The following is a 72089-nucleotide window of genomic DNA, read 5'->3' as shown; positions in this document are numbered from 1 at the left end:
ATAATAATGATAACTTAATTCTGATGTTTACTTTGCTTCTTGTGCTGAATATTTGCACACATCAAGTATACCAAAACTGATATTGAAAGGGTTTGCAAAATATTTTAGACCTGGGAAGAAATATAATCCGTGTTTTGGAGCCCTACTGAAAAGTGCAGAAAATTGTGCAAGGTGAGACAGGTGGAGCTTTTGGGTAGAGAGGGGCTCTCTTGTCAGCTGGCACTGACATTGGGGGAGGGACTTATGGGTAGTAGGTATGGAAAAGGAACAAGCAGTGAAACCAAAAAGAGGAAGGAGGATGTAGGTACCATGGTAAAAGAGGCATGAGGATAGAACATTGGGGAACAGATGGGAATTTGTGAGCATCTGTGGTGAAATCTGAGCCAGTATAGTGAGGATGATTCCACTACCAATTATACATTGGAGTATCCTGTAGGGCTGATTCAGTCTAGGGTAGAAACTGAAACTGATGGCCTTCCTTACATGCCCCCCTTTCCTTCTCTGCAGTAGATTGTATGGGGGATATTTTACTTGCTTTAAACCCACACATTTCCCTCTGGGTTTGGAAATCCATCTCTCTCTCTCATTTTTTTAAAGCTAGCAAATGCTATGAAACAGTTGATCAACAGAAATGTTAAAATCTGCATATATTCTATTTAATGCTTACAAATAGAGAGAGGATAAGAGAGAATATTCATTATTTTAGAGATACAAAATAATTGGTTTAGACTGATCCTGGGGGCTTGGAATTTATTTAGAAGAGCTGATCAAAGTGGGAGATTGTCAATGAATTCAGGAATACATATACCTGTAGAAATGAAATTGGAACCTAAAGTGAACAACAGCCTGTGAAGGGTGAAAACCACAGGAACTTCTTCCATTCATCCCTCTCTCCTTCCCTTCCTCATTCTCTTCCTTCTTCCCTCCTTCTTTTCTTTCCTTCTCTTTCCTTTTTATTTCCCTTATTCCTTCCGTCCCTCCCTTTCACCTTCTTCCTCCTTCCGTCCCTCCCTCCTTTTTTTTTTCTTTCCCCCTCTCTATTTTTTCTGTCCTTCCTTCTTTCCTCTCTCATTCTTTCCCTATCCTGCAAAGGGAGGGAGAATGAGTTGCTTGGAAAGAGGAAATTATAGTCCTGAAGGGGCTAAGCTCTACTCTCATGAAAGGATGGAGAGTAAATTGTACATATACTCAATAGGTCCAGTGACTCAACATATAATGAACAGCTTGTCCTGCCTAGCTCCTTTAGCATTTCTTACTGCTTATATTTAAATATACAAATTCAGAAATGGGGAGTTTGTTTAATTCCTGAAATTCCAGAGTCAATTGTCAGCAGGTCATAGTGACTTTATGTAGAAGTAGCATGTGTGGTGCTGTTCATAGTGCTGAGTCAGGAAAACTTTAGTTCATATCCCAAGTCTGACTCATACTATGTGACTAAAGGCAAATCACTTATCTTCTCTGAGAATCAGATTTTTTTTTACCTGTAAAATGGTAATAATAGCAACTGTAGAATTTTGGGTCTCCCTCACAGAATTATTGCAATACTTGAATAAAGCAATAAATAGAAACTACCATAAAAGTGTCGGCTGTTATTGTTATTGTGACCCAAATAGCCTAGCTTCAGCCATAGGTACAATAATTGAAAGAGAGATTGCCACACTTTCCCACTCATTCTCATTAGCCTTTCTTTTTTAATATAGCAAATATAGTTTCTTTATTAAAATGGTTAGCATAGCAACATTAAAGAACACTATTCTTTAAAAGGATACACATGAGCAAAATTGAAAGAAATAAACACTTATTTAAAGAAACAATTCTGTGTCTTTCTCATTAATATTTAACTGTTATTGTTCTCAATTCTTTTCTTCCTTTCTCTTTATGACTTCAAAAAGAGAAACCCTTAGTTCTTTTTTCTCAGCTACTTCATTCAATGTTGAAATCCTGGCCTTATTCAGAGTGATTCAACCCTGCAGTTTCACTTTTGGTAATTTTGCTTATACCTGTAACTTCACTCAAAGGAGCTGTTGTTGGAATGAAGAGATGATGATGGTCAAGGAATAGACAGCAGATCTTATTTGTCATTAATAGGTGGTCTTCACCCACTTTAGCTATCAGATGTTGCTAGAGTAACTCAGTCTCTGTCCCTTCTGATATCTTTTGGTTTGCTCTCATTGGAAAACCTAAACCCTGTAGATCTAAATTTTCACCTACTCTTTGGCTATAAGATCGTGCTGATTTCTAATCTTGGTTTACGTCTCTTTCAGGACCTCCTCCCATGAACTACCTCCAAGATGTTTTTTTTTTCTTATTCAATTTCTACACACTAGCTTGCTAACTCCCATAACATACCATGAAACTGCACCATTTTTGGTTTACAAATCTATCAAGTGGATATGCCACATTGTTGCTTTTTTGTGTTATAACAATCAGGGTTTATTTGCTTTCATTTAGTCTTTCTATTGACTACTTAATAGCAATTTTTCTGGCTCCATGGAGGACACAAATAAAGGGAAAGCATAGAAGCTAACAATCTAAAGACAATGTATATAGACAAATAAATAGGAGGAAAATGGCGGCAAGGGGGAGGGGAAACTGGACCAGAATAGCCATGTATATTAATCACCTCCTAAATTCGTTGCTAAGTAAATAATAACATTCGAAATTTTAAATCATGTGAGGCCACGGTAGGTTGGAAAAAATATTTTTAGGAAGGGATGATTTTCCATTGCTCTTTCCAAAATTGCTAAAAAATAAAAAAAATTCCCTGGTAGCATTTCAGTTCCTGAGAATATCTCACCTCACCCACAATAAGCTCATCATATGATCTCTCATCCCCATGCTGATTAGCTCAGTTTTTAATGCTCAATACTTTTTCAACTCCCTTTGCCTCTCCCTCTGATTAGAGGAGTAGAGGATAGTACTAAAGTCTTCCCTTATAGAGACTCAGATAAGACTTTTCCAGAAAACTGTAGAGTTTCCACTCTACAGAATATCATGTCCTTTTGCTGGGTACCCCTGGTGGCAATGCCCTTACCCTTTTCAGCTTCCTTTTGTGTGTTGTCTTCCTCCATTAAATTATAAGCCCCCCGAAGGTGTGGAAAGTCTTTCTTTTTCTTATTAGTACCCTCAGCACTTAGCACAGTGCCTGGTACCTAGTAGGTACTTAATGAATGTTTACTGAATTGAAGAAATCTTGTTAGAATCTGACTGAATTTTTTCACTACACTAAGGAATTTCTCACTTTCTTTATCACTTTCATGGTTATTCCCTTATGGCTAAGAGCTAAGAGTGTCTTTTGGAGTTAGGTGTTAGAGATAAGAGACTGCCTGCCTTCCTCAGAGGTCCCTTCCAGCACTTCGAATGACCAAGGCGTTGGTCTTAATACAGGATGAGGAAGATTTGGGCTACCAAAGTGCGATGTTAGGAAGTACAGAACACAGGAAAATTGGCAGAGAGAAAGTGGAGCAAGCCAGCTTCCTTAGGAGAAAAATTCTCAATGAGGATAGTCAGGGAGGAAGGACATAGATCTGCTCAGATCACCAAGCAATTCATACTAGGGGAGGGGGACCTCTAGGGAATTGGTGACTAGTTGATATTCAGACTCCCCAGTGATGGGAAAAGGGGGCTTACTCAGGGGTTTTGAGCTTCCTTGGGGCACTTGTTTGTAGCAGACTGGAAGGCCACTTAGGACCTCAGAGTCTGAAAGAAGGATTAGGGGACATTGAAAAGAGAAGAAAAGATGCAGCAGTGAGAGGTGTTTGAGAAGGAGGAGATGGGCTAGGCTACATCTAGAACTTAAACTTTACCTCCTTTACAATTTTGCCTGGGGTCAACCAAGTCAGCCTAGTAGCACCTATTTGTTTGAGAATCTGTCTGGAAAACATACCTTTCTCCTTTTTCTCAGTCTCTTAGTTTTTCTCTCCCCCTGCTCCCATTTAGCTTTCCAAGTATATTATTTAATTGGTAAAGCACCCAAGGATGTTGAGAGCATACTACAAAAGACACATTACAAAATAAAGCCAGAGGATATTGCATTATAAACTGAAGTGGTGGGGAACACATCAAACAAAATCTGCAATGTACTCAAGCTATAGTCACAGGCATTTTCCACTGCACTGAACAAATTAGAAGTAAGAGATGCCCTTAAATCTGTGTCCATAAGGTAATATCCCCAGCTTACTTGTCATAAGTGTCTGGCCTTCTGCTATCTGATCCCAGGGTAGAATATGGACCAATTGAGAAAAAAATATGCTCTGGTGACATTATATTTTGCTTCATTGCCTCAGGCTCTTGAGGGTAGAGAGAGAAATGTTCCTTGGGAAATTCGATTAAAAATAAACCTGAGATGAGAATAACAACAGAAGCAGTGATTTTTTAAAAGCAAGTTCCTTATTAATGTTTAATATTTTTAGTATTAGTATGACAACTGTACTCCAGCAGGGAAAAAAAAAAGTCAAGCAGTTTGTTTTATGGAATAAGAAAAAGTCAAACCATCCCATATGCTTAGTTGTTACTCCTAAAGATTATTGTGAAACAAAGTGTTCAGGAGGACGACAATTATGCCAGAAACTCCTCTGTCTAATGAAGGTTTGGACTTGGTGATCCAAGGTCCTTTCCACTCTGACCTTCTGGGATTCTGTAGGAAATGGTCCAACTCCCAATTTTGCATTAAAGTTTACCATATGGTGACATGTCTATGTGTGTGTATGTTAAAGTTGAGCTGCATAGAATTTACTTGTACTTTCATGGTGTTCTGAAACATAATCTAGACATGAGCTGTGGCTACTGCCAAAGGAATTATTGCATGTGTACTTATTCTTTTCAATGTCCTCCTCCTTCTTGAAACTTTCTCTTTCCTAACCACTTTGTGGCTGGATATATACCCTCTGTGCACTGAAACATTTTCACATTTAATATTTTAATTTGAAATCTCTCCTGAGAAGGTTTTTCAATCCTGAGCACTTTTCTGTGCCCTAAGATTCACTGCCTCATTAAACCAAAGGAGAGTCTCTTCAGTAGATGGCTCACCTCTTTTTCATGGTGATAAACTAAAATCTACTTTCTATCATCAATACCATAACATAACAATAACTGTTCCATAGTCACCAAATAGTTCTAGGGACCAGTGTTTCTGAACTATTAACTTCAAAGCCCTCATGTCAGTTATATGCAAATTAGATGCTGAGAAATAGTTCCCCTCAGGAATTTTTACCTTGCATTTCTTTCCTTTTTCAGGGTCTAATAACTGTATTTTCCATTAGTAAAATTAGTAAAATGTCCACATTTGAAAGGGGTACCCCTTACATTTTTAAATTATATATACACACACACATACATATATATGCACACATATATGCATGAATTTTACATGGCTATAATCCATAAAATCTAGAAGTTCCAACTAAATTTGAAAAAATAATACAAGGACTATTGATAATCATAAACCTGTCTAACTTGAGACAAACTTATGTGAAGAAAGATTCACAATCTTATTCATTTTATTTATCTAATTGCTTTGCATCTAATTAGTGCTACATTTAAAAGGCAGAAAGAATAGCATAATATTAAGGAAAAAAGTCAAAGAGGTTGAGAAGAAAGAGACAGGAGAAGAAGGCAGTGGCACATAATAGAACCAGTGAATGTGAGAGCTGGAGGGGATGTCAGAAGTCATTTAGGATGATGGCAACCAAATTGTAGGCTGTAGGTTCCTGCAGGGAGGGCATGTAGTTATTACAGGGGATATGAAAATCCATGGAAAGGCAGGTTCTCCCATGCTGTAAAGGCTTTGAACATGGTTCCAGGAATTCACCATGTCTGATGTTCGAGAGTCAGCAACGAAATGGAGAGGCTCATCAACTACATGGAAAACTTTACTCAAATCCAGCCTTTGTTTTCTCCACATGTATAGCTATGGGAGGATGGAGAGGAAGAGATGGGAGAAAAGGAGAGGCAAAAATAGGGAAATAAGACGATGAAAGAAAAGGAAGGAAGAAGAATTAGAAAGAACAGTGAGAAAAGAACTTTGAAGCATTTTCTACTACTCTCACAGAAGTCAGGAGCATCAATAACAATAAAAACAAAACAGCAGAAATTTATGTAGTTCTCTAAAGTTTTTAATAGAGCTTCATATTCATTATCTTATTTAATTATAGTGATGATTTGCAGGATCCTGGTGTTTGTGGGTGGATCCTCGTGCCATTTCAGAACCTGTGTCTCCCGACCAGACCCTTCTGATAAATGAAATATAAGGATCCCCTATGGTATCTATCAGGTAAATGCATCTAATTTATTGGTCTTCTTTAGCCATTATTTTCCAAAGGGCATCCATGAAACTTCAGGAAGTAGTATACTTTTGTCAAACCCTGACCAAAGTCATAATCATACTTTTTCTGATGGGCTACTCATGTTAGTAGCTATTGTGCTTCATCTTCTGTTTTTAATTGGAGTTCCAATATCTTAACTGAGATACTAGTGTAGTATAAACCAAAGAACACTGGATCTGGAGACGCTGTGCCTGAATTGGAATCCTGGCTCTACTACTTACTACCTGTGCACCCTTGGGCAAATTTCTTAATCTGTCTAGCCCTCAAAAAAAATTTTTTTTCTTGTAAAATGAGAAAGTTGGAGTGGATGAACTTGAATGTCTTGTCTACCTCTAGATATATGATCCTATTATCATATTGAGTGGATAGTAACTTTTATTTTTTTCCATTGAAGTCCTCTTCAGATGCCTCATGTGGTTGGGATGGGACCTAGAGTTCCTTACAATTACATAGTAGTTTCTTCCATGCTGGAAATGTTCAATGTGGGTCTGGTGAGTGACCAATCAAAATAGTCTTGAAGGAAGATCATCACGAGATCATAGCTTCAGGATGATAGAATTTTTAGCTACAACAACTCATGAAGATACCTCCACTAAGTCAGTGGTGTCAAAATCAAATAGAAGCAGGAACCACTAATCCATACATAAACATTCCTGTAGGCTGCAGAATTAAAGACCAAATTGCCATTATTCAATGGATTGTAGAAGAAGCAAGGGAGTTCCAGGAAAAGCAAAACAAATAAACAAACAAAAACCTTCTACTTCTGCTTAATTTATTGCACTAAGGACTTTGATTGTAGGTCACAACAAAATGTGGCAAGTCCTCTAAGAGATGGGAAGACCAGATCATCTTACTTGTCTTCTGAGGAACCTGTATGTAGGTCAAGTAGCAACAGTTAGAACCAAACATGGAACAACTGATTGGTTAAAGATTGGAAAAGGATCATGGCAAAGTTGTATATTATTGCTTTATTTACTTAACTTATATGCAGAGTATATCATGCAAAATGCCAAATTAAATGTTTCAAAATCTGGAATTAAGGTTGCTGGGAGAAATATCAACAATATCAGAAATGCAGACAAAACCACCCTGATGGCAGAAAGTGAAGAAGAATTAAGAAGTCTTTTAATGAGGGTGAAAGAGGAGAGTGTAAAAGCTGTCTTGAAGCTTAAAAACAAAACCAAACCTAAGATCTTGACAACTGATCCCATCATTTTCTGGCAAATAGAGGGAGAAGAAATGGAAGCAATGTCAGATTTTATATTCTTGAGATCAAAGATCACTGCAGATGGTGACAGCAACCATGATATTAAAAGACACTTGCTCCTTTGAAGGAAAGCTATGGCAAATCTGGATAGCAAAAGCATAGATATTACCTTGCCAACAAAGGCCCATAAGAGTCAAAACTATGGGTTTTCCAGTAGCAATGTGTGACTGTGAGAGTTGGGCCATAAGGAAAGACGAGCACTGCAGAATCAACACTTTTGAATTGTGATGCTGGAGAAAACTTTTGAGAATCCCTTGGACAGCAAGAAGATAAATCAGTCAATATTTAAAGAAATGAATTCAGACTATTCATCGGAAGGTCAAATACTGAAGTGGAAGCTTAAATACTTGGGCCACATAATGAGAATTCAGGACATTTTTTTGAAAAGACCTTGATTCTGGGAAAGATTGAGGGCAAAAAGAGAAGGATATGGCAGAGTATGTGGTGGATAGGGTCGGGGAAACAATGAATGTGGGATTCAACAGAATCCAGGAAATAGTGGAGGATAGAAGGACCTGGCAGGTTATGGTCCATGAGGTCATGAGTCAGACAAGACTGAACAATGACAACAAGGCTACATATTGATTTAGTTTTAAAATACAATGTTATTTATGTTTATATTGATGTTTATTTATTTGATTAAATATTTCCCAATTACATTTTAGTCTGGTGTAGGCTGTGCTTGGGAGTGTTGGAGTATCTCTCTGCTGTTGGTGGAAGAGTACACACATTGCAGCAATCACAGATGTTGAAAAACTAAAATAATGATAAAAGTAGTTATTTTCTCTTTCACTACCAAATCATTTTTCATTATTACCACTTTGTAATATAGTTTGAAATCTGGAACTGCCAGGCTACTTTCTTTCACATTTTCTCTTTCACTGATTCCCTTGATAATCTTGACCTTTGTTTCTTGCAGTAGTTAGAATTGTATGTCTAGCCCATACTTCACACAACAGTAAATTTAACCTTAATGTTTGGAACAGATATAGTTTGGTTCTTTCCATATCTTGTCAAAACCCTCCTTTATACATTATCAATCAATCAATCCATCAACAAGCACTTATACATTTCTTTCATCACTTAGCCTGTCACTGAACCTTAAGCTGAACCTCCAACTCATTTCAAAGTCTCACCTCTTAAAAAATTAAAATTAATCTTCTAGTATTCCAAATATATATTTTTTCATGTCTAGTACCTAGAACTGCTTAATAATCCCCAGATATCCTTAATAAGAAATATTGGCAATTGTGCATACTGGGCATTAGGGAATATATCCAAATCCAGGTTGTTAAATTAGTAATAGAAATCTAAGGAAGAAACTGGTTACTACCTATAAAGCTACAGCTACTCTAATCCATGGCTGAGTCAACATAACTAACATCTATTTCTGATTTCCCTTTTTTAGGGGGAAAGGAGGGTAGTTTATCACATTTCCTATTCACAAATGCTAAAACTCAACAGATGTTTCTTTTTTGCATATGACTAACTTTTGATTCCAGGCTGTATTCATTTTTTTTTTTTTGTGCAGAAGCCTTTTCCCCCCTAACTTTATGAAATCAAAATGATCTATTGTGCTTCCAATGATCTTCTCTGTCTCCTATATGGTCATAAACTCTTCCCTTATTCTTAAATCTGACAGGTACATTTTTCCATGTTCCCCTAATTTACTTATAATACCATCCTCTATATCGAAATCTTGTACCTATTTTGACTTTATCTTGGTCTACGGTGTGAGATATTGGTGCCTAGTTTTTGCCAAACTGCTTTCTACTTTTCCCAACCAATTTTTGTCACGCGGAATTCTTACCCTTAAAGCTTGCATCTTTGGGTTTATCAAACATTAGATTACCATGGTCATTTACTATGGCGTATCCAATCTATCCCACTGATCCACTCACCACTCTCTTTTTTAACCACTAACAGATCATTTTTCATGATTACCACTTTGTAATATAGTTTGAAATCTGGAACTGCCAGGCTATCTTCTTTCACATTTTCTCTTTCATTGATTCCCTTGATAATCTTGACCTTTGTTTCTTGCAGATGAATTTTCATATTATTTTTTCTAGCTTTACAAAATACTTGCTTGATAGTTTGATTGGAATGGCACTGCAAAAAGAAATTAACTTAGGTTGATTTGTCATTTTTATTATATTGGCGTGGACTACCCACAAGCAATTAATATTTCTCAAATGTTTAGATCTGTCTTTATCTACATAAAGTTTTTTTTTTTTTGTAATAGTGTTCATATATTTCCTGGGTTTGTCTTCACAGGTATACTCCCAAGTATTTTATATTCTCTGCAGTCATTTTAAATGAAATTTCTCTTTATATCTCATTCTGGTTGAACATTGTCAGTAGTATGCAGAAATGTTGATTTATATAGGTTTATTTTATATTCTGCAACTTTGCTGAAGTTGCTAATTGTTTCAACTGTTTTTTTAGTTAATTCTTTAGGATTTTCAAAGCATACCATGATACTTTTGTTTCCTCATTGTCTGCTTTTATTCCTTTAATTATTTTTTTGTCTTATTGTTATAGCTAGCATTTCTAGTATAATGTTGAATAATAGTGATGAAAATGAATATCCTTGCTGTACCTCTAATCTTATTGGGAAGGAGTTTATTCCTACTACAGAATATATTTGCTCTTGGTTTTAGATAGATGGTCCTTATCATTTTAAGAAAGATTTCATTTATTCCTGTGCTTTCTAATGTTTTTAATAGGAATGGATTTTGTATTTTGTCAGAGGCTTTTTCTGCATCTTTTGATATAATTATGTATTTTTTGTTTTGCTATTTATATGGTCAATTATTCTGAAATTATGTCTAATATTGAACTAATATTGCATTCCTAGTATAAATTCCATCTGGTCATAGTTTCTGATCTTTGTGCTATATTATTGTAATCTGCTCACTAGTATTTTATTTAAAATTTTTGCATCAATATTCATTAAGGAAATTGGTCTATAGTATTCTTTCTTTGTTTTTACTTTCTCTGGTTCAGGCATCAAAATCACATTTGTGTCAAAAAGAAATGTGGTAGGATTCCTTCTTTACCTATTTGTTTTTTTCCAAATAGTTTATAGAGTATTGAGATTAATTATTTCTTAAATGTTTGGTAGAATCCACTTGTAAATCCATCTGGTGCTGGGGATTTTTTCTTAGCTCATTTATGACTTGCTCAATTTCTCTTTTTAAGGTACTGTGATTTAAATAGGCTATTGCTCTTAACCTGAACAGTTTATATTTTTGTAAATATTTATCCATTACATTTAAATTGCTAGTTTTGATGTCATATAATTGGACAAAATAACTCCTAAGAATTTGTTTTAATTTCACATTCATTGTTAGTTCATTCATCCCTTTCATTTTTGATACTAATAAGTTGGTTTCTTCCTTTTTTTAATCAAATTAACCAATGATTTTTTTTTCATAAAACCATCTCCTAGTGTTATTCACTAGTTTATTTTTTCTAACTTTCAATTTTATTGACCTCTCTTTTGATTTTCAGGATTTTCAATTTGGTATTTAATTAGAGATTTTAAATTCATTCTTTTTAAATTTAAAGTTCCATGCCCAATTGATTGATTTGATCTTTCTTTCTTTTATTTATGCATGTGTTTAGAGGTACAAATTTTCCCCAAGTACTGCTTTCACTGTATCCTCCAAATTTTGGAATGTCTAATTGTCATCATCTTTGAAGAAATTATTGATTATTTCTATGATTTGTTATTTGACAAACTCATTCCTTTTTTTTTTTTTTTGCCTTTTGAAGGGCAATTGGGGTTAAGTAACTTGCCAAAGGTTACATGGTTAGTTTTTTTTGTGTGGGTATTAAGTGTCTCAGGCCTGAACCAAACTCAGGAACTCCTGACTCTGGGGCTGGCACGTTACTCACTGCGCCACCTAGCCACCCTGACACTCATTCTTTAGGATTTTTTTTTTAGTTTCCAATTAATTTTTAATCTTTATTAAATGTAATTTTTAGTTCATTATGGTCTGAAAAGGTGGATTTAATATTTTTGCTTTTCTGCATTTGGTTGTGAGGTTTTTATGCCTCAATTCATGATCAGTTTTTGTGAAGGTGCCATGTACAGCTTTAATAAAAGCACACTCCTTTTGATTCCTTTTCAGGTTTTTCCAGAGGTCTATCATATCTAACTTTTCTAATATGCTATTTATCTCCTTAACTTTTTATTTTATGGTGATAGCTCTGAGAGGGGAAAATTGAGGTCCCCCATTAGTACAGTTTTACTATATATCTTCCTATAATTATTTTAACTTTTTCTTTAACAATTTGGATGCTATGCCATTTGGTACAGATGTTTACTATTGATATTCCTTCATTGTCTATGGTTCCTTTTTAGAAAGATGTAGTTTCAGGGCAGCCAGGTTGCACAGTAAGAGCTCTGGCTCCAGTGTTGGGATGACCTGGAGATTGAATCCCGGGCTCAGACACTTAGCACCCACCCAGAAACACCTGGCCGTGTAACCTTGAGCAAGTTACTTAACCCTGATTGCTTAAAAAAAAAAAAGATGTAGTTTCCTTGCTTATCACTTTTAACAAGGTCTATTTTGCTTTTGCTTTGTCCAAGGTCATGATTGCTATCTCTGCCTTTTTAATTCAGCTGTAGTCTGGTTCTTACCCAGGAAGGGCCCTTGATCCCTTAGCATTACACTTGGTACTGTTCCTGGGAGCCCCTAATTCCTTGACACCAGAAGAGATACTGCCCGTCAGGGTTTCCATTCCTTCTTGAACAAGAGTGCTCCTTTCTGCCTTTTAACTATTACCTAGAAATGGGTAGGCAATGGAGTCACCATACAGCATCTGTTCCTGTATCTAGTGCTAGCACAAGGATCCCCTGCAATCTCTTTCTGACAAGTTGTCAGGTCTCCTTACTTGTGACAGGCTTGAGAGTTACCAATGTTGCAAATGCTTTTTTTTTTTTTGGTCACCATCTAGTCCCATTACTGGTGTTTCATCCATGTGGGCTCCAGGCCAGCCTCCAGCCTCACAACACAAATGACATCTTAATTTGTCTTGGGCTGGAAGAATCTCTTATTCTTATCTTTTGTTGGTTCTGCCACTCCAAAATTTGAGATGTTTTAAAATTGTTTTGAGGGGAATGTTGAGAGAGCACAATTAATTGCTTTCTTTATAGTGCTATCTTGGCTCTACTTTGGGAAGTTAACTATCTTGTTAATGCCTTCAATTCTATAACTTATCTTTAATCTGGTTTAAGTCATACAATATTCTCTATCCAAATGGAGAAAGTCATTGTACAGGGCAACATATTGGTTATGGTATTATGGTACAGGGCAAGGTATTACTAATACCTTACACTTTAACAAAGATGAGTATCAAAATTTTTTTTCACATAAGAATATGTTTTGATAACTAGGAAGATTGGCTAGAGCCAGAATGAATAACTTATTTTTTAGGAATATCAATTTGGCAATTGTATTGAAGATGGTCTGGATAGAAGAGACCAGTGAGAACAATTAGGACAGCGGTATAAAACTCAAATAGAAACAGGGGTGGGTGAAAACACTAACCCCTACATGAAGATACTTGTAGGTGCAAATTGACTTATCAAACCACATATTAACATTATCTGTGTCCTATTGTATTTTTATTTATTTTGTTAAATATTTTCTAATTGCATTTTAATCTGATTCAGCTGCTAAAGAACATTGCCCCAGAGTAATTGTCACATCTGAATCAGGAAACTATTGCAATAGTCCAAATAAAAGGTGATAAGGTATAGCAGCATCCCCAGGGTGGCTGCCAACACAGGTTCTTAGATCTGCTTTTCTAAAGGAAAGCAAATCAAAATGGGTTAACAAGCTTACTTTAACCAATTAAACACATATCGTTTACCTAGTTCAGGAGGAAAAGGTCAGAACCCCTACTTCAGAGTATACAGACAGAAGTTACAAGACAGAGAAACAGATTAAGCAGACAGGCTTTCAAACTGTCCAAGCATTACATCCACACCAAATCACAGTTACTAGAGAGAGAAGCATCAACATCTGCGTTTTCAAAGTCAGGGGCCTCTCAACGGCTGGCTAGAGTTTCATCTGGTCAAATCACACAACACTTCTCAAAGTGAGCCCCCAAGCAAAGCCTCCCATCAGGACTTATATAGCTTTATCCTGACTCATAGAATATAACAACCTTCTTGACCCACTGCCCAATCACAAAGTATCTCCTGAGAAACAAGCCTCCCACCACAGGCTGTAGGTGTGCTTAAGCCTAGGGGCAGGGAAGATCTTAAAAATTTACATTCCTATAACATAAGGACTTCTACCAGGGTGATTAGGATGTTAGTAGAGACAAAGGTTTTAGTGTGAGAGATGAAGAAGAGAAGGAACTGACAAAACTTGGCAAGATATTGGATATGGAGTATGAGTGAGAGTAAGGAACTGAGAAGGAAACCTAATTTGTAAGCTTGGGTATCTAGAAGAATGGCAGGGCTCACAACAAAAATAAAGACATTAGGAAGGAGTGTTTTTTTTTTTTTTTTTGAGGGGTAAGATAACGAGATTTTTTTTTAAGACCTGTTGAGTTTCAGATGTCTATGGGACATCGAGGCTGAGATATCAAGCAGTCAGTTAAAGAGGGGGGATTGGATTTCTAAGAAAATATGTGGGTTGGAGTTATAGATTGTAAAGTCAACTTCATAGAAATGAAAGTTGAATCCATAGGAGCTTATGAGATCACCAGGAGAGATAAGGTGGATTTGAAATGTTGCATGCATTTTCAGATGATATCATTGCATAATTAGTTTTACTTAAGTGTTTTACTTTGTTTCAAGGAAACTTCGACTAAGAGTGAATGCTTGTAAAAACAAAAACATCAATTCTACTTTTTTTTTTTAAAGAATGATATTGTTGGGGTGGCTAGGTGGCGCAGTGAATAGAGCACCAGCTCTGGAGTCAGGAGGACCTGGTTTGGATCCAGCCTCAGACACTTAACACACACACACACACACACACACACACACACACACAAATAGCCGTGTGACCTTGGGCAAGTCACTTAACCCCAATTGCCCTCCAAAAAGCAAAAAAAAAAATGATACTGTAAAGAGAGGTATAGAGAGATCTCAGGATATACTCCCAGAATCCAGCTACACTTAGGGATCTGGATCAAAACTGACAGAGGTGAAAAAAGACTAACACGTTAGGTAGGAAGAGAACCACTAGAAGCAGGTTTGGGTATAGAAAGATGTTAATTGAAGCTGATGTAGAGGAAATTTTCTAGAAGAAATAGAAATTAAGTTGAATTTTAAAGAATGGGTCAGATATGGGTAGGCAAAGAGGTAGAAGGATCACTTTCTAGAAACAGGAAGACAGTATCACGAGCAAGGGCAATAATATTATGTTATGACATAATTGTTTTTGTTTTTTTGCTTTTTGTAGGACAATTGGGGCTGTAACTTGCCCAAAGTCACACAGCTAGTAATTGTATCAAGTGTCTGAGGTCGGATTTGAACTCAGACCCTCCTGATTACAGGGCTGGTGCTCTATTCACTGCACTCTATTCACCTACCCTGCCCGGGGTTTTCTTTTTCTTTTTTTCACTTTTTGTTGGAGGGCAATTGGGGTTAAGTGACTTGCCCAATGTCACACGGCTAGTTAAATGTTAAGTGTCTGAGCATTAACTGTGTTTTATCTTTTCATGAATCCCTCTCCACTAGACTGTTAAGATTCATGAGGACAGAGACTCTGTTTCAACTATTCAGGCCATACAAATGAATTCCAGATGCTCTCCAAGTTTTCAGAGGGCTTTCATATTTCTTCCCTTCCCTTTTACCTTCCATTTTTGCAATGGAAATTAAATGCTCATTTCTAGTTGTTCTCATTAGATTTTTCTGTAACATTGTCTCTGAGCTGTTTAGTTTCCTCTTCTTTTTTGCATGGCCCAATGATGATAGATTGTTTTACCTAAAGCCTAGACCAGCGTTCTGAATGTAAAAGGTGATATTTAGAAAATAGTTGTTGAACTGGATCAAGGGCACAGAATGAGGAATGGCTATGATGGGGGAGGGAGAGGATGAGAGAATTAGCTGGTCTTTTAAGATCCTCCTTCTGCTCTGTACATTATGAGCAGAGATCTTGGACAACTTTTTAGAAGTTTCATGGAGTCAATGCAAGAAAAAAGGTGTTGGTGTTGCATAGCTGCTTCAAGGCACTTAAACAAATAATTATAATGAAGGCCCAAGAATAAAATATCAGTAGAAATCATAATAAAGAAGTGGTGCAGTTTTCAGGTCTCAGAAACTTTTGATCTATTTAGGATATACATCTTTTAATTTACTGTTGTTTCCTTCAGGGACAAACTGATGCCTAATTAAGTAAAATAATTGGCCAATGCTTAAAAATACTTTGAAGAGGAAAGGCACCAAAAAGAAAAGCCCATCAGCAAAAGGCCTTATTATTTCAACTCTATCTCCTTATTTTTGTAGCAAGAAATGGAAGAATTAATTCTTATCACTGATTGGAAATTACAACTCCCAGAATAATGAATTTAAATGGCATCAAGGAAAATCCATTTGAAGTGGCTTAGTCATTTGTTTTAAGTTGTTCATTTGCTTGTTTACATTTCTACCATTGAAGATTTGAAGCTAACATGTGAAGACCTAGGAAATGAAACTTCTTTTAAAAAGACAGCAATATGTTATCATGGCTCAGGTAATAAGTATCTGTTTAGGAACAAAAATGCTTGGGCAAGTTGCTTGGTGATTTAATAAGAGGTACTATCAGTAACGTTTTCCTCCTAGGCACAATATTCTTTTTTTTTTTAAAGCAATTGGGGTTAAGTAACTTGCTCAAGGTTACACGGCCAGTTATTTCTGTGTGTGGTGCTAAGTATCTGAGCCCGGATTTGATCCCCAGGTCATCCCGACACTGGAGCCAGTGCTCTTACTCGCTATGCTACCTGGCCACCCCTAGGCACAATATTCTTAAGAGGTTACAAACTGCATCATACCCAAAGGAAGATCACTAGGATGATGAAGGATTTTGGAAAACATTTCACGGGATGAATTGAGAGACATAGGTTTCAGGGTCAGAGATGTCATAGTCCCACTATACTCTGCTCTGGATGGAATATATCTGGGAAATGATGTTCAGTTAAGGTCCCACAGTTTAGGAGGAAGACTGATTCTGGACAATATTCAGAGGAGGGAAACAAGAATGGCAAAGAACCTCGAATCCTCAACATATGACCAGTTGAAGGAATTTTGACATAATGTGCCTAGAGAAAACCTGGGACATTTGGTTGAAGAGGGATTAGTGATATTCTGTTTAGCTTCAGAGGCAGTGCTAGAACCAGCCATACACTGAAAGTGTTCTAATAGCTTTGATAGCTACCTTCCAGGGAAGGGTTTTTATATAGGAGATGACCTTCTACAGCTGACCTCTAAAATCCTGCTAACTAAGAAAGCCTATGATTCTATGTCTCTTTGGTGTCTTCCCACTTTTTTTTTTCTCAATTTTTGTATTTTTTCTTTTGCTATCCAGATAACCAGAACTTTCATGCTTCAATCTGGATATATGAAGTGTCCCCCTTTCATTCTCCACCCAAAATTATGTCTCATATATTGTACTCCTTAATAAGACGTTTATTTCCTTTAGGTTGATGCCATCTAGTTTGTTGGGTAGTAGAGGGAAAATAATTTGATTGTGATTAACATGATTCATGATAAGGTATAAATTAGGCTTAACTTTCTCACCTTATTTGTATTTCAGAAAAAAAATCTTGTTAGCTTGATTAAGCCTTTAATTGAGTATTTTAATTCACCATTCTGACACTGACTTCTTTTATTTTTTTTTCTTTTTGGAGGGAGGAAGGTAGGGCAATTGGGGTTAAGTGACTTGTCCAAGTTCACATGGCTAGTTTTGTGTTAAGTGTCTGAGGCTGGATTTGAACTCAGGTCCCCCTAACTCCAGGGCTGGTGTTCTATTCACTACACTACCTAGCTGTCCCTGAAACTGACTTCTTTTCCCACTTTTTCATACCTCCTCTCTCAAGGACATAAACTAGAAAGAATCTGTTGTTATTGTTGTTCTTCGATCAAGTCATGTTTGACCCTTCATGACCCCATTTGGGGTTTTCTTGGCAGAGATACTAGAGTGATTTACCATTTCCTTCTCCAGTTCATGTTACAGATGAGGAACTGAGGCAAAAGAGGTTAAGTGACTTTCTCAGGGTGACACAATTAGTAAGTTTGAGGCCAGATTTGAACATAGGAAGATGAGTTTTCCTGGCTCCAGGCCTAGCACTGTATTGCCAAGGCAATATTTACAGCACCAAAAGCAACTTGAATATGCTGGCTTAAGTCTGAAGCACGAAATATAACAGACTCTCCATATATAAGACAGAAACAAAACATTTATTCAGACACCAGAAAGTCAAATACCAACACCAGAAAGCCATTGAGCCCCTTGGTCAGCAACTTTCTGAAAAGTTCTAGACCTCCTGAAATAGAATATTGGTGTATTCTTTAAAATTTATTATGCATTGTTATCTATTAATGTAGAAGGTACTGTGTTATCTATTAGAGACAAACCTGTCATTAGGTTCTTACAAGTATATTTTGGTATTAATATACTTAGTGGTATAATGCTTCATTGGTATCAGTCTTCGATTTTCTACACACACCTGACTGTCAGATACCTAAAGAGGTTTACCTATCTTTCCTTCAGCTGTTTTGCCAATAATAATGCACTGAATCTATGTGAATTCTACATGTTAGATTCTTTGGCATCTTTCTTTTCAGAAATTCATATCAACTGAGAACTATGTCTCTACAAGTAAATAAGTCTGAGTATGTTGACTTAAGTGTTAAACACAAGGAAGTCTAACATCTGGTTGATTGTAATCCTGTTGTGTGACTGAATTAATTGATCCACAGAATTATGGTTAGAAAATGGGGGGGGGGAGGCAGACTGAGGGGAGGGAAGAGTATGGAATTAACTTTAAAAAACCTATCTGAACTAGCTAGTCAAGTTGATGAAACTAATTTGTCTATGGAGGCATAACTTAAGATGAAACAATACCATTATGTCCATGAGGATAGTGAAAATTGTCAGCTCCTCATTTTGAATTTTGAATCTTTAATGAGGTATTATTGGACTCACAATACCAATGGAGCTTAGTTGAAGTTTTAGACTTTACTGCCCCCAGTGCCAACTAACAAATCTTTATTGATCACATAACATGTGTCAAGGCACTGTGGCAAGGCCAATGAGGGATACAAAAATATTTAAGACACCATCCTTTCCTTTAAAGAGTTTACAGTCTAGTTGGATAGATAAAACTTGACATGAATAGATAACTCAGTATAAGGATGAGCCTTAAAGGACAGGAAATATTTGGATAGGTGGTGAACAGGGGAGAGGAAATTCTAGGCCTAGAGAATAGCACACATCAAGGTATACAAGTGAGAATATAATTTTTTGGTTCAGTTGAGTAATTCAGACTGTCTGAAACATAACAGTTTGTGCTGAGGAATAATAGGAGATAAATAAGGAGAATTAAGGAGCTAGATTGTGAAAGAACCTGAACACACGTAAAGAGTTTACAATATGGAAAAGAGGCCTACAGGAGCAGAGCTCAGATTTTGCCTCTGCCAAATATATAACTTTGCACAGTCACCATTCTAGGCCATAGCCTGCCAACTACAAAATCAATCCATCCATCAACACTTATTAAGCACTTACTATGTTTCAGAAATTGTGCTAAGTGCTGGGTATACAAAAAGAGGCAAATATAGGGAAGATGGAAACATACAAATATATCTAGATAAAGCAGGCTAAATAGGAAATGATTAAAAAGAAGGGTTGGGAAAGGCTTCCTGCAGGAGATGGGAATTTTGTTGGTAATTAAAGAAAGCCAGGGAGGTCAATGGTCAGAGTGGAGGAGGGAGAGTACTCCAGGTATGAGGGGCAGTCAGAAAAAAATGACCAGAGCTGAGATATGGAGTATTTTGTTTGTGAATCAGCCAGTTGTCATTGGATAGATGTGTATGTATTGGGGAGAAAGGTGTAAGAAGACAAAGAAGTTAGGAGGGGGCTAGGTTAAATCCACTTTGAATTGGTCCTAGGAGAGTGTGGGACCTAGGGTAAATCATTGAATTTACCCTATACTATATACACACTGGCAGACACAGGCACACATACACAAATACACGAACATTTTAGTATTGGTAAATCTGATTAAAATAAATGTCAAAGGGAATTTAGAAGGGAAGCAGCTTCTATAAAAGGTCAACTGAAGGAGTCTATGTGGAAAGGGGTGGTGTTTCTAGACAGTTAACCTTATTCCTGCTGTTGTGCTGGTGCCTGTGGGTGCAGGTGATATGCTGATTGTATAATACAACTCACTTCTCCAACTCTCCTTTCAAATTGATATGTCTGCAGACCTCAGAATCCTGGTTCTGCCAGCAGTGCAAAGCTATCAGCTATAGAGCTAGTCCTGTCCAGCACCAAATGCTTCAAACCCATGAACTGTTTCAGCACAAAAGGAAATGGGACTGGGCTGAAGGAAAGATTAAGCTATAATCATTGAAAGGTTTCCTTCATAAAAAACTTTCCTGATCACTTGCAGGGTTCTATTCTACCTTAGATGCCCTGGCCGATATTAAACAATATGAGATTAAGCACTTGTCAGGGGAACTAATGAGTTTTGGATTGATTTCTGTCTTCAGCAATGCTACCAAGATTTTTGACAGCTATGATTTATTGGGTATTCATTGGCTCTGTTCATGACTGGAGCTGTTTATTTTGGTTGACGGACAAGGTTTCTAATGTTCCCAGTGGGATATGCCAATGACCAACAGGATGGCTGTCTCTCAATCTCTTTTGCTGTCTGGGGCATGTCTCTTATAAATTTGTAATCAAGATCCCCAGAAACTAATGAGGGCAGGCTGGCTTGGAAATTGTTTTGGTGACATTTGACCAGTGAAATGCTCCATGAAAATATATATGTCTGCTGCTACCTCAGCTGGTTAATGAGCAGCTTTGTAAAGTTAGTGTATTTGTTAAGGATTTTGTTTTATACCCATGTACAATAATAATAACATTTCACAATTTTTTTATAGCATTTTAAAGTTGATGCAGCACTTTTTTTTAAAACAACTCTACAGAGATATTGAGACTCACTGGCTCAGAAAACATCAGAGTTCATAGGACCAGACTTCAAATCCGACTTTTGGTACTTAATATGTGTGTAACCTTGGGCAAATCACTTTATCACATTGGGACTCTTTTTCCTCATCTGTAAAATAAGGAGGTTGTACTAGATGGCCTCTGAGGTCCTTTCCATATCTAGATCTATAATCCTATGATCTCTGTGAGGTGACTATTTCCAATTTTATTATAAACAGTTTTACAGATGAGAAAACCAAGGCTCAAATAAGTTAAATGACTTGCCCAGGGTCATACTACTAATATAGACTGGAGCTGGCAATTCAGGACAGGTCTTCTGACTCCAGACCTTTCCACTAGTGTCAGGTTGGAACAGACTGAACAGAACAAGAAGCTCTGTGGTACCATGGATTTGAGCCTAAGTTGGAGGAAGCTGTCTTACTCACTCGTTCACTCTCCTCACTGGCCTCTGCCTCGAGATTCCTCTTTAGAGCCAGAACTTGGCTCACTGTTGCCTCACTGGCTTCTTCACTGCTGTTTAATTCCACTAGTTTTCATGGGCTTCCTAATTAGCAAAAGTCCAGCTCCTGTCATAGAAGACCGAAAGTTTTCCTTTCTCTTTTCACTTTTCCCTGCACACTCTTAGAGACTTTTAATGTTGAAGATTTATAACCAAGTGCTATAGCAGAATCATACAAGGGGCTAAAGTAATCCAACTTCAGAAGCAGGACGTTTATAAGCTATAAAGGTTTTGGGTGGTTTAATCCTGGTCCTAAGTAATGACTCCAGGACACGAAAACTATTCTTCCTTAGTGGCCTCTGATCTTCTCTTCCTTTTGCTAGATCTTTTCCTTGATTATATATCATTTTTAATTCTCTTGCTGTGCATTTACATTTAGAGTGAATGAGCATTATAAAGAGAATGTAAATTCCTTGAGGGGCAAAGGCTGTTTCATTTGTGTTTGTTTTGTATCCCCAGCTTCGGTTAAATTATTGGGCATTTATTAGGTGCTTAATTAATTCTTGTTTAATTGACTTTTCTGGAACTTAAAAGGTGTGTATCTTATAAAAGTAATAATAAAGAAGGCTGTTTGATGCATCTCCCTCTGATTCCCTCCCACTCCCCCCTTTGCAGTGTGGTATACTTAGACAGTGTCTGTTTTGCTTAAACCTAGGCCAGCTAAGGCAGGGCTTAGCAGTCTCTGAAAAGTGATCTACTCATATTTTACCTTTTATCCTTCATTGCTGATTCATAGGGACATTTACTGTTCCAACTGATTAACTGGGAATCAAAAAGTGACGGCTGTTTCAGATTTCTTTCCCTTGTATTTTTTTCTTTCCAGGCAAGAGATCTTGATCCATTTCAGCCACCCCCTTGAGCTCAGGTTGATATGGCTATTCTTCCATTTTCATTTTTTTCTTTCTATCTGTAATGGGGAGGAAAATAACTCTATTCATTCAAGACAACAATTGTCAATCCAAATAAGCCATGGGATCTCAGGCTTGAGAGAAGCAATTCACTCAAAGCCTTCTTTCAACATCCTGGGCACCCAAAAGAGCAACTAGAATTATTTGGTTTTCACAGTGTTGCTTGCTTTAAAAAGAAGCATCATAATTTAATTTTTAAAGGTGTGTGTGGGGGGGATGACAGCAACAATAATTTATACTTGAACCTGACCTTCTGTGTAGGCAGAAGAGGTGGCTGTCTAAGAGATTTGATTTCAGGGACTCTGGGATGGTTCCTTGGCTCTTCTCTCATTCCACTGTGAGATATAAAGCTTAGAATGCTAATATACTTAGAGAACAATAAGGTGCAGTGGAAAGAAAACAGAATTTGAAGTCAGAAGACCTGGATGAGTCCTACTTCTGCTAGTTACTATTGATATGACTTCAAGAAAGTCATTAAATGACTCTAGGGCTCAATTTCCTCATCTGTAAACTGGGCATAATAATATCTATTCTGCCTATATCACATGGTTGCTAGTAGGGAAACTGAGATGATTTATGTGCAACACTTTATAACCTATATACTTTTTTTAAGGATCTGTGATTTCTCCAGGCTAGGCATTCCTTATACGTATGCAGACAACAACCTCTCCCTATCTGGGTAGGTAGTCCTTGAGAGTTACTGAAGCCAGAGAAATTCGTCATCCCAAAGCCAATCTGCTAATGAGCATCTATCATTGAGCCAAATTGAAAGCCTCTCTAGTTTGGTAGGACCTGGAAGAAGAATCTGTATTCATTCAATATAATTCATATATTGTAGTATACCTTGGAGATCTCAAGGTCACTTCTGGGTTATAATGAGGCATCCCAGAAGGATTTTAGCAGAGAAATATACAGAATACAAATATGTATAAGACAAAGGTCTTCTGAGTCAGTGAGTCTCCATGCCTCCTTAGAGTTGCTTAAAAAAAGTGCTGCATCAACTTTAAAATGCTATAAAATGTGAACTGTTATTATTATTATACATGGGTATAAAACAAAATACATCTCTCATACTTTACACAGGTCATCTTCCATACTTCCTTACAGAATGTAAGCTCCTTGAGGACAGACTGTTTCACTTTTTTTTCTTTATATCCCCAGCACTTAGCACATAATAGGCACTTATTAATTTCTTACTGATTAATTATTAATATAATTTACTTTTTATTAAGTTCACAATGAAGTACAAGGGACTAATATTTGATGCTTTGCATAAAATAAGTTTTATGATGGGGAGGGAGACAAAAGAGACTAGGAAAGTGCTGAAAAGAGAGGCTGAATTGATAATGAATTCATGAAATTATGAAATGGGAGAGATATACCCTATTCTCTCAGGGAAAGATTATGACTGGCAGTGGGAAATGGGGTGGCAATCATATTTTAATTAGGCACAGAGGGTGTGGTAGAAAAAAAAAACACAACAGAGACAAATGGTAAAAGGGATACAGAGGTATCCAGAGGCAGGCAGTATGGAGAAGCAGCAGAGAGTATCACTCACATAACCATAGATTAGAGTTGGGAGCGCTTGGCAGGATGGACCCAGATGGAAGTGGAAGAGTGCTGGGGGTATGTGTGGGGGGAGTTAAGATATAGTTTTTTTGGGGGGAAACAGACCAACTTATTATCTATGCCACTTTGGGGTTACCTCATTAACATATCCAAATCATATGAAATTCATTGGTAAAACTTTAAAATTTAACATGTCCACATCATATCAACATTAACAGTACCATTTGGTGTTGCGCTAGGCTTACTAGGGAAGTCTAGAACTTGTCTGAGATTCACATGTCATAGGACCAGAAGGTCCTGACAGCAGTGCTTAGATGTCTTCCCCTGATTCAGCACATACCTCCAGGACATTAATTTTGGTTAATATATGATATAATTTGTAAATTATGCTCCTTTGATCTTTGGGATGGTGTGTCCATGATTTCGAGGTTCCCTTTTGTAATCACATTTCCTGCTACTTCCTGTTTATACTGGCTACTTATAAACTTACTATACTAACTAGAAGGAGGGGTGGGGTGGTCAGGGGAACCAGAACAAGATACTATTTTAACACAGAGGCTGCGTACACTATGGAAGGGAAAAAGGAACAGGGAAAGGGGAGATCTTATTTTGATGAAAACAAAGATCATCTTCTTAATTTTGCTCAAATTTAGTCCCTGACACAAATCTTGACTTTGGACCCTTACAGCTCTTTGGTTCTAGCCAGGCTTCCTGGAAGGTGCCTACTTCACATAGTCACAGGATCTCAGAACTGGAAGGTGGATCAACAGTTATCCAGTTCCTCTTGTACCTGCCTATAGGAGTCCTCATGACTGTAGCCTTAAGCAATGGTCATGCAACCTCTGCTTAAACACCTGTGGTGAAAGGGGATCCACTGCTCACCAAGAAGCTTATTTTTCTTTTGGACAGCTTTAACTGTTAGCAAGCTTTTTCTTATGTCGATATTAAATGTACCACTTCACCTTCACCTGCAAGCTTCACCTGCTGTTCTTCTTTTGCCCTAAGATGGCAAGAAGAACTTGAAATATTTGAAATCAAATGCTTGAAATACTTTATCTCTTCCTCCTTTATGTTCTTCCTCTTCCTCTTCTTCCTCTCCCTCCTCACATCTCTCATACTTTTTACAGGTTGTCTTCCATGCTTGGAATGCCTACTTTTTCCTATCATCAAATGGCACCATTTTTCATACATCAACTCCACTGGGTTTTCCTATGACTGTAAAGTTACTTTACTGTTACATATTAATCAACCCTAATTCAGTACAGTGTCCTTTTTTCACAAAACATAGTTTCATAGAGTTATGTTTTGTAAAGACAATAGTTTTGCAAGTGGTTTTCTAATTGGTACAAAGGAAGTAAAATAACAAGCTAAAGGTTGGCAGTCTTTGAAAATGTATGTGGAGAAGGTTGCATCTGTGAGAGACAGCTAAAATAAACTGTATGTAGCCTTTAACCCAGTGATACCACTAAGTGCAAAGAGGCCAAGACAGAGAAAAAAGGCCCCTATGTACAAAAATGTTTATAGCCACACTTTTGGTATATTGAAGACTTGAAACAGTGGGCACTCAGCAACTGGGGAATAATGGAACAAAATGTGCTACATTAATGGATTGGGATAGTACTTTTCTATACAAAGTGATAAATATGAAGGATTCAGAAAAAGCAGGAAGATTTGTATAAACTCATCTAAAGTGACATGGGCAGGATTAGGAGAAAATTTACATAATTGAAACAGTAATTGAAAGGAAGACAAGTCTGAGACACTTTATAGCTCTGATCAGTACAGTATCCAATCATGACTTCTAAAGGTTGCAGATGATTTGGATTTCCTGCCACTTGGCAAAGACGTAATGGCTGAGTGGTGAAGAATGAGATATATATTATGAGACTTGGCCAATGTGTTAATAATTTTGGCTTGAGTATACCAATTGGTTACAAGGGAGGGCTTTTGGAAGGAGGAGGGGAATTGTGGTTAGTGAATGCTAAAAGAGATGTAAGAAAAGGATTTAAATAGTTTTTAAAACTATATAAAAGAAAGCCAAAAAAAAAAGTTCAGAAATAACTCTGCCACCAAACAGGATGTTTCTTAACTTGTCAAACTTAAAAAAAAAACAATTAAAAAAACAAATCGTAAAAATAGAAGTCAATGTTTTCACACATCTTTTTGGAATGGACTTATGATATCTTTAGTGTCCTAAGCCCCCGTTGAGGCCTTTACCAATATAGATTGTCATCTCCTCTCCCATTTTTCCCAAATGATAGTCTTAGAGAGTTGCCTGTGGGCACAGGGAAGTCAAGCAACTACCCAGAGTCACACAGCCAAAATGTGCTAAAGTTGAGATAGAGAAGCAAGATAGAGAATTAATTTTGGAGTCAGAAAGTTAATTTTTAAAAGATATTTTCAAAAGGCAGAAGGAATAAATATGTTTAGTCTAAAGAAGAGGGCTTAGAAAGGATATCCTACTTGCCCTCAGATATCTGAAGGGCTGTCATATGGAAAAGACATTATTTTATTTTGTATTGTTCCATAGGACATAAGTAGAACTCACAGGAGAAAGAAACAGAGAGGTGTAGATTTCAAATTAATAAAGGAGGAGGGGGAACTTCTTTACAATGATAACTTTCCAAAAGTAGAATGACCATCATAAACAGTGAAGACCCCTTCATTATGAGCAGAGGCTGAATGTCTACCTGCTGGGGATTTTACAGAGGACATTTATGCTTCAGATAAAGGTCAGGGGAAGGAGAAGGGAAAAAGGATTTATTAATCACCTAGTATATGCCAGGAATTGTGCTAAGTGCTTTACAAATATTTCATTTGATCCCCATAACAGCCCTGCAAGGTAAATACTATTATGATTCCCATTTTAAATAGTATTTTATTTTTTCCAGTCACTTGTAAAGACAATTTTAAACATTCATTTAAAAACATTGAGTTCCAAATTTTTCTCCCTCCTGCCTGTCTTCTTTCTCCTCCCTAAAATGGTAAGCAATTTGATATAGGTTATATATGTGCAGTCATATAAAATGTACTTCCATTTTAGTCATGTTATGAAAGAAGAAACAGACCAAAAGGGTGTAATGGTAAGGAAATTGGAAGATCTTTCCTGCCCCTTAATGGGCCTCACTTGCAGCCCAGCAAAAGAAACTTGCTTAGGGGAGGTTTGTTTTTCCAGGGAGGCCCACACTTTTTGTTACTTTGTAATCAGGCAGTGGGTCTTAAAGACTGTGGTGTCTTCAGACCCTGAAAAAGAGTATATATAAATATGTGTGTGTGTGTGTGTGTGTGTGTGTGTATGTGCATGCTCTTGAAGTAAGGTTTTGCTTTGGGTTTTACTTATGGGAAGTGTTGTGTGATTTGGTCAGAAGAGACTTTGGGTAGCCTTTGAGCCCCCTGGGTTTGAAAACCCAGATATTAGTGCTTCTCTCTCTATAGCTAGCTATGTATGTATGTGATGGTCAGACAATTAGAAGCCCTGTCTGTTGGTCTGTTGAATTGTGTTATTTTCTCTGTCTGTATTTTTTGTCTGTTTGTATTTTCTCTGGAGTTCAGGGTGCTGACTTTTCCCCCTGAACTAAGTAAATGATATATATGTTAGATTAAAATAAGATGGTTAACCCTTTTTGATTTGCTTTCCTTTAGAAAAACATATCAAAGAACTTGTGCTAGCAGCCATCCTGGTTGTGCTAGGGTGCTTGCTGCTACAGAGAGAGGGAAAAAAAAGAACATGGAAAAATCAAAGTGAAAATAGTATGTTTCAATCTGCATTTAGACTATATCAGTTCTTTCTCTGGGTGTATATAGCATTTTCCATCATGAGTCCTTTGGAACTGTCTTGGATCATTGTATTTCTGAGAAGAGATAAGCTACATGATTCATAGTTGATCATTATATAACATTATTATTACTGTGTATAATGTTCTCCTGGTTCTGTTTCACTTTGCATCATATCACATTGTCTTTCCAGGTTTTTCTAAAATCTGCTTTCTTGTCAGTTCTTAGAGCATACTAGTATTCCATTATATTCACATACCACAACTTGTTCAGCCATTCCCCAATTGGTGAATAGCTCCTCAATTTCTAGTTTTTTGCCACCACAAAAAGAGCTGATATAAATATTTTTTGTATATGTAGGTCCTTTTCCCTTTCTTATGATCCCTTTGGGATATAGACTTAGTAGTGGTATTGGTGGATCAAAGGGTATGCACAGTTTGCTTACCCTTTGGGCATAGTTCCAAATTGCTCTCCAGAATGGTTGGATCAGTTCACAATTCCACCAACAGTATATCAGTGTCTTAATTTTTCCACATCCTCTCCAACATTTATCATTTTCCTTTTCTGTCATATTAACCAATCTGATAGGTCTGAGGTGGTACGTCAGAATTGTTTTAATTTGCATTTCCTAATCAATAGTGATTTAGAGCATTTTCCCATATGACTATTGATAGCTTTAATTTCTTCATCTGAAAGCTGCCTATTCATATCTTTGGCTTGGGGTGGGGAACCTTGGGGTGGGGTGGTCTTTGGCCATTTATATTATACCCATTTTAAAGTTAAGGAAACTGAACATTCACTGGTTAAATGACTTATCTGAAGTCACACAGCTAGTAAATATCTGAGGCTAGATTTGAACACAGGTCTCCCTGACTAGCACTCTGTCCATTTTGCTACCCAGTTGCCTCTAAATAAAGTCAAACATCTGAAGTCTCTCCTAACTCTTAGTCTGTAATTCCATGATTTAATGTTTTCACCACATTTTCTTCTGATGAGAGGGGATAAATGATTACCATGTGTTCAGATTCCATTTTCACCACTGAATCTCTAAAGGTGATGGGAACACTGGTCACTAACTCTTTAAGCAGAGTAGATAAATAGGACCAGGAAATATCTCACAGAGCATTTAGAATTTCACTCCCCTGCCTCCTCTTCCAGAATGGAAAAGCTGTCTATATGCATGGGATTCAGATCATGTGAAAAAGGGGGAGGAAACTCACTTAGCTTAGAGAAAAGCCCTGAGGGGAAGGAAACTAAGACAGAATGAGTTTTTATGAGAGAGAGCTCTAACTAGGGAGAGCCACTAAGACTTTTTCCCAAAGTATGAAATTAAGAGGATAACCAACAAGTCCAAAGGCACGATTCTTCATATTAATGGGCCCATCCTTAGCTCGCCCTCTGGACTCATTTATTAGCAGCACAGAAACCTTATGGGGTCCCAAGGTAAATTCCCCCCTGGGGTGCATCTCAAGGAAGCCTCCCAAATGGAACATCCACTTGCCCCATGCTCCCAAACTCCTAGTTCATGTTCTAGGAAGGGGAAGGAGAACTAGGATATTATGCTTCCCTAAAGTAGTCAGGTTTTACTAGAGCACCAAAGTGAAAAAGTCCACGTAGCTAGAAACAGGGGTTGGGGGTAGGGGTAGGGAGGGATAATTTCAACATCATTGTATTCATGAATTTATTTGTGAGATAGGTACTCTTATACAAGCCAATCAATCTCGAGGTTAGAAGCATGATCAATGAATGTGCTTGGGTTTCTCATAGTTCCCTTTAGGGTGGGTGGCAGGAAGACAAATGTAGTTTATTTTCTCATGCTCAGCAGCTTGTTTGCATAAAATGCAGGCAGGAGAATGCATGGGAAAGAAAATGTTTAGTGGGGCAGAATATGTTAAAATAGGTCAAGGGAGAAAATGAAATTTTATTTTTCTCAGAAAAAATGCTTCCAAAATTAGGCCTCCTTCTGATCACAAGACTAATAATATAAACATTTTTCATGGCAAATAATAAGATACTGAATATTCTGTCATATTAGATAAGAACCTAATTAAAATCTAGGCCTACTACTGAGCAACATATGTGCTTTATTGCTATTTAGTGTGTGTGTGTGTGGGGGGGTATTTAAATTGTCTCCTTTTAACCAGGAATGACCCCTGCAAAAATTGGGAAGTGGGCAAACATTTTCATCAGTGACCTTAAACTTCCCTTTCTGCATTCCTAATTCCTCTTTTCAGCTGTCCATTGCCCTCATGCCAGCCAGATTTTTTTTTCTGAAACAAAGGGAATTTGATACACAATTCACATGAAGATGTTACTACTTTTCTATGTTGGAATTTCAGAAATTTCCCAGTCTCCCAAAAGTAACAACATATAATAACCTTCTACTCCAACTATGCATAAGTACAGAGTTCTGACTCAGTAAAAGTAAGTACCACTTACCTCCCCCATATTCCAGGAAGTGAAGAATAAAGACTTTTTCCTCTCCACACCCACAAGGTTAAGATGCTAATGTTCTCTCAGTCTTTAGGGTGAGAGAAGTGTATTCAGTCTTACTCTCTTTTTATTTGTTTCCAAGCTCTCTTCTGATGAGGTTGAGGACTGATTGCACAAGGGCATATTGAAGGTCCAGAATCTTCATTAAGGCTCTCCAACTAGTGAGACAAAGATTTTTCTGAACTCATTAAGAAGATAACCTATATATCTGTAGAGAAGCCAGTCAGATAAAATATAACCTTCTATCTATAAACTGTTCTCTCTAAAGCTCATTCTCCACCCTCAGGCCCTTAGTTTCTTAGGCTATTTAGAGAAATGGCATTAATTACGGCAATAGTAATAAAAGTTTACATTTATACAACACTTTTAAGTTTTGCACATATTATTGATCCATCCGTCTGTCTGTCTATCTACCTGAGAGAGAGGAGTTATTATTATCCCTATTTTACAAATGAGGAAACTAAGTTGGAAAAAGGTTAAACTATTTTTCAATATCATACAAGTTAGTGAGTGTTTGAAGTTGGAGTCATATTGTCATGGATTTTTTCATGCTAGAGCTTAGAGAAATAAATAGTCCTGGACTGGCCTATCTCAGAGGTCTATAATCTGGTATTGAACCCAGGACCTAGGAATAGAAAGTAAGAACATAAGCCAGAAACCTCACCAGATATTCTTGAGCCAAAGAGGTATGACAACTTTTTGGGAATGTTGTAGAGGGGACTAATGGTCAAATATATGTTGGTCTCATGTCACTGTGGTATGTTAGAAAGGGTGTTGATTCTCCAGTCAGAGGTCCTGGGTTCAGATCTCATTGTGATGGTTACTGTTTCTGTGACTTTAAGCAGAAGCATCTTAGCTTTCATGGGCCTCAGTTTCTTGTCCATAAAATGAGTGGCCTTCACAATCCCTTCTAGATTTAGATATATGATCCTTTTCAACTCATAGCTTCTAAAATTCTGCATTTCCTGACTCCTTTTGAGGAATGATCCCAGGCAATGACTGGGACCTGGCTTATGAGGCAGGTGAGGCCTGGTGAAGAGGTTACTTGGACCAGGAGAACATAAATGGGACTCTATGTGGGCGGAGACTTAAAACAGAATTTAGGAATGTGCATCTCCTAACAGAGATCCACAGAGAGGCACGTGTATCTACTAATCAATCCCTATCTTTTTGGAGATTGACTTTAATTTATCTGGGCTCTCTCAGGGTCCCACTCTTACGGATATTTAAGATTTTCCTAAATTCTCTAGTATGAAACTGTGGACCTTTCTTTCCACAACCCTTTGCAAGAAACACTTTCTTCAGCTTATTCTGCAAGTTAAGTGTACACACTTAAAAATACTGTCACAATGGTGAACTGAACTCTCCCTTTGGCCATTATTTGGACTTTTCCAGTCCTCTTGCAGCATCTTCTATCTATACCTTTGTAGTCTCCTTCACTGAGAACTTTGGTAAAGATGAATAATCTATCAGTCAATCAATTAACGTTTATAAAAAAAAAAACACTTTAACTCTGGGCTCAGGACTGAAGGAAATACAAAGAAGATTAAACCAAAAACCCTTACCCTCAAGGGTTCATAATCTAGAAGGGAAGGAATGACATACCCATGTTATTTGCTAACAATATCAGATATTCTATTAATAAGTGCTAAATTGGCTAATATAGATGACAAATATAAGGAGGGGAAATCATATAAACAAAGACATGGAAAAATATCTCTTCCACATTTTCCTTTAAATCCTCTGTCCTGAATTCCTTAGGTCCAAAATCTTCCCTATCACAATAAGCGACTTCATTCATCATCAGTGATGTCTAATGACTCCCTTGCTTTTCCAATTCCATTTGTGTTCTCACCTGCATGTACATTACCTGTAATGCTTGGATGCTCTCTCACCCCGGCCCCATTCTATTATCAGTCTTCACAGGAAATAATAATAGCCTCAATTCTGGGGAATAAAAATGATAGACAATTTCTTTCTCTGTATTAGGGACCTGCCTCTTTAGTTATCTCTAGCTGTATTCTGATTCTTAATAGATATTGTGTTCCCTTTTACATTTTGAAATGGGATGTGTGATAACCTGATTTACCACTTTGCTGGTGAACAATATTCAGAAAACGAGGCTTACCTTATTAGGGATAGAGACTGGATATATATTGTGACTGAATTTTGGAGGAAATTCTCTATTAATGAACCAGGGCCCCTTTGATCTTTATCTTCTCTGAAAAAGTGGGACATCTTCACTGGTTCTTGGGCTGATATTGAACTCAGAGCCTAGAATACAAAACTTACGATGTGGTCTCCAGTCCTCAGGGTGTAATGGCAACCACACTGGCATACCCAGGATGGCTGCTAGCACAGGTTTTTACTAGGAAAGATAGCTGTTAAAGGGGTCAACAATCTTTTTTTAAAAATTATATTCATTAGTTCAGGGGAAAAATCAGCCCCCTTAACTTAAGAGAAAATCCAAATAAAGAAATGGAGAAAATAAAAGCAGAGAAATAAAAACCAACCGACAGGGCTTCTAACTGTCTGAGAAATTATCACATCCAACTGTCTGACTAAGGCAATACATACATAGTAACCAGAGAGAGAAGCACTAAGATCTGGGTTTTTCAAAGCCAGGGGCTCCTTAATGGCTACCCAGAGTCTCATTTGGTCAAATCAGAAAAACACTCTTCCAGTGAGTGAACTCCAAAGCAAAATACTAACCTTAGAGTATATATGCCCTTTTTAGAGCCAGAGGGCATCGCAAACCTCATGACTCAGTGCCTAATTAGAAATTAACAAAAGGTATGAAAGCCTTTGCATAAGCAAGCTACCCCCAAAGAAGCTTCCCTTAATGGACTCCACCTGAGCCCTATTAATGGGCAAGGAAGATCTATCCCATTAACGTTATACAGGGGAAGTAACTGAGATGTAGGCAAAAAGACTACTATGTCACTGGATCAGAACACAAATAGTATGTGGAACTAAAAGACGCAATTCTTCTGAAAGTTTTGATTTCTTTCTTCTTTTCCTGTTACTCTCCGGAAGGGAAGCAATGGCTCTCTTCCTCTTGTCTCATGCCATAAATGGGAGAAATTGGGGAAACTCCTCTGCTTTTCTGTGGTATCTGCATCAGAGGCCACACAAGGTTACGGATAGATGCAGAATGATAAGCTATTTCCATGCTACTTATAAGAATGCTGTGTGTCTTCTATCTTTAGGATTACTATTAAGAATTTTATCTTTTATTTATATAGGAATTTCCATGTTCATTCTAGGCTAGAAAGTTCGCCATGTGCTTTCTAGTTCCCATTAAATACTTCTTTCCCTTGCACAAAATTGCTTCTTTGGCATGCCTGCTGAGTGTTCTTTTGTCTATTGCTGAAAAAAAAATCCCAAGATATGAAAAGTACAAATCTTTAATACACTCTAATCCCCAGTAACTATTGGTTGAGAAAATTGTATCCTTAACACAAAACTAGTCATATTTTCTCATTAATTGTTTAATATTACCACAACTCCACCATTCCAAAGTGCTGGCATCCCCAAGACTAGGGCCTTCATTAGTTCCTTTGTCCACTCACTTTATCACGTTGGCAGATTTGTGAAGGCCAAAGTGAGAAAAGGACACATCCTATATTAATCAACATATTTTTGAACACTTTTTATGTGCCTGTCACTTGCTAAAACTTGGGGTGTGGTACAGGAGAATAAAATAACATAGATAAGAAGTTTGAATAGAATGCAAACCTAGCACCCAAACAAAATGGAGACATAAGGCTGCTTAGACATGTGCTAGTGATGTCCCAACAAAAGCAGAGTTGCCAGTAAATTCACAACTTGTCTTAAAGTCAATTTCATCATTCAACAGGTCAAGGAAGTGACAAAGGAAGTTTTTATCCTGGATAAGATCTTGACTAACAATGAGGAAATGGTTGCTTAGGTAGAAATTATATAAACCATAGAAGTAAGGAATGGCTCCATCATTGAACTCGTGATACTATAGAAAGGTGAAATCAGACTGACATTTTTGGGAGAGTTGATTTGAAAGGCTTCAGAGAAAAGACATGAAGTCTTCTCTGATCTAAAATTCTATAGGGGGAGTCAGTTCAGGAGGGATGAGAAGCTCTCAAGAGATTCTGAATGTACAATCATAAATCATTCATTATTGCATCATTAATCAGTTGATTGAAGATGATAAAAGAGAGGTGTTTCATAAAGAGACCTATTGTGCTCACACAGGGAACTCACTGATGATTTCAGTTTTTTACAAGACAAATATAGAAGATGGAAGCAAAAGCAAGCAACTGGGAAAAATATTTTTAAAATACAGCATGCATGATCTTGTTTAGTGCTTAAGCCCTCAAACAGTCAAGGTTTGGTTGTACCAAGAAAAACAGCTGCTATCATAAATAAATAAATAAATTATGAAAATAAAAAAAGCTTTTGAAGCTATGTTGGAAGCAAGAGGAGAATTGAAGAAGGGAAAGACTGCTGCTGAAGGTGACAATGGATAATAGTAAGGAAGCTGAGCTATTCAACTTCTATCTGAGTATAGGGAAAGCATTTGCTTAGCACCTACTATGTGCTTCATGAAGAAGAAGTTGTGCCATTTTCCACAGCAAAAGACACCATGATGAAGTGGGCTAAAGGGAAGTGAAAGGAATAAGAATTTTTTAAAGTGCCTACTATGTGTCAGCCACAGTGCTAAGTGCATTATTTCATTTGATAGAGAGTTGGCCTTGGAACCACTTAGTTACTTAATGTATCCATGTCACAGGTAACTTTCTAAGACTACAAGTTGCAGAGAAGATGTCAACCTGAACTGGTAGAGAAATCCCTTATCTGTGACTTTTCTATAATAGTGAAGTTGCAGATTCAGTTCTTATCCCTAGTAAGGTTAGTAGATCAGGATAGTAAATGTAGTATACTTGGATTATAGTAAAACTTTTACAAAAACTTTTCTTAATTCCTTGTGCAAAAGATAGGGGGACATGGGCTAGATGATAGTATAATTAGGTAGATTTAGGAACTAGTAAAATTAGCTGATCCAAGAAGTAGTTATTAATAGCTCCATATCAACTTGACTCTGTTCAACATTATTGTTAATGACTTGGAAAAGGCATAGGAGGCATATATGTCAAATTTACTGTTCACTACAACCTTCTGAAAAATCTGCTCAAAACTCTAGTTGTTAGGAAACTCTTCCTTAAATTTGATGGCATTTACCTCTTTTAAACTTCAATAAACTACACTAGTCCCATCCTCTGGAGCACCAAAGAGTGTGTATTCTCTTTTTAAGGAGACAGTCTCCAAATCTCATCTTGACGTGAACACTTCATGTTGCTGTATATCAATAATGATATGATTGAGGTAGAATAGTCAGCCTGTTTAGTTAGGTAACTAGTATATAACTCTTGAAACATCATTATTTTCCAGGTTTTTGCCAGGACAAACACTGGGTTAGCCAAGGCCAAAGTAAAGTTGTTTAAACGCAGTATTTCTGTACCCTGAAGTTGAGAATCATGGGATCACAGATTTAGAATTGGGAGAGTCCTTAAGGACTATAGAGTTCAATTCCTTCATTTTATAGATGAGAAAACTGAAGTTCAGAGGTAAGTGATTCACCCTAGGTCACACAAGTAAAGTGACAGATCTCTGGTTTGAACACAGATCCTCTTACTCCAAATCTAGCACTATGCACTATACCTCAATGGCTCCACTGAAAATAAAATTAAGATGCTGCTCAACATTTTTAAATTAAAGACTTGGATAGAGTCATAGATGCCATTCTTTTCAAATTTTCAAATGTGGCAAGAATAATTTACAAATCAGATGAGTCCAGATCCAGAACACTGTTAGTCTGATGGTCAGGACCTGTTAAGATGAAACCTTTCTAGGGATAAATGTGAATTCTTATGTTTCAGCTAAAAAAAATTAGTTGTATAAGTATAGGATTTGGAAGAATGACTAGATAGCTTGTGTGAAAAAAAAGATCAGGAGGTTTTTAGTGGATTAGAAACTCAAGTCGTCAAAGTGACATGAGTCCAATAAAAAGTCAATACTCTATATAACTGCCTTAAAAGAAGCACAGCGCCAAGAACAGAGGAGGTGATAGTTTGCTGGGATTGCTGAATTCTTGCCTGGTCTGTTGGAATGAGGAATATTATTTTCAGTTCCAGGCATCACAATTTCAAAAGGGCATTGACTGGCTGGAGTCCATTAAGAGGGAAAACAAAAACAAAAACCCCATGGTGAAAAAATTGGCTGCCATTCCATATAATGATGAATTGAAAGAAGTGGGGGGTGTTTATTGTGGAGGAGTGAAGATTTGAGCCTTTGTATGAATAGAATAGCTGTCTTCAAATCTTTGAGGGGTTGTCATGTAGAATATGGTAGACTTGCTCTGTTAGCAGAAAGCCAAGCTATGAGCAATCAGTAGGAATTAGAAAACTTTGGTTCAATGTAAGAGAAAAACAATTACAGAAGTCTTCAAATCAAACCAACAAATGGTAATTATGCTTCATCCTGTGATAGGTTTCATAGAGAACCTTGTCATTTAGAAGCTATCTAGAGGTAGAATGGCCTGTATCAGGAGACAATAGATTCCCCATAACCAGAAGTCTTCAAATGGAGGCTAGATGACTGGTTGTAAGCACTGTTGTAGAGGGGATTGTTAGTCAGGTATAGGCTAACTAGGTAGTCTTCAAGGCACCTTCCAATTCTAAATTTAAAGTATTTGAGAATGGTGTCATAGCTCCTTTCTTCTCTAGGTGATTCCTTGTTTCTTCCACTGTTTCTCATATATAATAGTTTATGAAAGCCTGGCTGCCTTCCTTCAGAAATCCTCTAAAGAAGAGGAATTTCTCTTTTTGCCCAACCCTGGACACAGAGGAATGCTAACACCCATACAAACTATCCCATGGAGGCAGACAGACTGCTAAATCCTAATGGTTAAGATAAATACAAATATATCTTCCCCAAGACACATACACACACACAATGTAGATATACATCATACACATAATATATATATGTATATATAACCCAGCAAGAAGGGGACAATTTGTTCAATAGTGAATTGAGAAAATTTGACTAGAGTCAGAGTTGACAAAACCAAATCACAGGAGTCTGCTGCCCCTGTAGTACCCTGCAAGCTCTTAAGAATTGTCTTGCCTAAAAATGGCTCTTTACAAATGCAGATCTCTGAGTCACTCTGCTTTATAACTGCATAAGAACATTCCCTTTTGCTATAATTAAGCAATAATTATTATACCCACTCCCCCCCCCCCCCCAGGGAGGATTCAGTGAGATAAACAGCTCTCAGATAAATAAAACTCAGAGACTGTGTGCTGCAGCTTTTATTGATTCACAAGGTACTTATCTCCCTGTTTGCTCCCAAGTAAAAAATAATGATAGTAATTATATTAAAAAATGGTTCCCTTTTTTAATTATTTAAAATTGCTGTTTTCAACTTTAACCAAACAGTAATTGCTTTTATGACTCTAGTATAACAAAAGGAGTAAGACAGTGTGAGGAACAGAAAGCCACACCCTTTCCAGGCCTAAAGAAAATCCAAATTGTTCTCATTAAGGTAAAAATAAACTCTGCAGCCAGAAGCTGGGCTTCCTCCATGAGTCTGATGAAGCCCTGACAGTTTGTATTACCTGAAGACCTGTGCAACCATTTGATGGTTTATGGATGAGCTGAGTGGGTTCAGGGGCTTTTCTAGTATAATGATGACCAAAGTGTTCTTTAAATGGCTAGTACTGCCATCCTTGTTATGGGGAAAGGAATAAGCATTTATATAGTGCGCATTATGTGCCAGGCACTGTTCTAAATGCATTTTGCCAAGATGATCTCTTTTGATCCTCATGACAACCTTGAGGGGTAGGTGCTTTTATCCTCATTTTATAGTTGAGGAAACTGAGGCAAACAGAGTGTGACTTGCCTAGGATCACCCAGTTAATAAGGATCTGATGCAGGATTTGAACTTAGATCTTCTTGATTCCAGACCAAGTTCTCTGTCCACTGAGCCCTCTAGTTATCTATGGTAATTTAAACAGTTGATTGGTATCTCTAACTCTGTTGAACATAGAGATACTACGGTGTTCCCAAAAGATGTTTGTTTTGGCTAGTATCTCTTATGCCATGCCTTGGTCAATGAACCAAATATCTGTACTGTACAGTTGCATAGAATTGGGTGAGCAGGAAATCCTAATTGGATGGGGATAGTAGGTGTCCTCTTTCTTGCCCTTTAAGTCTTCCCATTTTAGGCTAAACTCTGACTCCACCGTTTTTCTGGTTTTTTTTTTTTGTTTGTTTTTAAAGCAATTGGGGTTAAGTAACTTGCTCAAGGTTACACAGCCAGTTATTTTTGTCACTGTTTTTTTTTTAAATTGAAGTGCATCTCGGGGTGCAATAGGGGGGATCCTCGTTGAGGTATGGTTTAGGTTAGATGGTTATTGACTTACTTTACAACTCTGAGGTTTGGTGTCTCTCTTGTTTGGAAGATACAGAGTTCCTCTTCCCCCATTCAGGTCATGGAAAGATTTAACACCATTTATTATCCCCTTGGTTGTGGACTCTACAGGGGGAAAATGTCACAGATTATGAAAGCATTGACTTTATAAGTGAACTAGAAGTAAAACCCTTCCTTATGAATTCTGAAAGTTCCTCATAAAAAAGTTCTCTTCCAGGTTGCAAAGTGCACCAAACACAGCTGATTGCTCATATACAGGATAAGGTAAATAATTATTCAATAGGTTCTGAAAGGGAAAGTAATCAGTGCAATCAACAATCTAGGGGTAATGAGATGTTCCATTTCTACCATCTGAAATATATATTTTTGAAAATAATCAGTGAAAAATTTACATTTAAAAATCATTATTCTGTTCCAGAAAAAAATTTTTTTTAAATACACTTTTACTTTAGCAAAGATTAGTGGCTTCAGCAAACACCAATTTCCATACCAGAATGGTCACAAAAGAAATTATGGGAGTCATAACCAAGTTTGGAGAACTTGTCTTAATGTGACTACAGGAAGCAGAAACTCAACACAGTATCAGGTGTATAACAAACACTTGTTAATTTAACTCCTCTCATCCTTTCTGAGAAAGGGAATCTTCTCTGTATCAAGTGTAGTTCCAGGAAACCACAGGGTGCCAATCCATTATAAATCTTGCTTTTGGGAAGACAGGAATTAATTTCTTCTGTGAGTGTATTAGAGTCCGCAGGACATGTTGAGCATCCACTAAAACCTAATGGGAAAAAAAGCCAACAAGTACAAATTCATTCATGTGAAACTATCTCTTGTATCCAACAGAAATGTCTTATCTTAGTTTTCACAAAAATAACGGATGAAGTAGTTTGAAATCTTTCCTGCCTGCAAGTCACTGAGAATGTAAAAAAGTTGTGAAAAGGATACTAGCTCATTGGTTATGGTAAGTAATTTGCAAGTTTTTGTTTGTTGAATTTATGATTTGAAGCGTCAATCTAACTGCGTGTTAATAAGAAACATACCCTATAGTTTAATAACATGTATTGCTTTAAAAAAAATGTGTGCCCTTGGGCAAGTCACTTAATCCCAATTGCCCTCCAAAAAGCGAGTGTGTGTGTGTGTGTGTGTATGTGTGTGTGTGTGTGTGTGTGTGTGTGTGTGTGTGTGTGTGTAAACAGAGAGAAGTTAAATGATTTATTCCAGGCAATGTGGCTATTGTGTTGGAATAATGGTGAGAACCCAGGTCTTCTGATTTGGTCCAGCATTATTTCCAGTAAACCAGTTTTATCCCTTACTTAGCTAGGTTCCAGTTATGTGAAGTTTTATCGTATGGTTTATTTGCTTTTATTTTATCCTGTAGAGTAAAGCAATGAAACGACATAGAAATCAAACGTATTCTTCCACAACTTAAAAAAACAAACAAACTGTTTATATTGATTAGTAGGGGAATCAGAGTGTTGAAAAGACCTTTATAGATAATTCATTACAACCTTTCGTCTAATACAGGAATCCCCTCTATAACATCTCTAACAGGTATACAACCATCCACTGGAAGACTTGTAATAATGAAAATCTCTGTGAGCCTAATATACAAGGAATCCTTGATGAAGGTTATGAAAAGGTAACAGGAAGACTTCTGCAAATGAAATTCTATAGCAGAACACATCTTTATTTCCATGCAATTGACATAAAGGTACAGTGAACAAAAGGAAGTTATCATTTAGGTGTCATTGAATCTTAAAGCTGTCATATCCAATCTATCCCTGAAAAGAATTAATTTTATGTTATTAATGATCAATGGTCATTAAGATTTTGCTTGAAGATTTCCAGTGATCACTCACCATCTCGGCAGATAGCTTATTCTACTTTGAATAACTATAATTTTAAAGAATTTTTTCCTTACATCAAAGCAAAATCAGCCATTTTTTTCAACTTTCATCCATTGTTCCTAGTTATACTCTTTAAGGATAAGAACAACAAATCCATTTCCTCTTTTACATTACACCTTGTAGTGCCTAGGTGTTTAAAAAAAATTGTGCTGTGGGACAAAATGCCACTTTAAAGGTTCTCCTTCAACAAGGAATCTCATGTATATGCAAATATCGAAAGATTGCTTGAAAAGTCAAATAATTAGTATGTCAACTAATTATGTCTACTATTTACATATGGATGGTAGAAGGTTATTATCAGTGTTGCCTTTAAAACAGTGAGATTGTGAGGCAGGTCAAGTAGGCAAGAAGAAAGCTTTGCAAATGGGCCCCCTAAATAGTCATCATTAGGGCATTTAAGGATGAGATGAGAAGAGAAAAATAAATAGATACATAAAATGTTTTTTCAGAATGAACTTTTTGCCATCAAACGCAGTTGATTTGCCACATTTGAAATCTAACACAACAGTCCCAGCTATGATACATGAATGTGTCATCTGTACCAAACAAAATGAAAATAGTCAATAAAACTGAACTAAACTATTTCCAAGCTGATGATACTCATGTTGATGGTGACTAAGAGAATACTAGTAAGTATGAACACATTTATCTACTATTATCTCTATAAAATTGATAAAGTAATCTATATCTGATCAAAGGCATCTTTGAAGAATGTAAAGAAGAGAACATACTGAATGATACTGTACAAGAGATCACATCTTGAAAATCATGTAACTGAATGAAAGGTAGAGAAAATATGTTTTACTGTGCTTTTTGTTTTCTGAAACTCAAAATATTGATTTGGTAGAATTCTTGAATTCTCTCTCCCACCAAAATATCTCCTATGTATTTGTCAAAATCATACAAAATGCTTTAAAAGATCTAAGAATCAATAAATAAACATTTATTAAGCACCTACTTTGTGTCAGGTACTGTACTAAGTGTCTGGTATACAAAAAGTGGCAAAAGACAAGTGCTTGCACTCAAGGAGAGCTTACAATCTAATAGGAAAGACTACATATAAACAAAATATATACAAAGAAAGCTATATACAGGATAAATATGAAATAATTAAGAGAGGGAAGGAGGAATTTGGGAAAGATTCCGATAAAAGAGGGGATTTTAGTTGGAACTGAATGTAAGGGAGGTCAGTAGCTACAGCAGAAGAGAGTATTCCAGGCATGAGGGCCAGTCAGAGAAAGTGCCCAGAGCTGAGAGATTGAGTTTCTTGTGTGTGGAATAGCCCAGAGGTCAGTATCACTGGATTAAAGAGTATTTGTCAGGGAGAAAGGTATAAGAAGACTGGAAAGTCAGTGGGAGGTTAGGTTATGAAGGACTTTGAATGCCAAACACAACATTTTGTATTTGAACCTGGAGGCAATAAGGAACCACTGGCATCTACTGTGGTAGGTATGTAACCTGCACTTTAGGAAAATCACTTTAGTAGTTAAATGGAAGATGAATCAGAGAGGGGAGAGATGATGCAGGCAGATCCACTGAGCAGGCTTTTATAATAGTTTAGGTGTGAGCTGATGAGGGCCTATACTAGAATGGTGACAGGGTCACAATAGAAGAGGGGGCATGTTCAAGAGGCATTGCAAATGAAATCAACAGGCCTTGGCAGCAGATTTGATATGGGGAGGAGGGGTGAGATATAGTGAGGAATCCAGGATGATGCCTAGGTTATGAGTCTGAAGGACTGGGGGATGGTGGTGTACTCTACAGCACCAGGGATGGTAGGAAGACAGAGGAGGGTTTCAGGGGGAAGATAATGAGCTCTATTTTGGACATTTTAAGCTTAATACATTTACTGGACTTCAAGTTAAAGATATCTGAAAGGCAGTTGGAGATGCAAGACTGGAGGTCAGCAGAAAGGTCAAGGCAGAATAGGTAGATTGGAGAATTAGCAGGATAGATGGTTAGTAAGTCCATGGGGGCCAATGAGGTCACCAACTACAGTAGTATAGAGGGGTTAAGAGAAGTGGACCCTGAACAAAAATTGAAGGGACACCTATGCTTAGAAGGCATGATCTGAAGGAAATTACAGCAAAGGAGAAGAGAAAGAATAGTCAGATAGGCAGGATGAGAACCTGGCAAGAGCAGTGTCCCAAAAACCTAGAGAGAAGGAAGTATTAAGGAAGAAAGGGTGATCGGCAATGTCCAAGACTGCAGAGAGATCAAGGAGAATGAGGATTGAGAAAAAGCCATTAGGTTTTGCAATGAAGAGGTCATTATTAACTTTGGAGAGAACAGTTTCAGTGGACAGCACAGATAGCTCAAAGAATCCTCTGATTACTACTATCAAGTGAGACATAAACTAGAGAGAGGCATAGTCGCCAAAGGTTTTTGTGAACATTTTGGAGAATATCCAGTACAAATTGCAATTTGACAAGGTCTTCCCTACAGATGATACAGTCTTCTAGATGATAAAATGCTGCTTACATTAAGTATCCAAAGCTGGAAGAAACTTCTCTTAAATGAGATCCATAATTACTCAGAAGAGTTTACCTTAAGTATCCATAGAGGAAAGCTAAGGAGATGAAGATTACCTATTGTCCAGAATAAGACAGATTCTTGTTTTCATTGTTACTGCTATTCAGCCTTCATTTTTTAAAAGGATGGATGACATCAGAGGGTGGTTTTGACTACTGCGTGAATTAGATTTAAGTGAGGCAAAGTTGCACAAAGTCTTCAGCCTCAATCTCTCTTCCTGAGTCACAGAAGTCCAATGGCAGGACAAAAGTCAAAATTACTGGCAATAGCAGTAGATGACCTTGGCAGTTTCAATGTCTGAGTAATCTCTAAACACCCAACAGCACCTGCTTCAGTTGCCTTCATGGCCATTGGGATAAATTGTTCTCATCCACCTTTTCTACCGGGGGAAGTCTTCCCATGATTGGGATAAACATTCCCCTAATTCAGGGATGGATTTGAGGCCTCTCATTTACCTTCAATCTGGTGTAGCTCCTTTGCCAAGACAATTTTACTGGGGTGTGGCCCCTTCTGCATACTACAGATTCTTGGATCCACAGTCCATACATTGAATGAACAATCTGGAGAATTCATCCATCAAGACATATCTGGCAGATACTACAAATACGTATCAAGTGGGGCCAAAGGTTGTACAGAGGAAATTCAGTAGTTTAAATTTTCTTTGGAAAATTGCATAGTTCTTTTAATGTTCCCAAGCTTCTCCTTGAAATAAGGCCCATTTTAAAAACTACAATTATCTTCCTGTGATGTCATATGATCTTGAGTCAAAGAATATTAACATCATCGAAGAATTGTGGTTTCTCATTTGAGTTGTTAGAAGATGATATGAAATTCTTAGCCTTATAGTGATTTTGAATAGATAGGATACATGGTTTTGTATTTTTCTTCAGATACTCAGTTTTCTCACATGTAAAATGGGAATATTAATGCTTGTATTACTCACATATTGCTTACAGGATGATTTTGAGGAAAGCATTTTTCAGACTTTAAAATACCTATAAAATGTAAGTTGCTGTTAATATTTAAAATGAATTAACCAAAAAGATAAAATAAAATGAATTAGCCCCATAAGTGGTCTTCAGGGTGAAGAAGATCTAAGACCAAAGAGAAGCAAACAAACAGTGAATATTGTTTGGCTCCCTGTGTTGTGTTTATAAAGAAAATTAATCTTAAGACCTGTATTAAGATGTAGAATTGTTAAAAGCTGAGACAAAAGTTGACAAGAAGAAGAAAAACATGAATGAATATCTGTTTTTGCTTGGGGGTGGTATTTGCTATTTTACAATTCCCTGCAAGGATGATCAGAGTTGGGTTTAGAGCATGCATTGACACTCACCCTCAATGGACCTAAAGATTAGTGGTGAATAAAGCTGTATCAAAGTTTTCAAGTTTTTCAGTGTCTCCATGGAGCTCCAGTAAGGAAGTGGTGATGGTTGAGGAAAATGTTAAAGGAGGACAATGAGTTCAGTTTTATGCATGTTAAACTTGGAGAAATGGCAAAATATCTTGGCAGAGATATCTCTTAGGCAATAGAATACATGAGACTATTCAAAAAAGAGTTTAGGGCTAGAAAGTAGAGATTTGGGAATAACCTATCTAAAGGTGATTTTCTAACCGATGGGAGTAGATAATACTACAAAGGGAAAGAGTTTTGAGAGAGAAGAGAAGATGATCTGGGGAATGATCATCCTGGACAGACAAATGTGACTATATAATTTTCTGTTGAAGTTTTGTCAAAGTAATTTTCTTTCCAGTAATAGTTATTATCAGCTTTCAACAGATATAGTAATTCTCATGGAAGGATCCCTTTTTCTTATTGGGATGGAAGAAATGTGAATTAAGGAAGTCATTTATCTTGTAAATCTTGTAATAGAATGTGAGGCAATGCTAGAGTCTTTGGCTCTGCCTTATTTAAAATGAGCAGAATTCATCTCCAATGCTCAGTGTCCTCCTGGGCATGTCAACACTAATTGTCCTGGGAACCTTACATCCATTAGGCAGTATAAAAAAGGGAAAATATTGATAGGTTCTACTCTAGCATCACAGTTAACCAACTTGCTGACCTCTCAACTTACTGGACACTGGACCTTCTTGACCCACAATGCTTGCCTGTTCTTCCCTGTCTTATCTGACCTTCTATGCCTATTCTGACCTGCATTTTATCTGTTCAAATCCTCTCTTTTTCTCCAATTTAACTTCTCTTTCCCATCCTTGCTGAATAATCCTGTCCCATGTTGCTCATGCCCTCGTGTGACAAAAAGAAAATAGTCTCATTCATGTCTTGATGCAGAATTAATGAAGAAAGGTGCTTCAGAGAGTGTGAACTGCATATCAAAATAATTCCCAGGATACTTAACTTTTGCCAGCATTCAGAGATGGCTGTCAAGTTCCTTCTGGAAGTTATACCTTCATAAGGTCATATTCCAGAGGGAATGACAGGTCAGTACTGGTAAGTCATTATTTCCAGCACTGCATTGTGATTTGGGGATGTCATGCCTCTGGGGGATCGAATTACAGCAAAACATAGTTTCTTCTGTTGTGATGGCCCTCAAGCCTGACAGAGCTGAAATAGACCCAACGGAAAGAGATATTTCAGGGAAAAAAATCCTTGGTGAAATATGCTGTTTTTCTTTGTAAACATCTTTGAGTCAAATGTCATTCACCATGCCAAAACTGGAAGTGAGAGTTCAAGAAAATAGTTCTGCAAAATGAGCTCAGTTCACTGACACACCATTCTGAGATAGGGAACATAACAAACACAATGTCTGGTTTTGAGTCCATGGGAGCTTTCCCTTCCCTGCTGACAGCACACATAATCTGATAATACAATTTAACATTAATAATACACAGTACTGTCTTCATGCTTCACTGGTTTTGTGCACATTAGTCGCACCTTCTGAGTCAGATTACAACCTTCTTGAGAGCAGAAATCTTTTTTATCTCCATAGTATCTACAGTAATTTAATTTTGAGTAGCTTAATTGAAATGAATTTCAAAGGAGATTTCATAGTGTTGTAGTGAAAGGACTTTGAAGTCAGAGGATCTGTTTTCAAATCCTGGTTCAGCCACTGCCTGTGTGACCTTGAGGAACCTACTTAACTTCTTAATATTCTCTGTATTTTGACTTTTTCAAACTTCTTTCTAAATGAGGGGTTTGACCTAGTGACCTCTAAGGTCCCTTCCAGTTCTAACTCTATAATACTATAATAATGAAAATAAAGAAAAGAGATGTTTAACATACATTTGTAGGTGTATGTAAAGACATGGGATATATGTTTGAATCCTGATTTAGGAAAACGACTACCCTGGGCATCCAGAATGAGGTCAACAAAGATGGAATGATGAAGTGTGCTACTTGGCACTCTGCTAGTTACATAGCATTGCCAATACCTGTTAGCACCAACAATAATTTCATGGGGCTTAAAATGTTTTTTTTTTATTCACATCTGCTGTTTCATATCATCTTAATTTTCAGATATCTCATCCTCTTCCCCCATCCAGAAAGCCATCCCTTGTAACAAAGAATTTTTTAAAAAGAGAGAAAAAAAAGCAGATCAGCAAAAGAAACCAGCACTGTTATACAGTGAGTTTTTCCCCATAAATCTGCTGGTCTCCTCTTCTCTATGAGGCTAACAGTGGTCATTTCTGCCTCTGAAGTCCTCCATAAGAAGTTATTTTGGGGTGATCCCTTTTCCTTGCTGACAGAATGACAGTGGTGAGACCACACACACACACACACACACACACACACACACACTTTGTCCTTTCCCTTTTCATTTTCTTGATCTTTTTTGACCTACAGGTCAAAATAAATAACTTGTAAGGAATTATTTTTATAATTTTCTAATCACTCTTTTGAGTTATTTGCATTAGCCTGTTTTAAATTGTTCCTTCCTATGGCATAGTGGATAAAGCGCTAGATTTGGAATCAAGAATTTGTTGTTGTTCAGTCATTTTCAGTCATGCCTGACTCTTTGTGACCCCATCTGGGGTTTCCTTAGCAAAGATACTAGAGTGGCTTGCCATTTTCTTCTCCAGATCATTTTACAGATGAGGAACATGAGGAAATCAGGGTTAGATGACTTGCCCAGGGTCACATAGCTAGTGTCTGAGGTCAGATTTGAACTAAGGAAGATGAGTCTTCCTGACTTCAGACACAGCACTCTATCCACTGTGCCGCCTCACTGCCCCAGAATTAGGAAGACTTGATTTCAAATCCTGCCTCGGAGAGTGACTACCTCTATAACTATGAACATTCCTTTACCTCTCTCAGCCTCTGTTTACTCATATATAAAATAGGGGTAATAGTAATATTTAGTTCTTCTGAGGTTCAAATATAAAGTGTTTCACAAACCTTGAGATACTATATAAATATTAGCTATTATAAAATCAGAGACACTTGGTGCCAGGTTAGATCCTTATACCTGAAGCAATGGAAAACTATAATTGGTTCCCTATCTCTTTAAAAGTTAAAGAAGGGATGAGTTAACTTATTATGTAGGAGTTGGAACCTAGGTATCCCATACAGCTATGAAATGATGGAAAGCTTGTCAAAACTGTATGTGACAAATCTAAGGGTATTCTCTCTGAAGGATCTCTTTTCTTCCTTTTGCATGGTGATGACTTTACTGAGGTTCCTGCAACTACTCTTTCCAAATCTTTTGTTTCATTTACTGGTGCCTGAGACCCAGTTTTATCCTTGGCTCTTAACCTTTTTACCCCCATTGCTCCTATTACTCTATCCTGCCCTAGAAATTTACATTTTAGGATTTAAGCTCCCTTTTTTCAGATTTAAATGTGCTAAAATAAAGACAAGCACTTGGAGGAGGGATTGATGAAAGAAGAGAAAGGAAGAAGGAAGGCCAACTAATAAGCTATTACAATAGTTTAGACAAGGGGGGATGAGGGCCTATGCTAAGATGCTGACTGTGTGAATGGAGAGAAAGTGATGATTGAGAGACTGTGGAGGCAGAATTGAAATGTCTTAGCAAATGATTGGATATGGGAGAGTGAGGGAGAGAGAGAGGCATTAAAGGAAACTGAAGCTGTCAACTTGAGTACCTGGAAGGATAGTGGTGCTTTTGACAAAAAATAGGGAAGTTAGGAAGAAAGGTAGGTTTGAAGGAGAGATAATGAATTATCTTTTAAATGTATAAGATTCAAGATGAGTATAAGCTATCCTCCTTGGAAAGTGTAATAGGCAGTTGGTGATGGGGGAATTGAGTTTGAAAGAGAGATTAGGGCTGAATTGGTATCTCTGGGAGTCATCTACACAGAGACAATCATTGAACCCATGAAAGCTGATAAAATTCCCAAGAGATAGAGTATGGCAACCAAAGAGAAGAGGGCTCAGGAAAGAACTGTGGGAGTACATCAACAGTTAGGGAGTGTGACATGAATGATGATCCCACAAAGGATACCAAGGAGTATTTAGTCAGGAGAATCAAGAGAAAGCAGTGTCATGAAAACCAAGAGAGGAGACAGAGTATCCAGAAGGAGTAGATAGTAAATAGTGTATAGAGTTAGTGAGCTCCATGTGTAGAGAAATGGGGTCATGTGTAGTGAGGCCCATATGTAAGGAGCGGGTTGTCATTGTATGGCCCAAAGGGAGACAGAATAGACATTTTTAACCTTTTCTCTTCCCCACCCCCATCTTTCCTCAAGGGAGACTTTCATTCCTGATAGGAAGGGAAACAGGAAATGGGAGCCAGAGGCTACTCTGCTGTCATCAGTGAGAAGGGACACTGGCCTAGGATTATATCTATCTGGTCCCTTAAATATTATTAGTTTAGGTGATATAATGTAAGGGTTCAGTCTGACTTCTGATCACTTTGTCATCTTTATGACAGAGAAGGAGTACTTTAAGCTCTATATCCAAAGCTTGATCCCTTTCCCACCAAATACCAGTTCCACAATGAACAAAGAGAACAAATAACAAAGAAACCCATTTATCCAACTTATAACAAAGCAGAAGTCAGAGAAAGCATAAAGATGAGAATATACGCTGGACAACACAAAGTGAAGGGTCTTCACCATTGGGATTGAAATAACATTTCAACCAAGATTGATCCTTGATCTCACCAAAGGGTAAACTCCCTAAAATCTTTAGAGGAGAAAGCTGTATATAATGACATGAAAGACACTGCCAGTCCTCTCATATCTTTCTATTTTTCCTTCAGCAATCTGAAGTGAGATTGGTCTCGACCGGGTCTGTGTCTGCCTTTCTATCTGTCTCTGTCTCTCTCTCTGTCTTTCTCTGTTTCTCTGTCTCTCTGTGTATGTCTGTGTGTGTCTCTGTCTCTCTGTTTCTGTCTCTGGTCTCTCTTTGTCTCTCTCTGTCTGTCTCTCTCTGTTTCTCTGTCTCTTTGTCTCTGTCTCTGTCTCTCCTGAAAGCTAGAAGCACCTGAAGCAATTCTGAAAAGTTTTGATGATTAGAAGTTTAGTGAGTTCTGAAGGGAGAATTGAAGAAGGCTTAGAACTCACCTGCCCTCTCACCAACTCTGACCTGCCCTTCACACAGGGCAGGGTGTTCAGCTGCATCAGTGAAGAGAGAGTTCCATACCAATGGGCTTTGGGATAGGACTTACAAATGTTAGAGACACTAAGGAGGGTGAGGATTGAGAAAAAGCCATGGCACTGTAGTGTGAATGTTGGAAGATCCTATTAAACTAGAAAGATTTCAGGCTTGGACATCCCTATTATTCAAGGACCAGCCTATTTGAATACTAAAAGGTTCATCACCAGAAGGTTGAGCATCTGAAGATGATTTATTTTTCAGCATAAGCGCCCACATAGATGACCTACTAAGACATAAAGAGTTACAATCTGTGTTGATTAAAGAAATGAGTAAATTTGGAGGTGAAATCAAGAATTCTTAAAGTATTCAAGCAAGCAATGTTCTTGTAACACTATGATAAGCTTTTGGGGGGACATGGACCATGCATTATATCTCTGTTCATCTTCCATAGTGTTTGATTAATGATTCAGTCAAATGACAGTTTTTAAATGTCTACTCTGTGCCATGGATTGTGCTAGACTCTGGAGGTACAAAGAAAAAAAATAGTTTTTCTCTCAAGGAGTTTAGATTCAATCATTAAAAATGACATATAAATAATTTTAAAATGACTTCTACAAAATATAGGTAATGTTTTAAAATTACCTATATTTTATAGAAGTCATATTTTTAATTTTAAATTAAATTTTAAAACATGCAAATTAAATGTGAGCTAATTTCATTGGGGTGTAGAAGCACTTGCAATGGGAAGGGAGCAGGAAAAACTTCTCATAGAGTGATTTATGCAAATGAGCTTTGAAAGAAGTCAAGGATCCTGAGAGGAGGCGGTAAATTCCAGGTATTGGGAACAGTCTGTATAAAGGCATGGAAATGGAGATGAAATAACATGAGTGAGAACCAGCATGTAGGCAAATTTGTATGGAACATAGAGTATGTGCTGGGGAATAATGTGCAATAAGCCTGGAAAAGTTGTCTGGAGCCAAATGGTTAAGGGCCTTAAATGACAGAGTACATAATAGTGAACCACTAGAGTTTAATGAGCAGAGGAATGATAGGTTCAGACCTTCACTTTAGGACTATCACCTGGTAGTCAGGTAGAAGATGTATTAGAGAATGAAGATATTTGAGGCGGGGAGACCAAATAAATAACTATTCCAATAATACAGTCCTATATGTAGAAAAGGGATATTCCACAAGACTTAGCAACTGATTCTATATGAGGAAAAGGGAGATTGAAAGATGAAGATAATTTTGAGATTGTGAACCTGATTACCTGGAAAGTTAGCAGTGCCCTCAACAGAAATAGGGAAGTCAGGAAGAAGAGTGGATTGTAGGGGAAGGGATAATGATTCGTGTTTGTAGCATGTTGAATTTGATATGTTTACATACATCCAGTCGGAAATATCCAATAATGCCCATCAACTAGAGAATGGCTGAACAAGTGGTGCTATATGATTGTGATGGAATATTGTTGTGCCATAAGAAATGATGAGAAAAATGGTTTTAGGAAAACCTGGGAAGATTTAGATGAACTGATGAAAAGTGAAGGGAGCAGAAGCAGAAGAACATTGTAAACAGTGACAACAATATAGTATGAAGATCAGCTGTGGAAGTCTTAGCTACTCTGATCAAGGCAATGATCCAAGAAAATTTAAAAGGACCCATTGTGAAAAAAATGTTATGCTCCTACAGAGAGAGAACTAATGAATTCAGTGCAGACTGGAGCATACTTTTTTTCACTTTATGTTTCTTGCTTTTTTTGCAACATGGCTAATATGAAAATAGCTTTTCCATGACTTCACATGTATAACTGATATAATATTGCTTGCCTTCTCAGTGGTTGGGGTGGGTAGGAGGGAGAGAAAGAATTTGGAACTCAAAATTTAAAAAAGAATGTTAAAATAAATTTTTATAAAAGGGTAAAAATTTCTACTAAGTAATTGGTAATTATGACCGAAGCTAAGGAGAAAGACTATGGCTACACATATAAATTTTTGCAGTCATTTACATGGAGATAGTGAAATCCATAAGAGTTGGTGAGATTAACAAGAGATAAATTTCATCAAGAGAAGACCAAGGACCGAGCTTTATGGTATACCTATTTAGGCAATATCTAGATCATAACCTTACATGGAGAGTGAGGAGTAGACAGGCAGATAGTAAAGGTACAAAGATAAGGTAGTGTCATGGCACAGCACCTTGAATATTGTTGTTTCTCTGTAAATGTTTGTTGGTTGTTGATTAGTATCTATCGAGTGCTTTATATCAGTGTTCTCTGGGGTTTTTATCACCATACAGATGACTCTGAGAGCTGCTGTATATATCACTCAAAATGTCAAAATCAAGTTAAAATGTAGTCAACACTTACTCAGACATCACTCACTATTAGAGGAATTCAAATGTTTTTTGTTCAGATCACAACCCCCACATTATGCAATTACCTAGAGTAAAAGCCTCTTATAACACTGTCATGTGTCAAAGTAAGTGCTGACCCCATTATAATAGTAGGGAAAAAACCCAAAAACCTTTTACCTATTTTGAATTCACAAAATATATTCAAGGGCTATAAAGGACGTAGATTTGAAACAAAGGTTCTAGGACTATATGAAAACTTTTACCAAACAATTTGTCTAGGAAACATTTCCAAGCTAATCATGTGCAGATAATTTTGAAATGAGGGTACATTATTTGAAAAATCCCTTAGATGAAGGTTGAGTTCCAACCTGTTCACACTATTTCAATGCTTTTTTCTTTAAAATGTGAAAAGCACTCTTTTAAACTTCAGTCATGAATTTTACAGATGGATTGAGTAATTGGTAAAGATTAGCAACAATTAAAAATGTAATCTAGGACAAATAATTTCACTTCTTTAATTCTTGATTTGCATTTCTATAAAATGATTTGGTTTGCTTTTAAAGGTCCCTTTAGCTCCAGTATCTCACAATTCTCCAATGGCACTTCTACATTCATAAAAACTGGGAGAGAATCTTCTGTTTTTATGGGAATTATAGTTTAAGTTCATTATAATGAAAAAACCTTGATTTAAAACAAATCTGGAAAATAATATGTCAGAAACTAGGCATAGACCAACATCTTACACCCTATACCAAGATAAAGTAAAAATGGGTACATGATTTAGATATAAAGACTGATACTATAAGCAAATTAGGAGAGCAAGGAATAGTTTACATGTCAGATCTACGGACAAGTGAATAATATATGACCAAACAAGAAACAGACAACATTATGTAATGCAAAATGGATGATATTGATTATATTGAATTGAAAAGGTTTTGCACAAACAAATCCAATGCAACCATGATTAGAAGGGAAGCAGAAAGCTAGGAAACAATTTTTAGAGCCAGTGTCTCTGATAAAGACCTCATTTCTAAAATACATAGAAAACTGAGTTGAATTTATAAGAATACAAGTCATTGCACAATTCACAAATGGTCAAAGGATATGAACAGGCAGTTTTCAGAGGAAGAAATTAAAGCTATTTATATATTTTTAAAAAGCTATCTATAGCCATATGAAGAAATGCTCTAAATCACTATTGATTAGAGAAATACAAAACAAAACAACTCTGAGATACCACATCATATCTATCATTCTGGCTAACATGACAAAACAGGAAAATGATAAATGTTGGAGAAGATATGGGAAAATTGGAACATCAATGCATTGCTGGTAGAGATGTGAGCTGATCTAACCATTCTTGAGAGGAATTTGGAACTATGCCCAAAGGGCTATAAAACTGTGCATACCCTTTGACCTAGCAATACCACTTCTAGAGTTGTATCCCAAAGAGATCATAAAAATGGGAAAAGGACCCACATATATAAAAATATTCATAGCAGCTCTTTTTGTGGTAGCGAAGAATTGGAAATTGAGATGATATCCATCAACTGGGGATTGGCTGAACAAGTTGTGGTGTATGAATGTAATGGAATATTATTGTGCTGTAAGAAATGATAAGCAGGCAAACTTCAGAAAAACTTGGAAAGACTGGAATTAACTCATGCTGAGTGAGGGGAGTAGAACCAGGAGAACATGGATCACAGTAACAGCCACATTGTACAATGACTAACTTTGATGGACTTGGCTCTTCTCAGCAATGTGAGGACCTAAAACAACTCCAAAAGACTCATGATTGAAAATACCATCCATATCCAGACAAAGAAATATGGAGTCTGAATGCGAATGGAAGCATACTATTTGCTTTCCTTTTCTTTTGTTGTTTTTTCTCATGGTTTCTCCCATTGGTTCTAATTCTTCTTTACATCATGACTAATGTGAAAATATGTTTAATATGAATGTATAAGTAGAGTCTATATCAGATTCCATGCCATTTTGGGGAAGTGGGAAGAGAGTGAGGTGAAAAAATTAAAACTTGAAATCTTATGGAAGTGCATGTTGAAAACTAAAAATGAATAAAGTTTAAAAAAAAGAAAAAGAATGTAAGCTCCTTAGGAGAAAGGCTTTCTTTTTGCTTGTATTTGTATTCCTGGCACTTAGAGCAGTGTCTGGCACATAGTAAGGGTTTAATACAATTAAAAAAAAAACAAACTATGGTTTTAGGGTTTGACCAAATGAGGTTGAACGCACAGATGATATGATAAGTTGTATTGTTAAAAAAGCCAAAAAACATTATTGAATCCCAAAATGATGATTTCTGAGAGCTCATATAGGCATAGCCTTAAGCAATGTCTGTGTAGGCAAAATGAAGAAGAGAGTTGAACTCAGGGGATAGAGAAAAATATCAAGAAAATGCATAATGAAACTTATTTTCAGGAGTGAGGTTGTTGAATCTCCTACCCCTGTACCCAACCAAGCTCCATGATTCTGGGTTACACAGACAATTCCCCTAATTCACTATCTCGCAATTCCTACATGGAAAGACTATCAATGTAGTGTTAGATGTATGGCTGAAAAATGAAAACACAAACTCATCTGTGGATTTTGGTCTACTTGATGCTAAACATCCATCTATTCAGAAGTAGCTTGATGATGAGATGGGCTTTTAAAAAAATCATTCAGATTTTTGGTGTCATTTAGGCATAAACTAAGAGGGCATATTAAATGTTGCAAGAAAGACAGAAAGGAAGAGGGAAAGAGAACCCATGCAAAAAATGCAACCACTACATCACATTTAGAATAAGAATGTTTGAGATCCAAGTGACCTCAGGGGACCAGTAGCAGAGTTAGGATTAGAAGCCAGATCTCAGTGTTCTTCCAACAATTTCACATTGCTTTAATGTAACATGAAGAAAGATAAGGTATCTAATGTGTGCCTTCTTATCTTATGAATTTTCTGGAAAGATTGCACTCTATTTATGAAATGCGCACCAATAAGTTATACTTAAAGGTCCACAATGGGAACTCCTGTGCTGAGTACGGGGAATACAAAGAAAGGCACGTGACAATCTCTGCTTCCAGGGTTCCCTAGACAGCATGAGAAAAGGAAGCTGACTTAGGCAGGGTCACACAGCCGGTAAATGTCTGAGGTCAAATTTGAACTCACAGCCTGAATCATTATCTAGCTTTGCCTCCCCATAGCGTTTACATGATACTAATTATACAGAAGCTATTCAAGAAATACTAGTTTAATTGAATTCATTTTTATTGTAATGAAAAATTATACTATAGTTGTATAATTCACCCTGTATTTCAAAGGAATGAAAATCTGCCTTTGTGAAATGATCATTGGTTTAAAAACAAGTTAAAATGCCACCTCCACAGTATTATCTCCTAGTAAGCTTCAGTTTCAAAAGTTCAAATTTGGATTTAGTGTGACTGTAATTGGGAAAGGACCTGTAGCTATACCAGCCTGAATCACTGGTATTTCAGCTTCTATGCATTTACTCATTTAGCATGCTTATTAACATTGTGATCTTTTAACAGCCAAGAAAAAAAAAAGCCTAGCATCCATTTGGAATAATTAGTGAAAATAGGAAGCTCTCAGATGACAGAGGGGGTTATCTTTCCCCATTACTTCAAACTAATGGCACATTTGCATTTTTTCCTCTATGGGCACTTCATAACACTGGATTGAAAAAGCAAACATACAAAAAGTTCCAAGTTATAGATCTTGCTCATAAAATAGAAATGTGTCATTATTGTCTGAGTTTAGACATTTTTACCATGACTGTTTCAGCATCGAAAGGCAGCCAGGTGTTGCAGAGAATAAAAGTTGGGCCCAGAATGAGTAATTCCTGATTTCAAATCCAGCCTCAAATGCTTGCTGTGTGATCCAGGACAAGGCATTTAACTTCTATTTGCTTCAGTTTCTTTAACTGATCGTTAAATAGTTAAAAAAAACTATCTCCTACAGTTGCTGTGAGGATCAAATAACATATATTTTAAAGTGCTAAACACAGTGTCCAGCACATAGTAGGCACCTAGTAAATGTATGTTTCCTTCCTTTCCTCCTTATTCTTTTATATATGGCATGTATTCTTAGAACCTGAATATTTATCATTTTGAACCCAGACTTTCCTAAACTTTGAACCCAAACATGTGTAGTAATCTATAAAATATCGAACATGAAAGAATAATAGCGAGATAGTGATTTTTCCTAGGATTATTTATATTTGCACCTTAGAGAACAAGATGAGATCAAAATAATAATATCCCCTTCATTGTATTTAGATCTTTCACATAAACTCAATCATTACAACAATCTTGTGAAATCTGCAAGAAGGGTGTGATTATCATTACTTTACATATGAAGAAACTGAAATATAAAAAAGCTGTCTTACCCAAGGTCGTCACATGGTTAACCAAGTCTCTCTCTATTTTTTTTTTTTTGGTCTTTTTGGAGGAGGAAAGGCATGGCAATTGGGGTTAAGTGCCTTGCCCAAGGTCACAGAACTAGTAAGTGTTAAATATCTGAGGTTTGAACTTAGGTCCTTCTGACTCCAGGGCTGGTGCTCTATTCACTGCACCACCTAGCTGCCCCACAAATCAAGTCTTCTAATTCCTAGTCCAGCCTTCCAGTACATAAAAGTTACCTCTCCATTTTAATGGCATGTTTTCTAACCAAGAAAATAATTTCATTTCACTGAAAAAACATGGCAAGATTGCAGTTCTGAGTAACCTTAAGCATCAAGAAAACAAAATCCATTATCATGAGGCCCTAGTCAGTTAAGTTTTTCTGTTAGCATAGGCAGAGTCCTAGTGGAAATAGAAATGCATCTGTCTTATTGAAGTCAATCATGTGGAGAAAATGAAAATAGGAAATCTAGTTGTGATGTGCCTACATAGGTAGAAGGTTTTTCAGAGCCAAGACAGCTACCCAGATACCAGAAACTTTAGTCAGGTCAACCTTTGTGTGATTCTCTGCAACATCTCTGAAACAGCAAGCAAAATGGGATCTTTTGTTTTATATTTTTTTCTGGATTGAGTTTTAACTAATCAAGTGCCTTTGAGCCTCACCTTTGATTATATCTTTTATTGGAAACAGTATACATTGTATTGCCCTTAATAGGCCTAAGGGAATTTGAAGATTTCTCCTGTCCTTAATAGGCCAAATATAATCACATGGAGGTCCATGGTGGGAGGAGCTTGCAAACAGGGTAGAACAGAAAGGAGCAGATAAAAGGATGAGCAGAACTGAAAGAGAGAATGTTTGTGATGTTGACACTCTGTCAGCTGATCTGTGTTACTTTCTTAGACAGAAGCCATGTCTGTTCTGTATTGGTTTCTCAGACAGAAAGCGAATTGAGACAATATGGCTGATAATGTGTGTAAATATTGTTATAGCCCTGCTAAGCTTTGTTTTCTTAGAAACAGAAAGTACAAAGATCTTGGAGTGGAGCAGTCCCTGTGAGCTAAGATATGGAACAGGAATGGAGAACTGTCTTCATGTGAATCTGGGCAAGAATTGGGAGCAGTAAGCCTGTGGAAGAGGAACAGCCCATGGGGGAGGAGCTGTGGGGTTTGGAAGTCAGTCTTGAGTTAAGATTAAAGAGGACTTTACTTAAATGCTCTGTATTGACTGATAATGTTGTAACTTACTGTGACCTAAGGGTGGATGGTTTATATTTTCTGCTACCCCTAAAAGATGACTATAAGATATACTTAATGATGTGTTTTGTTTAAGACTTACTGGCCACCTTAGTAATAAGTTGTTATGCTATGTTGTTGTGAAAGTTATGCTTTAGTTAATTGCTGAATAAATGGAGAGTTCATTGTACTATGTGATTAGATTCTTAAAAGTTTTTCACAGAAGCAGTCCTCAGGAGAGCTGCCATGATTGACTTTATACTCTCTGTACTTGCTTTTAAGGGAAAAGAAGACTGATAGACACGAATAGTACATATTAATTAAAAACAATGGTCCCATCAACTGGATAATTACTTAACTCATAGTTTTGACTAAGTTGAAACACCTTGTGCATTATTAGGGAAATGTTTTAAGCTTATAAGGAGAAGATAATGTTGATCAGAAGTCTTGTATACGTTAGGACAATGATTTAATTTCATTTTCACATTTAGTCATTTATCTCACAAGTAGTTATCCTATCCTATCCTATTTTTTCTCTTCTTTTCTCCTCTCCTCTTCTCTGTTTTCTAGGAAGCCTACTCATCCCAGCTATTTTTATTGAGAGGGATGGACTAAGGTCCTTTCAAACTGTAAGATTCTGTGACCAGGGAAGACTTCAAGTAGAAGACAGCATTTAAAATGTGAAGAAAGTTTAGGCCCTCAGTAGAGAAAGGATTGGAAGGAAGGGAAGAGAGAGCATTTCAGATGAAGGGAATTGAAATGTGCACAGAAACAGAAATGCTCAAGATGAGATAGAAACAGAGAACAATTCCATTTGACAGAATTGGAGCCTTTGTTTAAGAGACAATATTGGAGAGGTAGGGTTAGAACCATATTCTGACAGGTGATACTGTCAGTTGATACAGAATGTAAAAAAAAATTCTAAAATGAGTAGTTTTTCTCAGAAGAGATAGTTTAAAACAATTGTGACTTTATATTCTGTACTATGCTGAAGAATTAAATGGAAACTCATGCTTATTTTCTACCTCAGACATCTCTACCTTGAAAAATATTATCTTAGAACTCAGTTTCATGCATTTTTGAAAAGAATGTGGAAATATTCACTGACAGGCTCTCTATGCCCATTCCTGTTTAGGAACAAGAAATGAAATGAAACCCTTAGGATTAGAGGATCTGTTCTTGCACTCATTCTGGTAGAAGCTGTGGGGATTGAATGGGACAGAAATGATATTTCAGGGGTGGCCAGGTAGCACAGTGAATAAGAGCACTGGCCCCAGAGTCAGGATGACCTGGAATCGAATCTGGGCTCAGACACTTAGCACCCACCCAGAAACACCTGCCCGTGTAACCCTGAGCAAGTTACTTAACCCCTATTGCTTTAAATTTAAAAAAAAAGAAAGAAAAAAAGAAATGATGTTTCAGAAGTAATGGACTTGACCAAGTTACTAAATTTTGCTCTATCTAGCTATTTAAGACTTTTTCCTATCAATTTTACTTCCATAGATCCAGGAACTTTTTGCTATATGTACTCTTTCCACTCCTGCAACTTGAAGTCCATCCATGTCCCTCATTCTGTGTGATTCTTCTACGAAATCTCCCAGAAATATTTCATTGTGATAGAGAAAGTATTCAATATTCTGTAAATACATTTTGGGGGCTTTAAATATTTCATGGACAAGAGGTCAACTCTTGGGCTGTGGTGTCATTCTCTTATGATGCAAAAAAGGGAAAAATGAAGACTAGAACTAGAGTATAGCTGTGGTAGTACTTGGTAATTCTAGAGTTTGTTGGAGATTTCATTGGGTAGCAATGCATCAAAGCTAGGGTGGATGGAATAAAAAAGAAGGGAGGGGAATCTCAAGTTCAGGAAAGGGCAATAGAAGAATGAACTCGGGGGGCAGTCAAGATGGTGGCATAGAAGCAGGAAAACTCGCTGCACTTCCCCCATAACTACCTCAAATACCTATAAAAAATTACTGTAAACAAAATGTAGGGCTACATAAGCCACAAAATGACAAAGAAAAACAAACCTCCTGCTGAAGACAGGCTAGCAGGCAGACAGGAAGTGTTCTTCAAAGCCTGCTGGGAGCAGAGTCCCAAGCATGAGTCCATGGTTTTAGCCTCAGGGTGGTCTGACCAGCCACTGCTAGAGGGTCTTCAGGAGAGTGGATCACCAGCAGTTGTGGTGGTTTCCAGAATTATTTAACCACAGATGACAAAGACAAAGTGAGAGGTCAGGGTAGACTTTGAGAACAGGGAGTCTGGGAGTGTGGTCTGGCCTCTGCCCCCAGAGGGAAAAGTAGCTGAGGTGTGGTGGTGGCCATTGTGTGGCTGCTTCAGAGCTCTTGGCCTGCAGATTGTAGGGGGACCAAGAGACCATTCTGAGGGGTAATCACTCTTGCTTCAACCTGCTTGAATCTGGATTACTGTCTGGGGTGGAGGTGCTGGTGTGGGTGACAACTGCGTGAGAGGGCAGCCAACTAATAGCTCTGGCAGCTGTGAAAACCCCAGTGATTTGGGACAAAGCTCTCCTCTCTGGAAGCAGAGTTCTACTGTGGCAAAAAGCTCAAAAGTCAAGTAATTGAGTGGCAACATGAGCAAGCAAAGGAAGCAAAGCAAGCACAGCAACCTGACTCTGGATTCCTTTTTGGGGGACAAAAAGGATCAAAACATGGAACAGGAGAAAGACAATGAAGTCAGAACTCCTGCACCAAAAGCTTCCAAGAAAAATATAAGTTGGTTACAGGCCATAGAGGAGCTTAAGAAGGATTTTGAAAACCAAATAAGAGAAGTAGAGTAAAAATTGGGAAGAGAAATGAGAATGATGCAAGAAAATCATGAAAAGAGAGTCAACAATCTGACTGAAGAAAATAATACCTTAAAAAATAGACTAACTCAAAAGAGGCTCAAAAAGGCAACGAGGAGAAGAATGCCTTAAAAAGCCAAATTTGCCAGATGGAAAAAGAATCTCAAAAGCTCACTGAAGAAAATCATTCCTTCAGAATTAGATAGAAGGCTAATGGAAGCTAGTGACTTTATGAGAAATCAAGATACTATTAAACAAATCCAAACAAATGAAAAAATAGAAGGCAATGTGAAATATCTCATTGGAAAAACTACTGACATGGAAAATAGATCCAGGAAAAAAATTTTTGGACTACCTGAAAGCTATAATCAAAAAAAGAACCTAGAAATCATACTTCAAGATATTCTCAAGGAAAATGCCCTGATGTTTAGAAACAGAGGGCAAAATAGAGGTTAAAAGAATCCATCAATCACTTCTTGAAAAAGATCCCCAAAAGAAAACTCCTAGAAATATTATAGCCAGGTCCTGGAGATCCTAGATCAAGGAGAAAATATTACAAGCAGCCAAGAGGAAACAATTTGAATATTGTGGAAACACAATCAGGATAACACAGGACCTGACAGCTTCTACAATGAGGAATATGATATTCTAGAGGTCAAAGAAGCTGGGATTAAAACTAAGAATCATGTACCCAGCAAAACTGAGTGTAATGTTTCATGGGAAAATATGGTAATTCAATGAAATAGAGGGCTTTCAAGCATTCTTGATGAAAAAACCAGAGTTGAAAAGAAAATTTGACATTCATATACAAGAAGCATGAAAATGTAAACAGGGAAAAGAAATTATAAGGAACTTACCAAAGTTGAACTATTGAACTATTTACATTCCTACATGGAAAAATGATAATTATAACTTATGAAACTTTTCTCAGTATGAGAATAGTTGAAGGGGACATAAATGTTCATATATATACATACACACATATATGTATATGTGTGTGCATGTATGTACAAATACATATATGTCTATTTAGGAGGGTATATGGGCATATGAATACATATGTGAGGGTGTGTTTATATGTGTACAGGTATACGTAGACAGAGGGCACAGGAGCAATTGAATAGGAAGGAATGATACCTAAAAGGTGAAATTGAGAGGTGAGAGAGGAATATAATGAGAGGAGATGGGGAGAGACAGAATGGGGTAAATTATCTCATATAGAAGATGTAAGGGAAATCTGTTACAATGGAGGGGAAGAACAGGAAGGCAAAAGGGAATGAATCAACCTTATTCTCAATGAATTTGGCTTAGGGAGGGAATGACATATACACTAAATAGCGTATCTCACCCTACAGGAGAGAAGGGGTGAAGGGGAAGAGAGGGGAAATGATGGAAGGGAGGGCAGGTAGAGGCGGAAGGAAGTTAGAAGCATACACTTTTGAAAAGGGACAGCGTCAAAAGAGAGAATTGAACAAGTTGGGGGGATATGATGGAGGGAAATATAGTCAGTCTTTCACAATATATCCACTATGGAAATGTTTTGTGTAGCTACATGTGTACAACCTATATTGAATTGTCTATCTTCCAGTAAGGGTGGGTGATGAGGGAAGAAGGGAAAGAATCTGGAATTCAAAGTTTTAAAATCAAATGTTGTTTTTTTTTTAACATCCACTGGGAAATAAGATATACAGACACTTGTGTATAGAGATCCATCTTGCCCTACTGGAAAGTCAGAAGGGGGATGGGGGAGAATATAGGAGAAAGCAAATTGGGGGAGGGGGTATACAGTGGGATCACTGTTTTGGGGTGGTGGGTAGGGGAAAGATGGGGAGAAAATTTGTAACTCAAAATATTGTGGAAATAAATGATGTAAACTAAAATAAACAAAATTTAATTTAAAAAAAAGAGTCAACTCAATATTATTGAGTAATCATGGTTGATAAAGAGCAGACAGAAGGATGGTTAAGATTTCAAAAACAGAAAAAGATATAAAATGAACAAGTATAAAAATAAATAATTTATTTTAGCAATCTATAATAATAATAAATCTCACTAATATAGCACTTTATTATTTGGGAAGCATGTTTTTTCACCATAACCCTATGATTAGTATGATTATTCAAGTGATGGATTTGGACGAGAAGACCTCTCAGGTCCCTTTCCATTCTAAATCTATGATCTTATTATCTCTGAGAGGGTGTTGCCTATCATTAAACATCTAATTATCATTAAAATGTATCTGGAAAGTTTAAAGACTAGGTTGTTGGCATTCACCTTTTTTTTTTAACCACATTACATTTCCTTTACTAAGTGGAAACAATAGCCAAAAGCTCTCTGAACAGGGAGAGTTGTGCTAATGGATGTGTGTGTGTGTGTGTGTGAAGTATATCTAAAACCTCTCCAAAGATGGTAGAGAACTAATATCTTCCTTATAGGTTGACACAAGCTCTGTCCCAGTCCTAACAGAAACCAACTTCCCAAGGGACTCCCAGCTATACTAACAAGATGTCTTCTCTTTCCTTGCCCTAAAGATTCTCTGAATTTAGAAGGAAGGGAAATTAGTACTTTTTGGGTTGGATGGAGAGCTATCTGGACACAAGAAATATTACTCTTGTCACCCCATCCTTAGGGAAGAAGCTGTTTAGTATGGCTCCTTCCCACCATCCTCCCCACCCTGGAGCCCTGCACAGTGCTGGTTGCACAGGCTTTCTACAGACACTTGTTAATTAATAAATTGAGTGCTTGACAGGACTCCATTTATAGCTTTCTACACATGAAAAATACAAAACAGTGTCATCACAGCAGATTTTGTGGGTTTCAGTTATCTTGATAATTACTTTGACATGTCATTTCTTTTGGTCTCTACTGGGCAGCAAATCAAACAGATGAAACTAAAAGAAGAAAGGGTATGTGTGTGATGGGGTGGGGAAGGGATATGGGAGGGAGGTCTTGCCCTCAATCTTGTTCTTGTTTTTAAAGTGATTACACAGTACGGGGGAGAAAAAAAAGTTTTCTGCATGTTGTTTACTGAGAATTGGAAGGTAGCTATGCTCCCTGTTGTCATTCCTTTCAATGGTGCAGTGGTTCTAAGACACATGGGACATAATTTGTCTCTCTACACAGCTTCTGTCTGGAGTTGTCTCCAGATAAATATGCACAAAGCTACCACAACTCTGATGTTGCTAAAGTTTGCTTATGAAGTTTCTGGCCTTTCTTGTCTGCTCTCTTCAAATGCCTAGTCTTAGTATTTGAATTGTAACTGGTACTTCCGACGCACCGGGCAAGCAGCACAACAGGTATCCTCATATCCAATCAAATATTTATAGTTGGTGGCAGGAGACCTCGAGGGACAAAAGCCCCCAAAGGACAAGACATACCAGAACACTGTAAAATTCTTGCTTCTCACGGACAGAAAAAGATGAAACTAATCTGAAAAGCTCATGAATTAGAACAATTATTATTGCTAACTAGGTACTGATTTCAGACACCAACTTTAGCCAGATTTCTACCTGGTTAAACAGTAACACTTCTGCTAATGTCATTCATGATTTGGAGAATTCAAAGCTCAGGTTACCCCCAGAAGATTAATTAGTTACAGCTCTGATCTTTGAAGTTAATTTCCCTTTATTTAGATGCCAATGCCCTTCCTGAGGTTTAACTTGTTCAGAAAAGGAGGTTATATTGCATCTACCTCTCCCTGAAGATAGCAAATGTTATGTGCTGGTCCTCTTTCCTTCATTTCTTGTGCCTCTAACCCTCTTCTGTGATTCTTCCCCAGGGCAAGGAGCAAGTCAAAGCTAACATGGAATGTCCAAGAAGCATGAGGAATTGCAAGATGGAACATTGGGGATGGAATCCTTGAAACATGACCCCTGGTAATGTTAGTGTTATAGTGGGGTCAGGGAGAAGGGAAATCTCAGATGTTGGTGATTAAAATCTATCACCTATTTTATCATCTGCATTTCAGTGTATGAAAAATGATGATGACGATGACAATGATGGTGATGGTGGTGTGGTGATTTTTATCTAAGAAAGATTTACTGGTTGTAGGTAGAGGAATGCAGGGCGAAGGTCACCAATTCTACCTCTTGCTTTCAACCTTGCTAGGTTGTTTAAAATAGTTTGTATGACTCTTACACTAGTTCCCAGGAGCCTGATGGGAACTGAAAGGAGTTTTCTTTCTTCAACACAAATATCAAGTTGGCTTAGGGGAGCTCTTGCTGAGGGGAACTGGTGTTGTCCAAAATGTGAATTTGATTTCAGGGACTCTTCTGGGCCAACGTACCTATGGTAATAACTTGGCAATGAAGCAGCAGATGACATAGCAATTTAGCTGCTAAGTAACAGGTGGTAGTTTTTGAGGGCTGGAGGTATTTCACCTGAGTTGCAACGCTAGGATCTCAATGGCTGTAGGGTGGAATTTTGCCCATTGGTGGTTCAGCAATATTTGGGAGCTTGTGTCTATGTAAATGGAAAGATTTCCCCCCTCCCCTTATTTACCTTGCTCTTTTGCTTAATTGGATATCTTTTTGTTTGAATTAATTTGTAATCTAGTTTTTTTTAAAGTAACTGGATTAAAGATGATGAGCTACTGTTTTAATAAATGTTAACTAAAAAAGTATGATAAATCTAGGTGTAGTTTTTAAAGGGGTATGGTGAATATACCTGAGTTATGAGGATGATCATTTTAATTATTTAAAGATATGTCATAGGGTAGTTAGATAGTGCAGTGGATAGAGTGCTTGGCCTGAAGTCAGGCAGATTCATCTTCCTGAATTCAAATTCAGTTTCAGATACTAGCTGTGTGACCCTGGGCAAGTCACTTAACTGTGTTTGATTTCCTCATCTGAAAAATGAGAAGGAAATGGCAAAGTACTCCAGTATCCTTGCCAAGAAAACCCCAAATGGGGTCATCGAGGATCAGATACAACTGAAACAACTGAACAACAACAATAAAACATCATAGAAGTTATCAACATTTCTACTTTTATAGGTATAGGCTGTCCCTGACTTGGAAACATGACTTACAAATGACACTTACATTAAAATGGCTGCCACAGGTCCTTTCCTCACTACCATTACTGCTCTTCTTCCTCTACTCTGCAGATACCAATATTACTCCAACTTTTTTAGGAGTCTTTGTGGATAAACAAAACAATTTTTAAAATGACCATTTAGATAAATGGCATTCCAAGGGAAGAAAGGGAAGAAGCTGGGAAAAGGTTATGTGTGCAGTCAATGTTGTCCTACTTATCTGACGGTCTCTTCTTCCAAATATCTTCAAATATATGTGTGAGTGCATTTATATATGTATATACATAACACATACATAAGTTGCATTTCAATTTGTTTCACCATAGAAAACTGCAAAATTAAACTCATTTGGGTTTTAAAATGTGCATGTTTTAATGTGGGTTGAGAGTCAAATCCAAGTCAATCAAGGATTCTTTGAATTAGTTCAATCTCTTTTCTTTCTTCCTAAGACCTGTTTGATGCCTTGAGGGAGTGGAAACCTAGCTTGTAGAGGGGAAGGGGAGGAGATAATTTTGTAGTTATCAGCATTCTGAGGTTTGGATAGTCATAGGTAGAATATAGTGGCGAGAGGGAGTTTTTAGAGCAGCATGAAGTCACAGGGTACTTTGGGCCCATGGAAGGTAAAACAGGAGAGAATTACAAAAAAAAAGTGAGTTGAAAGAACTATCCCTGAGAGTAGAATTAGGAGAGGAAATTCTTAATTATTTTTCTTCTCTTTCGGTAGCATGGCATAATAAAGATAATTCTAGACCTGATTAAGATAATCTTGGTTCAAATCCTGCTTCTTCTACATACTACTTCTTGTCCAACTTTGGGCAAGTTTCTGCACCTCAGTTTTTCTCTCTGTAAAATGGGGAGGTCACTTGTACAGGGGATTTTAAGGTACTTCCCAGCTCAAATTTTATGATCACATTTTCTGAATTCCATTATGGATTAAATAGAATTTTATAGTTGGCCTACAAAATTGCCAACCCTTTGTCTGTCTATGACAACAAAAGAAACGAAAACATAGCACAATAAGTTCCAAACAGTCTATCTATAACCAAGGTATGCTGAAGTCAGACCAAATAGCTGTGAGAATTTACACTTTGAAAATCCAAAAAGCTGCTATCGTTGGGGCTTGATTTGTTGTTTTGTTGATTATTTAGACTTAAGACAGGAGAAAACGTTAATACAAATTGAAGTGAAAAATGTGTCCTGTACATGTATGTATATATGTGTGTGTACATATACATACACATATATTATCATATGTATTTTGGATAGCCTGTTAAATAATTACCAGCACACCCCTGCCTACAACCCACAAACTTTGCTCCCCCAACCCTAATGGAGAGTGCTTATACTGTAGAACTAGCAGAAGGAAAAGAGAAAAGGAAAAAAACAAGATAAAACAGTGGTTTGACTATGTCAAAGTCATAATAATTACAGTCATTTATGTGAACTGCTTGCCATTTAGGCCTAATTACCATACAGTACAAGAACAATTATGTGTATCATTAAATGCATGTAACTTTGTTGTAACTGTGTTGACTAAGACAGTAAACTCTATAAACACTCAGCCTTAGCGTACTATTACACTCCCAGTTTTTATTTTTATTTTTATATTTTAAAGAGAAGGAATTTTGGTCACCACTCCAACACCATGATGCAAGATAATCAAACAAATGCTTAACACTCCTTTCTTTTTATTTTAACTATGGAGAGTTTGGTCTATACTGGCTATAATTCCCCCAGCAGCTACTAATTCTCCTTTTGATTTTCTTCTGTGTGGAATTGCCTAATTGGACTTTCCTAGGAAAAGGAAAGCAAATAAGAGCTTATTTTAATCCCTTAATGCTAGCGTCTTCATACTAAGATTCCAGTTTTCTAGTATACAGCTTATTTGTATATAGTTGTTTGCATGTTATCTCTCTCATTAGACAATGAGTTCCTTAAGAGAAGGGATTGTTGTTTGCTTTTGCATTCCCATTACTTATACATAGTAGGTGATTAATAAATAGAGGTTGAGTTGACTTACAGCACTTTACTCCTATAAGTGCTTCCTCGTGACATAGATAGGCCAAGTGTTACTATTTCCATTTTATAGTTGAGAAAAGTGAGTCTCAGAGAGGTTAAAGTCTTGCCAAGGTCACATGGCTTGTGGGTGAGTCTGGACTTGAATCTAGATCTGATTCCAGTATATTAGAATATAGAGCTAGATGGCACACTAGAAAGAACTATCAGAGTAGGGAGGAAGGACATAGTATAACAAGCTCTTGATTTGTCTACCACTGAGAAGGTATCAAGTCAGATTAATCATTTTCAGTCCAATTTTCATGTGTCTGCATTCCTAAATAACTGTTTAGTGTGGAAAGAGCACATATAAAGCTGTGTGGAACTGATGAGACTTGGGATAACTGAGAATTAGTCTCCTTTTTTTCATTCGTTTTTTATAATACTACTTGTCATTTTAATAGCATCTTTAATTAGAGTGCCTCAAAGTGCTTTCCAGAGAGCTACAATATCCTTATTTTATACACGGTTAAGTGACTTATCCAAGGTCACCAAAATAGTAAAAGAATTTAGAATAATTCTCATGCCTGAGATAAAGTGGTAGCTATGGTTTAGTGGAAGTTCTGCAACAGGGGAAGACACAGATCTGATCTTGAATTTGCTACTAATGTACTATGTGACTTTGGGTAAGTAGCATTACCTCTCTAGGCCTTTTTCCTCATCTCTAAACTGAGGCGTTATGTTGAAATAGTTTCTAAACTCCCTCTCAGCATGAAAAATCTGATGGCTTCAGCATTTTCAATGTATGATAAAGCCTTATTAAACCCAAACCAGTGATTTGAAATTTATTATAATTCCAACAGGGATTAAACTGCTTTTCCTCTATACAATCTATAATAAATCAGTTTGCTATGGAAAGTAATAGTGTAAACAAGGCTGTAAGAGTGATGTTTAGCCTATTTAAGAAACAGCCCATTTTGATCACTTAGCTATATCTACTCATATACTAACAATGGACATGCCAATTAAAAGCAAACTTTATTCATTACGCAAGCTCCAGAGGATGTTTGCTTAGCTGTACTTTATTAACTATTACCATGTGGGCATGAATACAATAAAACTGTATTTCTTTAAAATAAATGTTTATTTCATGCAGAAGTAATACTTTTTGCATAATTCTGAGCCTTTATTAGCTCAGACCATGTTTTCTCCCAGTTACTTCAAGTTAGAGAGTTTTACAGCATAAGGTGTAATCATAAAGTAATGAGACTGATTTTCACATGTAGGCTGTTGAATGAATTACACTACCTTAAAGTAATCTCAGTTGTCTCTACGTGGCTTTTTTCGTTGGGTAGAATTACCATACAGTTTTTGAACCATCTATTGGAGTCTTTCTTAATAGTAAGTTAGTTCTGGCTGTGACACTTGAAAAGTTTCTTCAAATGGCTATATTTCAGTTTTGCCCTAAGAAGGAAGGGACTGATTTTTGCCTTTTTTATATCCCTAGCACTTAGCACAGTGACTGGCACATAGAAAATACTTAATAAATGTTTGTTAACTCACTGACTGTTTGCAGGGCATCCTGAAGAACACAAAGAAAAAGAAAATAAGGTCTTTGCCCTCTAGGAGCTTGCAGGATAGGTGAAGACAAGACAGAGGGTTTCTTAACATGGCTTATGGGAATTTGATTTTCCAACATTTCTATAACTGTATGCTAATATAATAGGTTTCCTTTGTAATACTATATATTTTATTTTAAGCATTTAAAGACTTTATTCTCAAAGGGGTCCAGAAATTTCACCAAGCTGCCAAAGTAGGCTGCCACAAAAATTAAGAAACCCTGACCTACGACACACACCCAGGGAATAATAATATAGTTTTTGATAAGTGCCCTAATGGGAGGATAGCTGGTCCTTATATTCTAGCTGGAGTAAACAGGGAAGTTTTCATAAAGAAGGTAAAATTTGAGCTGATGCTTGAAGGATGGATAGAAGTTTTTAGGTGGAGAGAGGATGGGGGCAGCATTTCAGTTAAAGAAACAAAATAAACAAAGACACAAGAGGGGGAAGCAAAAGTTATATTTAGGAAATAATAGATTAATTTGGTTAGATTTTAAATGATGCCACCCTGTGTTTAGAACTGGAAGAAACCTTTAAGATCATCCTAGCTGTATAGCAACTGTTGCCCCAAAAGGTTAAGAGATGTGCCTAAATTTATATAGGTTTTAAATGGTAATACTGATTTGAACCCAGGCTCTTTGTCTCCAAAATCAGTAAGTAGAGGGCTTATATGGAGGAGTAGTACATGAAGGTAGGTGACATGGTGGATAGAGTTCTGGACTTGAAGTCAGGAAGACCTGAATTAGGAGGGTGTCTCATGCATTTACTAGCTCTGTGTCCCTGGGCAAGTTACTTATCCTCTCTGTGCTGTTTCCTCATTTGTAAAATGGAGTTTGAAACAAGATTGTAAGGATCAAAGGAGTTAACATGTATAAAATGCTCTGTAAACCTTAAAGCATTATTTCAATGTCAGATTGTTATTTTTATTGTTGTTTGCTATTGTTATTATCATTATTAAGTAAGGCTAGAAAATTAGGCTGTGGGCACTAGGGAAAGTTTTTGACCAGAGGAATGACAGGATAGTATATTGAAAATATCAAAACTATGTTTTAGGAGTGTATCCCATCTGGGCATGCTAATTTAATTTAGGTATGCCAAACAAACAAAGTGGTGATCCAGGTGGGCCTCTAGATTAACCTGGTGGCAACCTGGGCCAAGAAGACCCACTTACTACAATTGCTCTGTTGTGAGCAGATAAGGAGACAAATTTGGATGGGAAGAGAAGGGGTGGATTAATATAGGTAGGATGCAGGAAAATTGGGCCTAACTTGGAGTTTGACTAGATATCGTAAATAAGGAAGAGAGAAGGTTCAAGGAAAACTCTTGAGTTTTTATGAGCTAAAGCTTAAAAATAAGATGAAGACTTTTTATAAAATAGCCATGAAATCACAGTGCTGTATAGCAGCCTACCCATCAGAGATGTACAGAAAACATGGGCCCTGGCTTTCCACAGGAAAAAATCCATTGGTAGGGATTGCCCCAAGGGTATGCTGATTCACTTTACCCACCCTCTATACATACCTATAGTCATCATATATATATCCCAGAGAAAGCATAGATCTTAGATCCTATATAAAGAATTTTATATATCAGTACTGGTAGAAGTTTATACTTTATTTATATTTATATTCTTGTTTGTCTCATCTTTAATGTGTTTTGGTATTACTTAAAATTTCATGTATTTCTATTGACTTCTGTCAATAAATTATCCAACAAATAGAGTACTAAAAGATACTTGTTTGATTCTTTTCTCTGACATTAGCTGTGTGAAAACAGACAAGTTGCTTAACATCTCTGAGCCTTAAGCAGCTCTCTAAGATTTTAAATTATAGATAATTTGTGATCTTTGTGGATGGAGAGCATCTCTACACTGAGAAAATCATAGATCTTTGACTCATTCATTCATTCATTTATCCATCCACTTATTTATCCATTCATCCATGTATCTTTTATCTTTCATTCATATACCTTTCTAGCTATCTATTTATACTTCGTCTTTATTGAGCTTCTATTGCTTAAAAGGCTCTCTGAAAACAGGAGATGAATTGGTAAAACAGAGAGAGCAGGGAAGATAAGAATAGTTCAGGAAAGCATCACAGAGACAGTGCCATTTTCTTGGAGAAGTCTGATTCTCCCTAGGTATTTAGGGCTCTTTCCTTCTTCATGTTATGAAGAGTATTCAAGTATATATATATATATATATATATTTAAATTTTTGTTTTGTTTTGTTCTTGCATCTATATTTCCAAGCACCATGCTTTGTGTATAGTCAACACCTAAATAATTGTTGGATTGTATTGGAAGTAGCTTATAGGATGTTTTGAAAGAAAGGTAGGATTTATTCAAGGCCTTTCCCAATCTGGACCTAGCCTCTCTTTCTACTTTTTTCTTGTTATTATTATCCTATATAAATCTCCAAAACTAGTTAAACTAGACAATTATACCATATCTCTTGAACAGAATTTGTACTTTCCTGTGTCTCTGGGCCTCAGTTTCCTCATCTGCCAGTCCCTTGAAAACAGAGATTTAAGACATGAGATGTCTCACGTCCTGCATCCTTCTGAGGACCTGGCACCTTGAATCCAATAGATGTTCAATTAGCATTTCTTTATTGATTAGCAAGCTGACTTAGAGCATTCTAGGTGGCAGCCTCATTATGAGAAAAAGAAAGCAGAAAGGACTAGTATTCCAAGTACATTGAAGAGATTGCCTTGGCAATGGGTAAGTTACTTTTCCTCCCCCCAGCAACTGTCTATGGTTGTAAGTCATAGATGAGCCAATAATCTCATACAGTATCAGAAGTTCCCGTAGTGGAAGTTCCCCAGTAGATGAAATCATAGGCTTAGAACTGGGGGGAGGGGAAAGGGTCTGTTTTAGAACTAGCTTTATCGTGCTTACTTAGATACTATGAAAGGCACTGCTAGCTGCAGGTTCCGGAACAAGGCATCTTTTCTAATATCTGTTTCAATCCTATTTTTAGAGATAGCTATGGAATGTAAAATTCCCTTTTAAATATTGACATAGGTGAGACAACTTCAAAAAATGAAGAAGAAAAAGAAGGAAAAGAAATGACAGTTTGGAAGCTGAAAGCTCCTGAGTTGCCACAAGACTTGTTCTCACTGAAGAGGAGACACTAATACCATGTCCTAATCACTGTAGTTCCTGCTAGATAAAGGGACAGGTTTCCATAG

Source organism: Petaurus breviceps, unplaced genomic scaffold (genome assembly GCF_028583685.1).
Source record: "Petaurus breviceps papuanus isolate PSGF00001 unplaced genomic scaffold, PetGlider_PUasm1.0 151, whole genome shotgun sequence".
Classification (NCBI taxonomy): domain Eukaryota; kingdom Metazoa; phylum Chordata; class Mammalia; order Diprotodontia; family Petauridae; genus Petaurus; species Petaurus breviceps.
The sequence above is the reverse complement of the archived record's forward strand: the minus strand, read 5'-3'. Positions refer to the sequence as shown.